The sequence below is a fragment of the Prionailurus viverrinus genome, chromosome E2, assembly GCF_022837055.1.
Source record: "Prionailurus viverrinus isolate Anna chromosome E2, UM_Priviv_1.0, whole genome shotgun sequence".
Taxonomy (NCBI): domain Eukaryota; kingdom Metazoa; phylum Chordata; class Mammalia; order Carnivora; family Felidae; genus Prionailurus; species Prionailurus viverrinus.
Genome location: NC_062575.1, coordinates 35,983,628 through 36,055,716, shown reverse-complemented (window position 1 = coordinate 36,055,716; position 72,089 = coordinate 35,983,628). Strand labels below are relative to the sequence as shown.

Here is a 72,089-nt window from a genome sequence, read left to right as displayed (position 1 = left end):
TCCTGGTCCCTGCGTGGCTCTGGCATACATAAGTGCCTGTGAATTTCCGCCACCCAGAGGCCCCTTGGCGCCAGTTGTCAGCGGTGACTAAGAGCTGCCTATTTCCCTGGAGGCCCTTCTTAAAAAGGGTCGGGCCCTGCACTTCCCAGGTAGCTTTCTGCACCCACCCCACACCTGTCTTTGCAGGGCTGCTTTCCGACCTCCCCAGCTGGGGCTTCAGGGCACCTGCAGCTGGCTTGGGCTTGTGGCCCCAGCAGCCCGGCAGGAGCTGGTGGAGGCAATGAAAGCATGGGAGGCATCAGGGGGCCACAGGGAACCATGCAGTGTGGGCATGGAAGGGGCTGGGCCCTTGCGGGCAGCATAGGACATGGAGGCCCAGAGAGACCAACTTTCAGATGTGTCCATCACTGCACCTATATAGTGTCCCTCCCATAGCCCCTCCAGGAGGTGGTGACAGCTGACCATGCACAGGAGTGGGAACTAATGAGACTTGGGGTGGGCACTGACCCAGGACTGGGCACCCATAAGCTGTTCAGCTGCCTACAAAAGGGCTTGGGGCAAAGGACTCTAATCCATGGGGGTGGCATTAGCTAAACCAGTCAGGTTTGGACCAGACTAGAGAAAACAGAGTGACAGGGCTATCAGGAACAAGAGACCAGAGGGAACAGAGAGGCCACCAGAGATCCTGGAGCTGAGGCTGTCCCCCTGCTACTTTAGGCTGCTCTGACCTCAGGTCATAGTGGACCTCAACTGTTCTCTCTCTCCATCACTGTTCCCACCTACCCCATGGCTCCCATCTTGGTCACTCCCTGTCCAAATAGACCCATACTGAGTGGTGTTTTTTTCTTTATAAGTTTTATGGTTTTACATTTAGACCTATGACAATTTTTATTAAATTTTTAAGTGTTTATTTGTTTTTGAGAGGGAGAGAGAGACAGAGACAGAGTGTGAGCAGGGGAGGGACAGAGAGAAAGGGAGACACAGAATCCCAAGCAGGTTCTAGGCTTCGAGCAGTCAGTGCAGAGCCCAACAGGGGCTCGGACTCATGAACCGTGAGATCATGACCTGAGCTGAAGTCATATGCTTAGAACCACCAAGGCACCCCAAGGCCTATGATCATTTTGAGTTAAATGTTGTGTATGGTGTGTGACGTATAGGTGGCAGCTCATTTTTGGTTTATGGATTTTATTACTTTTCAATGTTGCATCATAAGTTGCCCCAAACATAGTGGCTTAAAACAACACACATTTTATTATCTTATAGTTTCTGTCAGGAGTCTGGGCACAGCTAAGCTGGGCTATCTTTTTAGGGTCTTCCTGGTCTGCAATCTGGGTGTTTGTTGGGCTGTGTTTTCATCTGAAGGCTCAACCAGAAAGAATCTGCTTCCAAGTTCATTCAAGTTGTTGGTAGGATTCAATTCCTTGAAGCTGGAGTACTGAGGGACCTGGCTTTTTGCTGACCACCTTCAGCAAATAGAGGCCACCCACAGATCCTTGTCACATGGATTTTCCAAATACAACTGCTTATTCCATCAAGTCAGCAGGGAGAGTCTCTGGAGCAGGTGGCTAGCAGTGTGGAGTCTTATACAACCTAACAGTCACAGGAGAAACATCCCATCACTTTGCCATATTCTGTTGGTTAGAAGCAGGTCATGTGTCGCACCCACACTCAGGGAGAGAGAGTTATGTGACCAGGAGGTGAGGGTCATGGGGGCCTGTCACACAGACATAACATTTCTGAAAAGAATATCCTTTCTTCATTGAATTGTCTTTGCACTTTTGCAAAAAATCAATGGATTATACATATGTGAAGCCTATTTCTGCACACTCTCTTCTATTGCATTGATCTGTATTCTGTCCTTTTCCCAGTACTGTAGTGTCCTAATTCTGTATTTTTTATACTAAATCTGGAAATCAGGTAGTGTGAGTCTTTTTTTTTTTTATTTATTTTGAGAGAGACAGACAGAGACACAGAGATGTGCACATGCACAGGGTGCAGGCAGAAGAGAGAGAGGGAGAGAGAGAATCCCAAGTGGGCTCCACAATGTCAGCACAGAGCCCAATGTGGGGGTTGAACTCACAAACTGTGAAATCATAACCTGAGCTGAAATCAAGAGTCAGACGCCAGGAGCGCCTGGGTGGTTTAGTTGGTTAAGTGTCCGATTTCAGCTCAGGTCATGATTTCGTGGTCCGTGGATTTGAGCCCCATGGGTTTGAGCCCCACGTCAGCCTCTGTGCTGACAGCTCAGAGCCTGGAGCCTGCTTCAGATTCTGTGTCTCCCTCTCTTTCTGACCCACCCCCACTCAAGCTCTGTCTCTCTCTATCTCAAAAATAAATAAATATTAAAAAAAAAAAGTCAGACACCTAACTGACTGAGCCATCCAGGCACTCTGGTACTGTGACTCTTCTAACTTTATTGTTCTTTTTCAAAATTGCTTTTGGATATTCTAGGCCCTTTGCTTTTCTGTATGAATATTATAACCAGGTTGCAAAATTTAAAGCTCCTGCTGGGATTTTGAATTTAAATTGCTTTGAATCTATAGGATAAAAAAAAAAAATTGAATCAGGATTTAAAAACTGATTTGAGTTTGTATTTTAAAAACTCCAGATTTCTAGGTTTTCTTGAAAAGCAAGAAGACAGGGCAACACTAGGCCGACAGTCATGCAGGGAGCAATCACCTCCCCTCCCCGCACACGGGCCCTGTGTGCTCAGTGTACCTGAGGTCCCCACTCCCACCATGACTTGGGTGCCCAATGCTGTTCTTCTCCACCATTGCTGTTGCTCACCTGGCTTTTCCTAGACACTTGATTTTGCGATTCCTGTATCAACTTCTCTCTGCTCTGGCTTTTGGGGCAGGAGGTTCCCACTTCTACCCTTCACCTGGTTAATATCTTCTGATCATTCAGAGCTCAGTTCTGTACTCAGGCCTTCTTGGACCCAAGTGAGGGAGAACATCAGGCGTATGATCTTGACACTCCCTGTGCTTCTCCTTCTCAGACCTCGGCCCAGGGGTGAGGTGCCTGTTGGTGTGATTAATTGTTCAATGTCTGCCAGAGAGCTCCATGAGTGCAGGGACAACATCTCTTGGTCATTGCTGTAACTCCAGTGTCCACCACAGTATCAGGGACATAGTAGATGCTCAGTGAATGCTCAAAGAATAAATGAGCCCTTCTCCCAGTCTGTAACTGATGAACCTGTAACCTGCTTCTCATGTCCTCCCTCCCACCTCTTCTCGACCCCACAATCTCCTCCCTTGATGACAGGCTTGTGCAAGTGGCCAAGTAGAACACTAACAAGACAACGGCATTGGTGGGAAACCCAGGACCAGCTTCCCCGTATGGCCCTTGGGGCTTTGGCTATTTTTTGTTTTCTTTGTTAGTTTAAATTAACCTTTTAAAATTAAGGTATTATTTACATGCATTAAAAAGATCAGATGCTAATTGTTCAGTCAGTGTTTTGACAACTGTATACCCCTATATAACCAGCACTCAAATAAGATGTAGGACAATTTCATCAACCCAGAAAGTTCCCACAAACCTCTCCCCTTACCCACTGCTTTCTGATTGCTATTCCCATAGAGCAGTTTTGCCTGTTCTAGACCTTCATAGAAATGGAATCATACAGTGTGTACTCATGTCTGGCTCTTTTCACTCATCTGTCTGTGCTGTTGTGTCTGTCTGCACAGTTGGAATAGTGTGGTTTGAGTATCTGCTGAGTAATCCCATTGTGTGAACGCTCCACATTAGTGTATCCATTCACTCTTGGGCACTTGGGTTGGTTCCAGTTTGCTGTTAGGAATAAAGCTGCTGTAAACATTCTTCTACAAGCCTTTTTGTGGGCATATGTGTTCATCTTCTTTGGTAATTACCTAGGAGTGGAATTGCTGGGTCACAGGGTAGATATGTTTCTCACTTTGTAAGAAACTTCTGCTTTGTTTTCTAAGGAAGACTCAGCTTGTTCTCCCTGCTCTTGGCCTCCTCTGCTCTTGATGAGAAAAAGAGGTTCCAGGAATCAGGAAAGGTTGGAGCCAGAAGAGTTTTCAGAGGTCAGCTCTCCACCCCTCATCCTGATGATATGAGGCTCCAGCCCGGGCCCAGGGAGGGTGGGGTTCATGCAAGGAACCTCTATGAGACCTGAAAGAGCCAGAACTGGGCCTGGTGTCTAGACTCTGGCCTAGTGCTTGGAAGGCAGAGGCACCGTGTTTTCCCAAAAGGAAAAAGTTGCCCCATTTACTTGGGATACAACCTGGCCCTGGCCCCGTTGGTTTGAACTGTATTCCCAAATATCATGTGTAGCAGAATACCTTATCAGAGGCTAAACCTGGCTTTATTCTTCTTTTCCCCCATTTAAGACATCAAAGAGACTCTCTTCAGGTGGTGTGAGAGGGATCAGACACGGAGAGATTGATGGTCTCAGGTGTCCGCTCCCACGCAGACTGTGCTATGGGAGGTGAGGGTCTGCCTTCCTGCCCACAGGGCCTCAGCTAGCACCACCATCCCAGGGTCAGAGATCTCTCAATAAAGACTTCCTACAGACCAAGGGACTCACTCGGCAGCAAAGAAGGAGAAGCAGTGGGCACGTGACCATGGCTGCCACTGTCCTGCCACTTCTGCTCCACCAGAAGCTCCATCGACTCGTAAAAGCACAGGTCAGATGCCAGCTTGACAATGTCACCCTGCCAGGATGGGGAGCTGTCCTGTAGGATGCGGTATGCTTCTTAAACCAACAGCTGCTCCACAGGTGGAGGAGATGGGTCTGGGAGCCAAGGGATGGAGGTAGTTACATCCCCGTTTCTTCCGATGAGCCACCTGAGGACTTGGTGCTTCCTGTCCCCACAACTTTCTACTCTTGTACCTGGAGATACTGGCTCCCATGGGAGTGGTGCTGCCATCAGGGACGCAGTAAGAGCCCCACCAACTTCAAGCTAGGGCCTCCATCTGGTCACTTTGGGCTGGGTTACCCCAGCAGATGAGCCACCTAGGCCAGCAGAGGGATGAGATAGTCGGCATGGGTCATGCAAGAGTGAGGTGATGAGAACCAGTTATGGCCTCTGGAGGAGCTGCAGCAGTTTGTCCCACCGACCTCCGTTGTAACACCCACCTCCTCCACTCCAACATCAGGACTGCAGAGTTCTGGAGGTGTTGTGCCCACTGGAGTGAACTCAATGCCAGAAGCAGTGGGTGCTGAGAGCTGCTGGAGCTACATTCAAGGGGATGTGGTGGTGCCACAGCCTCGTTCCTGGGCTGGAGTGTCCACCCGTTGATGCAAGTGCTGGCTGATGACCACAGAGGGGATGCCTGTGTGGATGGCTACACTCCATGACTGACTCTTCATGGTGCATGGCTGTCCTCCTATCTCAAGGTGGGACTAACTACTGCATCTCATGCCCCACGGCTTCCTGTGGAGTCAGGTGAAGCCACCTCTGCTGAGACCGTGTCCTTGCTGAGCTTTGTCCCCTGGCCTATCCCACCTCCCTCCCTCTCCTCCTTCTGAGAACCTCCTTCAATAAACCACTGTCCCAAATATCCCTGTGAAGCTTGCTATTAGGCACCTCCTTGGGTTGTCTTGGCCTCACCTGACTCTTTCTCTGGGAGCACTTCGTTGTCACCCCTTGTCATCTCAGTGTCTCACCTCCCTGGGGCCTTGTCATTGCTTGTGGTGCATCCATCGTGCTCAGAGCAGGGCCCAGCCAGGTATGGGACTTGGTTCTGGACTCGGAGCTGGGGTAACCTTTGCAACATAGGAGCGTAGTTACTTTGGTTCAGAGAGTCCACTGGTGCGTACTGGGTTTCCCACAGTGCTGGGCACATAGCAGGAGCTCAGGGAAGGTGAGTTGTGATTGTTATAATTCTGTGGTTGCCGCTCCACACCTGGGCCATACACTGGTTGGCGAGGAATGGACTGCTTGATGCAAGCTGGCTCCTCAGATTCTACCTCCTGTAGGGAGGAAGTGGTGATTTTACTTAGTCCTGGTGCAGAGTTTGGAAGTGTGAGCGAGGCCTGAGTGGTTTGGCACAGACATTTTTGCTACAAGCACAGAGAAGCAGGGAAGCTGGGTCTGCTGCAGAAAGAGGCAAATAAGCAAACCCACTGGGGGAAGGAGACAGGAGAGAGGGAGGGGGGCATGTGGTCCGCAGTGACAAAAGTCCACCTCCTGGTTCCAGACCCCACTCCTGAGAAATCTGCTTCTGTTTCAGCAGGTTGAGAGGGCGTCCATTCTTGCAACCAAGTTTCTGGATAGAAACATATAGGAGAAGTGCAACATTTAGCCCTGCTTACTACCCACGCCCCTCACCTCCAAGGGAGTAATGGGAGATGCTGGCCAGGAAGGGACCCAGGCTGCCCAGGTGACCAGGGCCACAAGCTCCATGAGGATGGAGACCGTGCTGCCTTGTTCACACTGTGCTCCCTGTGCCCGCCCATGCAAGCCATCCAGGGCTGTTGAGCTGGGGGCAGGGGCTCTCCGGGAGGCTTCTTGGAGGAGTGGGCTGGGAGCTGATGCCTGGACAACCACCTCTCCCAAATCTCAGTATTCATACTTCCATGGGTCTCATGGCTGACCAGTCATCAGCGGTGCAATCACTGACCTTGGTGACCTTGCTGTGGCCACAGCAGAGCTGGGACCAGAACAGGGGTGCCTTTGACTTGAGATGAGTTGGGTTTGGGGTGGCAGGGGCGAGGACTTCCACCTTCGTCCCCAATGACAGGCATCCAGAGAGCAGCTGCACGAATCTGGAAGTCAGTTTCTGCTCAGACAGTTGAATGCAATAACTGGGAGAGCACAGGATGGGAGTGCCCCCCCTGCACAGAGGGGGCGAGGGAAGGCAGGGCACGGAGAAAGACCCCAGAGCCCAGGCCAGCTGGACGGCTAGTCTCACGTGTTCCAACTTTAAAAACATGAAACAGCCTGCCTTTTGCTACCTTTCTCTGGCCCACCAAATGGGCATGTTATCCTGAAAACTGCACATAATTTTTGAAGAAAAGAAAAAAATTTTCTTGAAAAGCCATGCACAAGTGGTTTTTGTAGATTTGCTTTCCAGGGGGTCCCACCTGGGTCCCCTTGGCAGGGGCCAGCTGGTGAAGCCCTGGAGGACATTCTGGAAATGCCAATGGCCATGGGCTCCCTGAATCAGGTATCACCCACAGGGGGCCTGCAACCCGGCCTTTCTGCTCTTTCTCTTTTTACGTCCTGGTCTGCCCTGCACAGGAGGAAGAAGGTGAGTGGAACCTTCCTACAGCCTGTTCAAAGTCAAGGCTGTGGTTACCTTGGTGGTGGTGGGGAGGTCTCTGGAGGGCTGAAAAGTTCTGTTTCTCCAGCTAGGTACTGGCGATGTGGTGCACTCGGTTCAGTGAGCTACCTATTTATGATTTGCATATTGTTCTGTACGTCAGCTAGCCCACACTAATTAATACAGGCCTTACCAGATGGAAGCTGATGACAGGTATTGCCTTACAAAATCCAGTTACGATAGGGGAAACCGAGGCTCAGAAGAGTTAAGGAACTCTCTTGAGTGGAGGTAATACATTAAGTCATGATTATGGATAAATCTTTGCTTCCCCAAACCCAACCTGACTTTTCCCCAAAGAGGAACAAATGTGTTTTCTTGATACTGGGGAAGTGCATGGAATTCTGGTCCCAGGTGATAGGACTGATTGGTCCCTTGGGTCCTGGCTCAAGTCCAGACCACCACGTCTACAGAGGCCATCTCTGTGGTGGAGGAGAACCTCTTCCTACCAGCCATCCCCAGTGCCTTCTCAGGGCCAGGAATCTGGGATCAAGGAACCACGTGACTCCAGCAGTCACTCTCCACCATCCCTGCCTCAATGGAACGTTCCTGGGTACATGGTGCTCAGGCCGGTCCTCCATGCCAACACTCCTGGTCTGGGGCTGCACCTGCACATGTCAGACAACTAGAAAGCACTCTTCCAGGGAGGCAGTAGAGAGAACCAGCGCTGGAATAAGATCTAATACTATCTTGCCTCACCTAATGGCTGATGTTTGTGGGAACCCAGGCCAGCGGCCTCTGTACACACTGTGAATAGTTCTCCCGGGTTGGACAAGTCCTGTCTTTGACAGTGTGTGCTGACCCCTCTGGACTGCCAGGCCCTGTCTGGGCTGTGTTGGACAGTGACTGGGGTATTTGGGGGTATGTGTGATGGGCATCGTGAAGAAACTTGCACGCTCAGTGGGTGCCAGGTGCACCCCTCCCTTCGTTCTCCTTCAAAACTGTCCTGGGATGTAATCAGAGCCAGCTTCTGCCAGCAAGTGGACATACAGCTGGGCTGAGGGTGGGGGAAAATCAAGGTCAGACCCAGAAACAGGAGGGTCCTGCCTTTGTGGTGTCTTGGGTTTGAAAAACACCAAAGGTAAGATGAGGCCTTGAGGAGGAAGAATTACGGGACCTGTGTACAGTGTAAGGGGCACTGACAGGCCTTCAGCACACGTTCATAACATTGGAGGGGGTGGTGTCAGGAAAGGGAAGAACTCTCCCAGGGGTCAGGCTGTTACTTAGGATTTCATCCTGGTTGCAACAACTCTCTGGTGAGGTGTTGGTTTGCAACGAGGGCACACGGGGGCACTTGGGGAATTATGGAACTTCTTATCTCGGTAGTCTGGGGTGTGGCCTGGGCACAAGACTTTTAGAAGCTCTCCCTACAGGTGATTCGAATGTGCAGCCAGGGCTGCAAACCACCGGCTCCAGGCATCATCACTTCTATTCAGGTTGAGTAGCCTTGAGGTTGAGTAGCCTTGTGAAGGTCACACAGTAGGAAGTGCCAGAGCAGGCCCCTCGCCCTCAAGGCCAGGGCTGGATCAGAAAAGGGGCCATCTGGGGGTGCGTGGGTGACTCAGTTGGTTAAGCATCTGACTTTGGCTCAGGTCAGTGGGTTTGAGCCCTGAGTCGGGGTCTGTGCTGACAGCTCAGAGCCTGGAGCCTGCTTTGGATTCTGTGCCTCTCTCTCTGTTCCTCCCCCATTCATGCTCTCTCTCAAAAATAGACATTAAAAAACAAATAAACAAACAAAAAAAAACAAAAGAAAAGGGGCCATCTGGCCGTTCCCTTCCCCCCAGCACTGTGCCCTGCACACAGCAGCCACTCAAGGACCGCTGGTGAACAGGGCAGATGGAGGAATCACACAGGGGTGGGAAGCAGAAGCAGGCAGAGAAGGATGTGGGTGTCAGGGGCTCCTGCTTCACCCCCACCCCATACTGGCTGGGCGGCAGGTCCCTTAGCCCTAGGAGACCTGTGGGGAGGAAGCATGGCTCCCCGCCCATCCTGGAGAGACAGTGGCATGTGCAGGGTTGGCAAGGGGAGGGGCTGGCTAGTGTGAAGAGACTCTGGTCTGGGGAAGGCATGGGAGCCCAGCAGCATCCACAGCTCCTTGCTGGTGACTGACGGAGGGCTTCTTCCTGCGGCCTGTTTTGGTGGATGAAACCCTAGAAGGACACCACAGCCAGACAGGCCGGCAGACAAACGCATTCTCTTCAGGGTGGCCTCCTCTCTGGGAAGGGACTGGGAAGGGCAGGGCCTGCTCAGGCTGACCCCAGACTGGGTTTCAGGCTGAGGCCCAGCAGGGCTCCCTGGGGCCCTGGTGGGGATGAGAAGGAAAGCCCAGTGGGAGGGGACAGAGTCCAGTGGGAGGGGCCAATTCAAGATGTCCCGAGGCCCCTGGGCCAGCACTGGCTGTGGGCACCTTTGCCCTGATCCTGGAAAACCCTGCTTGCCAATGACCATCACCCATCTGGAGCCACAGATGTCAGAGGACAGGAACTGGAGCTGTGAAAAATGCTGCTGCTTTCAAAAACTATCACAGGTCCTTTTACTGACCTGCATCCCCTAAATGAAATGGAAGGTGGGTAGGACGCACACATGAGCTCACTCTGGACAGTGCTGGTCAGCTTTTCCTTTTTGAAACTCTGCTCTCAGCACCCTCCCTCAGGACCAGCGCTGGACATGGGCCCACTGCGCAGGAAGGCGGGAGGCAGAAGCTTCCTTCCACAGCCTCTCTGCTAGGCAGACTGACAATCTTGACCCAGGTCACAGCCTGATTCTGTTCACTGGGTGGGGGCAGGGCGTCCATCTCAAGAGCCATTCTGGCTGCCACATCACCTCTGGGGAAGGTGCAATGGCCTGTTGTTCAAATCCTGAATCCCGGACACGCTGACCTGGAGAACTGTGAAATCTCTTGCTAGCCCTGTGCTCCAGCTCCCCCCCTCCCCCAGAGGCCCCAGAGGGTCGTGAGGGCCACAAGACAGAACGAGGCATGGTGAGCGCAGGGTCTGCCTTCTCATGCACTCTGTGACCAGGCACAGTTCTGCCCACTTCCCTCTCTTCCCTCCTCGTGGGGACAAGTGGAAGGGTCCTCCTGGGTGCCTTTTAGCAGCAGTGCCCTCTCTAGGTCACAGCTGGGTGTCCATGGCCCTGTGGAGCCTCCAAGGAAGTCCGGTCCACACTCCTAGTGAGTCAGCAGGGACAGAAGAGCATTCAGAATCTGGAAGATGGGCTCTCTGAGCAACTGGAGACAAGCTCTTGGACCTCTCTTAGGAGATGTGGGACAAACTGTAAGGGTGTGAACACTATGGGTGCCCTAGAGGGGTTGCTGCCCATCAGAGCCACAGTCTTAGCAGTCACTGAATGGGGCCGCGTCAGGCACTGTCCTGGACGCTTCCTGGGTCTGAATACACCTATTCTGCACAATGCCCCTGGCATAGGAAGCATGATTCCATCACGCCTGTTTTACCCAGGGGACATGGAAGGGTACGGGAGGGCCTAACTCTGGACACGCCTAGTCTCTGCCCAGCTGGGGAACTGAGCAAAGAAATTCACGTCAGGGAATTTTTCAGACAGCCTCAAGAGGAAGTGGGGATGCTGAAGAGGAAAAGTAGCAGCAGGAAACAGCCTGCTTGAAGTTGGGGGTGGAGCTCTCTTGGAGGTTGAAGGACGGGAAAGTTTCAAGTAAGTCAGGACCTGTCAGCCTCTTACCATTTTCTGATGGGGGTGAACACTCCCAAAGTTCACTTTGCACCAGTCTTCGGGATCTTTCTAAAGGTATGAGAAGCCTCTCCCATTTAATCTGCTGAGTGTAGGGGCAGTGGTAACTATTTTACTCAAGACTCTGGACTTTAAGGGCCATAAATCCAACTTGAAATTAAACAAAGAGAGGTGCATTAGAATAATGGGGCATCTCGACATCTGAGGAAGGGCATGGGTGCCACCAGGCTCCTATGACAACAGGAACCTGGCACTCCCGCCCCAGGAATCTTGGGTCTACGAGAGACAGATTCCCCCATGGCAGGAAGTGGCCTCTAACAGATCTGGGCGTGAAATTCCTTGGATCCACCAGCAGAGGGGAGAAGACCAAGGAGTGGCTTTAACTGGACTCGCTTGGGCCAGGTGTCTGCCCCTGGCCAGGCTGCGGGCAGGAAGTCAGAGCACACTGCTTGGCTCGGCTTGTCCACAGCTCAGCCCTGGACTGCATGGTGTGTTGGGGCCTTGAAGAGAAGGGGAAAGCCAGGCAGACACCCCATCTGCAGTAGACCGCAGCATAGTGGTGGGTTCCCGGGTGCAAACGTGGACAATGTGACATCTTAAGGTTTTATCGGCTGCCAGACACCACAGTCAAGAAGGCAATGTCGTCCAGTTCAGTTGAGCAGACGTTTATTGAGCACCTATTAAGTGCAAGGCACTGTGCTAGGTGCCATGGGAAATACAAAGAGTGAACATAGACGGTCCCTGCCCGCGAGGAGCTCACAGTCTAGAAAGGGAGGTGAGACACAGTACACAATCAGCTGCAATGATACTGGCCAGTGCGGCAGGTGCCAAAAGCGAGACACAAGCGCTGTGGGTCACAGAGTGCCACAGGGTTGTTTCTGGCCAGAAGCACAGGCAAGGGCACAAAGAGAAGGCAGGAGACTGGGTCATTGAGGGGGAAGCCATTTGGGAGAAAGGGCATCTCTAGCAGAGAAAAAGAGGTGCACACAGAGGCAGGAGCCCACAGGAAACTGAGGAAACGTGTGTGGGCTGCAGTGAGCATCTGGGGAAGGGCTATTCAAAGTGGGCAGTCACACGTGGCCACGAGGACAGCACGGATACTACGCTCAGGGAGGGCTGAGCTTGGTGCTCTGGCCAAGAGGCACTGAAGATCACTGAATAGGATGGTTTGTGACCAGCAATGCATTTCTGGAAGATAAATCTGGGAGCACGCTGGGGTCTGGGAGGGTGGGGTGGGCTGACTGATCAGGGGCTGCCTGAGAGCATGAGAGAATGACTGGTGGGCACTGGCAAGACAAGGACAAGGTGGATGAGGGAACGCTGTGGCAGGGTGGGGTGGGAAAGGACAGCAAGGAACAGAAGCAGGCTGAGGGTCTGGGGAGTGAGTCTGAGGATGTCACAGGGTTTCCAGTCATGCTAGAAACGCATTTCTGAATGGCAGGCCTAGAGGTGGGACTGGAAGTCACTGCCCAGAGGGGACATGTGGAGGCAGGGAAGTTAGGGAGGGAGGAAGGAAGCTGGAGTTAATGACCATTAAGGGTGAGTACAGTTTCTCACAACGTGGTCCCTGGACAGCCTGTGTGGGAAACACCCAAGGAGCTTGCTGATGTCTCCAATTTCTGGGCTTTACTCCAGGGCCACTGAATAAAGAGCCCTGGGGGTTGTGCCTAGTAATCCGCATTTTTAGCAAGAGCCGCCCTCCCCATCACAAGTCCATGGCTGGTCTGAAGTTTGACCACCTGTCAAGAAAGAAAAGGGTCTCGAGGACTGGCCTTTAGGTAAAAGAATAGAAAAGAATGAGGTACATTTGGGAGGGAAATCTCAGAAAAGGAGGAAAGTAAGGGCCATAATGTCAAGTATTCTGGTCACTCACTGAGGGTGGACACGAAGATTAAGTATTGAGAAAAGGCCTCTAATTCGGCAATTACTGGTCCCTGATGACTTCTCCTAGACTATTTCAGGCAGTGGGTGGGATGAAGGTCAAGTTTGCAAATAAGGAAGTGAAGAGTGGGAAGGTGAGGGAGAGCAGCAATGCATGGAGAGGATTCTTAGGGGAAATCGGGTGATTTTACTACAGGAGCCAAGCTGTAATAATGGAGAATGATGGGGAGGTAGATAATGAAGAAACAAATGGCAGGAGTCAGTGACTGACCAAACAGACCACAGTGAGGAGAGGAGAGGGACATGGGAAGGAAGGACAGGGGAGGACCTGGGAGTGCTGGTGGACAGCTGGAAGCTGAGGGAGAATGGTGCCAAGGCCCAAATTCAGGGGGCCCTGTGCCTGGGGCATCTCCTGTGGTGGGGGAGGGTGCTAGGAGCAATCACAGAGAGCACAGCTTTCTCTGTGACTCATACTCCACATGTGCCACGACAAACCTAAGCAAGACCCCATCCCTCCTCTGAGACCAAAAGCTGCAACAGGCCTGAGTCCCCAGCAACACCTCCATACCATAGCTGAGTCTGCCAGACAAAGCTGACCTGTCATCCGGGATGGCTGAGACGCCTTCCCACTGTTTTCTAGCCAGCAGCCTACTGGGTCTCAAACACAGGGTACTTGACAGAAAGGTCAAACAAGGCTTTCTCTTCCCAGAGCGGGGAGCCGGGGCCTGGGAAGAATGCAGGCCTGGGAATCATCCCGCATCACCATCTACTTATTCTCTGACCCCGGACAACCTCTCTGAGCACCAGATGCCAGTGTACCAAATAAGGTGCATCCTTGCCAGGCCACCTCCTTCACGGGAATGCCGGGAAATACAGGACGCAGACGCACCACACTCTGTAACCCCCTGAGGAGTTACAAAATGATGATGCATTGCTGACACTGCCAAGGTGGCTCAAAAATCCACTGCTGGGGGCAGACCATCAAGAAACATTTGAGTAGCATCGACACTGAGCTTAATATTAAGAGAAGGCTGAAGGACTTTTTTTAATGGTCTGAAAATTGAGTTTTTAAATACTAAATTTAACTAAAGCTGATGATTTTCAGAAAGAACTGTGACTTATGTTTGATGTTGTAATTTATCAAAGGAAGTAATTAACCCACTTAGTCTCCTGCATCCTTCCTTCCCACGCCCAGAAAGAGGAAAGGGGCAGGTAGAGCCCTCAGAAACAATACTAAGAATACAGAGGCTTACATGATACAAAGCTCAAAGGTCAAGTCACGTCTAGAGCCTAGGAAACTCTGGAACCCCAGGCCTAGCCAGCCCCACCCGGCATCAGTGGAGGCTTAGTCCCCTTTCAGGAAGACCTGTGTGGCTAAGCCTCAGCCATCAAGGCTTGCCCCCGGGTCCTTTTCTGAACAGTAGAGAAATACTGGATTGGCAACACTGTCAGACCAAACCTCAACCCAGAAGGTCAGAGTAACTACGAGACAGCCCTAGCCCTCACACGTCTGCCACACTTTTACAAACCACCAGTTCTGAAGATGAGGCACAAGGGCTGTGACTGACTTAGTCACTTCCTGGCCACCTCAAGTCTCCATCCACAACTGGGTGGGTGACTCTGGCAACCTGCCCCCAAAAGGCACTGCCCAAAAGGCAGTGGACAACCAGTTCCTCGTCAGGAAGCATCTTAAAGGCATCGGGGAGAAAACATGATTGAAGTGTAAGTCCAGCCACCTGGAGGACTCTGGATTCATCCCTGGAGGGATACAGAGGTCAAACACACCTGGAGGGAGCCTCCTGGGGAGTCACCAGCTCTGCTCATGGCCAAAAAAGTCCCTTCACTATGAAAAACAAACCAGCACTGAGTCCTCAGCAGCTGTTTCTGGGGGCTGGGAGAGACGTGACCCACAGGGCAGATAAAAAACTGACCGTGAGCAGCCTGGGAAGAGAACAGGTATAAAATACAAAGCCCTTTGAAAGTCCAGAGAACAGTAAAGATGTTAAGAATAATTATCCAGGAAAAGAACTTCACTGACACAGAATTTGAACAACACTGAAAACACAATACTAAGATACCAATTCTGAGATAGACTCACTCACAGGAAGGGCAGCTTAGGAGAACACTAAAAAGACAAACACAGGAAAAATAAATAAGGGGCTCTGAGCCCTCATGGCAGCTACTAATGCTATTTATTGGCTTAGGGTCATTCTTGAGAATAGAAAACCACTTTTGGCAAAGCTGTATAAACTTCACATGGGTTGTATCTCCCATGATGTGGACACAAAATTACTGTAACGATGGGGCTCTTTGTTAAATTTCTTCACATCCCACTATTATTTTCAGAGGCTAAGACATGACTTCTAGAGTCAGGTCAGGTATAGCGAGGCCTCAGCCTGGTGAGCATGTCAGAGCACTGGACAAGGAGTCTGGTCCCTGCCCAGCTGCTCTACGGCTGTGGACCTGGGCATGTGCAGACATGAGCACACTGAGCCTCAGTTCCCTCTTCTTCAGGGTGGGAGGGGAAGTAGGGTAGGACTACATGAGTTCTGAAGTTTCTTCTTAACCTGACATTCTGGGAGTCTAACTGTGCCCTGGTCATTAACAATGGCTAGGCACAGGTGCCATCTAGTGGCACCACCTGCCCACTCTCACAAATGGCTCCAACAAAAGACCCACAGGAGCAAACCCAACTCCTACGACTCTAATTCCAGGGGTGAGGGCAGAGGAGACCGGGAGGGATGAGCACACTTCATGTTAGTGGACGTTACATAGTCATCTCAAGAAAATATACTTTAAGAGGTCTTGCTTTCCCTAAGAAAGCAACTCTTTTTTTTTTTTATTTAGAAAGGCTACTCATATCCATTTGTCAATATTTTCAGCTTTAAGGAAAATAGTTTAAAAAACATAAAAATGTAAATACACTCAAGAGTAACTGCTATTAAACAGTTCTGAACAGGCAGAAAATGTACTTTCCTTTTACAGAAAATGTTAAATCTGTAATAGCAGCATAATTTATATATAGAAAAAGCTGGTTTTGAAAACCCAGATTTTTTTATACACAAAACATCTGTTTTCTTTTCTATATACTACAATAGCATTTCCACTGGGAAATCGGTCTCTTCACATTATGTCGCTTCCTGCTGCCACGTGCAGACACTAGCTCGAGTGTGGCCTTCAGTCCAACACCATGGCAGACAGTGCGTTCAGGTCTTTCATGTATGGGTGGGCCACCAATATCTGGTCGATTTTCAGTCTCTGCTCGGAGTCAGGGAAGATCTTCAGAAGGGCTTCCCTCAGCTCGCTGGTTTCTGCAGGAGACCTCTGTGCTGGCATGGGCACGTTCTGCTGCATACTGGGAAGGTTCGACAGAACTGGGAAGCGGGGCTGCTGAGGGAGCCAGTGGCTAGGTGGGGCACCCTGAATCCGGGCTGGAGGCTGGTGGCTGGTGCTGGCTGCCTGGGCCCCAGGGACTCTGAAGCTGGCGTCAAATATGCCCACATTTGGCAAGGCATTGAGCAGGGGCTGCATATCTCTGTGAATGGAATGAGTCTGGTGAGTCAGGCTGTAAGATAAATGAGAGACCTGCTGCTGACATTGAGGCCGTGCTGCTCCATGACTTCTGAAGGCAAGCTGCCTACAGAGGGGTCCACAGGGATGACAACTACACCATCTCCAGACCAGTCATGATGGGAAATGACAGCTCATCATGAGCTACACCACCCTCCTAGGTTTGCAGCTGCAAGAATGGACCCCAGCCAACTGTTGGCTCTAAGCCAGGATGTGCCAGAATCACCTGAGAGCTTTCAAAAGACACAGACCACAGGGTCTTACTCTTCTGGAGACTAATTCTGTGTGGGGCCCTGGTTGATAGGGATTAGAAAAAGGGACTCCTTTGGGCAGAGGCAGCCACTACGGATACCTGTTGCCCCCCCTCTCCGCCCTCACCAGTCTGGGCGAGGTGTTGGTGCCCACAACCTATACACTCATGGGTATGTGTGACTGTGTGTAAAGGGCATCTGTCTTTTTAAAGAAGTTTCCCAGGTGACTTGGGCTTGCAGCTGAGAAATGGGACTGGCCGAACACTTTTTCCAATTTCAAAAGCTCAACTAACTTCAAAAGTTAGTTCCTTGGTGAGTGGAGTTATTATTAACTCCTCACTCAATTTGTTAACACAGTGTAAAGAGTGATTAAGTGCACGGGCAGGGCAGACCCTGCTGCCAGGCTGCTGAGGTGAAGAAGGAGCCAGAGAACTCTCTTTCCCATTAAGCCTGACCCGCAGGCCTTGATGCTTGCACACAGGCACCAGATCTTAAATGCCCAGTGGAGATGCACTGACACCCAGCAGATGTTAAAATGGCTGCCATTCTCTGAGCGCAGGCAGAGAAGCAGAACCTTTGGGAACTAAGCCCTCATTCTATGTAATAAAACCCAAAGGCTCAGAAGAGAAATGATTCCTAAGACCCAGGGAGCTGAAACTGCACTCGTCTCCTCTGTGGAAGATACCTCTGTGTGAACTACCCCAAATCCAAATCTAGAATCCCCAAGGGATCTGGTTATAAATAAAAAAGATCAGCTGTCTGTCACCAGGTTATACTATCTGTTAGGCACATACGATACTTTAGTTAACAGTGTCCATTACCCAAGAATTCTGAAAACAGATATAACCACCAGCAACTTATCTTTAAAAACCCAACTAAAACAAAGAAAATGTCAACTATCAAATCAATTTCAGATCAGTATGAAATACTGGCCTCTCCATTTAGTGGAGACAGAAATCTCCCCGGGTAGTGATTCCTGAATAGTAAATAAATTAACAGGAACATCACAAATTTAAAGCAAATAACCTTGGAAAGTGAATATAAGAGGATATTCACGTATACATAATGAACCTAAGTGGCGTTTGCTCATAAGTGGCAGTCAGCAAAATCTGCTTTGTCTTTTTAGACCTATACAAAGCTTGGCTCCCCACCCTCTCCTAGGATTAAAACCAAAGGACCATAAATGAAGACATGGTCTTTGGGGTGTGTGCTTGATTACCTTTCAAATATATTATACCAGCAATAAATCTAAGGCTAATACAAAATTTAAAAGTGTTGTCTTTAGTTATTCAGAGACATCACTTACACAAAAGCACAAAGAACTGAAACAAGTTTGTAAACAGAAAACAGTGTGAAAAAGCAAATACCTAAGGAAGACTTCTTTCCTAAGGAAGTCTTCTAATCGAGGTCCGCTTCTGCCCAGAGGGTCATCAGGAACCATAAATATATCCCCGACGAAGGTATACTGAAGCAATCTATAACACAGAGAATGATTACAATGCTGGAGAAAACATGAAGCTTTTATTGTTGCAGGAGCTGAGAAGAAAGTAGAAGTGTCCACCTAATTCCAAAGCAAGAGTCACCTATAAAATTGTAAGGCTGCTTACATGCCTAATGGAAAAAACAAACACATCCAAGTTAAACCATCTGAATTTCTCTTTTGGATACAAATACAGTAAAGTAATAAACTTTTATCATTGGCCCTCACAATTCTTATCGAGACTTTCAGATTTTTATCTGGGCTTTGGAGGCAGCTTCTCCTAACTTTGAAAACAAGATTTAAGACTGACTGCTTAGGACACACTGCTTAGGTGCTCAAAAAAGGTTTTACTTTTGAATAGTTGTGTCTATAGGCAAACCACTGAAGATAACTTCTTAAAAAAACAAAACAGTACAGGGCGCCTGGGTGGCTCAGTTGGTTAAAGCATCTGACTCTTGATTTCGGTTCAGGTCACGATCTCGCAGTTTGTGGGATTGAACCCTGCAGTGGGCTCTGCACCAACAGCTCAGGGCCTGCTTGGGATTCTCTCTCTCCCTCTTTTTCTGCCCCTCCCCCCACTCACTCACTTTCTCTCACAATAAAAAAACTTAAAAAAAAAAAAAAAGAGAGAGAGAAAAGAAAAGAAAAGAAAAAAAACCCAAAACAATAGGATATCTGAACAAAGAAAATCTGAGATCTCATCATGATTTATCAAGTCTGGGGAAGATGTGATAAAGAAAAAAGGCCAAGTGCTTGTGTTTGCTGTCCAGACCTCAGTTTCTGCCTTGTTTTGTGAGTTTTGAAAGCAATGGGCTGGTGTACAAACATTGAGTCCTGACTGCATTTAGACCTTCTACACACAGAGGAGTGTCCAATAAATACTGACAATGAGTCTAGGGCAAAGGTCCAATAGAAACATGTCCTAGAAGATTAATGGCTTGTTAACTGTGCCTAGAAGGTCAAAGACCAATTCTCAGTTCAGCTCTCAACAACAGCTTTCCAACACTATGTGGGTCAAAATACATACAGTAATTAACTCACACCTGGGTATTTATAGCAAAGGATTATTTTCTAAAATCCTCTAACGAGTTAGCAAAATAACACATATCAGACAAGGGGCAACTATGAAACCCCAACAGAAATAAATATCTAATTGTACCTGTTATGTACTAGTTATAACACAGCCTGAGGTATGTTGATTTATGCTTTTAGATTTGTGGCATATAGGACTCATCCCTGGCACCATCACAGACTACTGCCTTTTACAGAACTCAGTCAGATGATGCTTGTTAACAAGAAGTCCTGGAAGCCAGTGTTCACTGATCTTAAGGCAGGTGGACACATTCAGAACATCATCACAACTAAAAAACTTGTATCAGTGAATGCTCAACTCTTGACTTTGTTATTTTGGATGATATTCACACATGTTTTCAATATAGACGATTAAACTATGATGGTAAATGCTCAAGGAAATCATCAGATATTGAAAAGCAGAAATACTCTTCCCACTCCTAAGAAGTGAAAACTCATCAGTATGTGGATTTTGGTCTCATCCTCTTACTGGAATCACAGCTGTCATTAAATCCAACCTTCGTATTTCATGGTTGAATCAAGTAGGGACACCCACTGAGTTGCCAAAGTCTCCCCTGGCATCAGGGCAAGGCCAAGTTAGGAGGCCATTTCTGCTCGATTACACTGTTAACAAGAGTTAACTGTGCCATAATCATGTGCCTCTTGCCTTCTGCCAGGGAACACCGATCTCTCAAAGACACTCTGCAGCCACCACAGCATGCCCATTATGTCACCCACTGGTTTTGCTGCTTCGTATTGGGAGCCCCACTTACCTAGAGGGGCCAGCCATGGTCTTGGACAGGGAGCACAGTCTTATGATACTTTGGTTTCCTATACTGCCTTCTGCAGGGCCAAGGTGTACACAAAACCAAACCAAACAATAAACAACAAAAAACACTTAACCAAAGACAAAGAAAATATTATTACCTTTTTGTAATAATTTCTCTCCAAGAGACTGACTCAGTCACAAATTCTCTGAAGTTATCATTTGTTACAATTATGCCACCAGTTTTGTCCGCTAAGTGTAGTAGAAACCTATAGTAATATAAGAGGTTAAAATGGGCAAGCAGGCATTCCTGGCTTATAGAAGCTATGCTATAAGAAAACAAAAGGATTTCCTCTTCATATGAAAATCACCAAAGAATTTAACTATGGCTAGGAAGTAGAAAAGTTAAGCCCTTGTCAGCTGAAGATCAGTCTGAAATATCAAATATCTCTGAAATTATTAGTGTGATTATAAATGAAGGTTTGATTTTCATACATTATTATCTCTTTTTAAAAATGTTCTCAACCAGGGATGCCTGGCTGGCTCAGTCAGAAGAGCATGCAACTCTTTTTTGTTTTGTTTTTTTTTAAGTTTATTTATTTTGAGAGAGAGTGAGTGCAAGCGGGGAAGGAGGGAGGGAGGGAGGGAGAGGGGGAGAGAGAGAGAGAGAGAGAGAGAAAGAGAGAGAGAGAGAGAGAGAGAGAGAGAGAGAGAGAGAGAGAGAGAGAATCCCAAGCAGGCTCTGTGCTGTCTGCGCAGAGACTGATGTGGGGCTCGATCCCATGCACTGTGAGATCATGACCTGTGCCAAAATCAAGAGTTGGACACTTAAACAACTGAGCCATCCAGGTGCCCCAAGGCATGCAACTCTTGATCTCGGTGTGTGGAGATTACTTAAAATCTTAAAAAAAAAAAAAAAAAAAAGATCAACCACAATTTACACATTTTTCTGGAAAAGTTGTATTATCAGAAGACAGTGGTTATCAGATGATGCACGAGGACTAGAGTCGAGAATGAATTTGAGTTGACAAGCCTGTGAAATCACTAAATCACAATTTAAGTTTTAGTTGCTAGGCTAGAGTGCTCTGGTTCTAAGATTAGCTGCTTGGTACAGTCAGCCTTGCATTTTTAAAAAATAAATCCATAGGTTCACACTTGCTGCTTGGACTTTAGATGTCTAGAAGCACCATTCTGTTTAGTTCAAGTTATAGATTCACTCAGATGCCATTTATAAGTTGAAATTGTGATAACAAAGGGTAAGAAATCAGTATTGAGAATTCTATTTCACTGCTGGAGATTATTCGTGGTCAAATCTCTTAATGAGAGATTTGTGAGGACACTAATGATGAGTTTTATCCCTTAGTCAGGGTGATCACATTTGTTTAAGGCAATGCAGACAAAGACAATGCAACAATAAATTAAGAGAATCACTAGAATTGAAGGTGCAAACAAATGCTTTTATTAATGATAGTGAATACTTAAAAGGAATGAAAAAACAAGTCTTGTTAGTTTCAGAGGCTTAGGACATCTTGGAAAGTAGGAGTTAAAATCTTGAATTTATTAATGAATATCTTATCAATTATTCCTAGTGGGCATGAATGGTAAATGGTGATGTCTGTCCAGAGATATTAATATCAAGAGTAAGGCTTCGGAGTGCGTGTACTAAATATATGCTATATATAGACTCATGTCCACTAAAAACCCAGAATCATACAAATTAAGCAAAGGCTTATCGAGTCTGCATACTTGCACATGCCTTCAAATTCTGCAAGCGTGCAGCTGCAGAGTGTGAGAGAGGTGAAGGTTCTTCAGGAGCCCAGCAGCCTATGTGCCCCTCTACCCGAGCACTACAGGGTCTGAGCCCAGTATAACGGAGCCGGAGCAGAACATGGTCTCCCAGCACTTCCTCACCCCTACCCTGCCTCAATATGCTATTCTCCTTTCGCTTCCTCTCACGCTGTTCCTTCACATCACCTCTGATTCTCCCCATCTGATCTGGTCTCTCATCCCAGCCTGGAGAAGGGCAAGGGGTTGTCAATGAGAAGGCCCTCTAGACCTTTTCCTGAATGAACACCTGCTGTCTTCTCAAGTCCCCTTCCCCCCTGCCGAGCCCCTCTTTTCATCTCTCACCCATCTGACTGTCATTCACTAGCTGGCATTACAAGCCGAACACTGTCTTCAATGTGAGGAGCTTTTCTGGTAGAATTCTGAGGCAAAACCACCAGGGCATTCTAAGTGCTTCAGGCCAGAAGAAAATAAAGGGGGTGTATGCAGGTGGGGAAAGAACAAGCGGCCACTACTTAGGTTTCCAGATACTGGTAGGGTTAATAGTACTGACTCCACTCCACAAGAGGACAGTTTGAAAAACTGTTTTTAATGCCACTGGTCATATTTAGGACCTTCTCTTATTCAACCACAACAGAACTCCCCTCTATTACTTATTTGTGTGCCTTCTCTTTAGATCACAAACTCCTTACAGCAGGAAATGTGTCTGAATCACGTGTGTTCCCAAAGCCCCACTCTGTGCATTGCACTTGGTTGGTGCTCAGTAAAGCTTTTAGGAAAAAATGTAAAAGGTGCAGATTAAAGCCTGTTGTCTCCAATGCATTAACACCTGCTTTCTGAGTGACACGCCAACCGAAGAAATGCAACATACTCCTGTCACACTTAGGGTCAGCTGAGACCATCTTTCATTATGTGGAAGAAATGCTGAGGGCTCAGGCATAATGACAAAGTAAGTCACTGGCCAAAATTAACCAGGAGGAGATGGATAATGTTTGAAAAGCATCCTTGGGGTCACCACATAAGACAAGACAAACATTACTTTCAGTATGCACCAAAAAAGAGAACTCAATGTCTGCTCACTCTTATGATTCTCGGTCGTGTTTTATTTAAGAAACATACAAACAAAAAACATTCTAACCGGACAGATTTTATGTAATGCTCTTAAACCCATATAGCAGAAAAAACAAACAAAAAAAACAAAACCAAAAAAACCCCACTGAGTATATAACCTTAATGACCATAAATACTAAAATCTTCAAACCCCTTAATCTAGTGAGTCCTCTAGGTATGTGGATCCAGGGGCACCATGAATGGTTGGTTCAGTGGAGCAGGTGGTGGGCTCCTCACCATCCCACACCCACCTCAGTAAGGAAAACAGCCTTTCGTACCTGTCATCATGAGAAGCAATTCTTTCTCCAAAGACCATCCGGGCAGGAGTTAAAGATAATATTCCAAGCTCCTGGAGCTGGGTTAAGAAGTGCTGTTCTGTTCATGGAATAAGTTGAATACACATTCAGAAAAAGGCTATCTTCCCATATGTTTAAATAAATGAAAGCACCCTCAAATGTTTCACTTGGAGAATTATGGAAAACCTTTTTTCTGCTGACTCAACAAGACTCAATTATACTAACTCATTGGGAAGAAAAAAAAATTAAGCAACACACATACTAAGGCAAATACAACATAAAAACTGACCTTAGCTATTTTTTAAATATAAAAAAGTTCAACTCATTTGCTCCTAGAATTGAGTAAACCATAATCCTACCATCAAGAACTTTTTCACAGCCATATCACAAGCAGTAGGACAGGGACTGATGACATAAGTCCCAGAGAGAGGGTGGGGTAGAGCAGGGAACATTGCTGGAGGCAGAGGCAGGGACACAGGGCTCTGCCCTATCCCAAGGTAGGCCTATGTGGTCCCCCTTCCAAGAGGCTGTCAAAATATCTTTCTAGCTGGCATCTTATCCAACCTCTCTCAGTTATCTGCACATTTACTGATATTTCATGGGAGTGGTCACGACACAGAAGAAAAGAGGGTCAAAGCTAAATTACAGAAAATCAGTCAATGGGCAAAGAGCAGCTAAAAGCTCAGGGTCTAAGATTCCCACACCCGCATCCCCTACGATGATTACTCACCACTGGCTTAAGCTGCAACATGCACACACCGTGTTTTATTGTCCTAGAAATGCACAGCACAGGAAGGCTTGCAAGACCCTTTCAAGGATCCTATTGCAAAAATTAGTGGCTCTGCCTCATTCCTCAAGCACTCTCTGTTAAGACAAATACGCTCTCCAAATGAGGGAAGTTGGGATACTTGAGAAATGTGTGGTCTTACCATTTCCATCTCAACAGTGACTAAGTTTCACTTCCTGTTTAAATGCTGGGTGAGCTCTGTTCCCCCTCCCTTCTCCCATCCACCTCTTGTGTCTAGACACACCAGTGGGCTAAGCTGCCTGACACCGTGCCACCACTCCCCTATCATGAACTATAAGAATAGGTTTCTCTAGAATACTGCATGATTCACGGTAAGTTTAAACATCCCGTGTGTGGCCTGCAGTCAGCCATGCAGTATCACACAATTAACAGACATAATTTATATTAAACTATTAAAAACAGACTGTTCAGAAAACATTGTCTTTGAGGGTTTCCAAATTTATCAAGTGACCATTTTAGAAAAGACTATTTAATGAGGCAAAAGTCCAGACTAATGGAAAGACATATTTAAACTACTTTTTAGAAAGTCAGGAAAATTTTTGTGATGTATAAGGAACTCTAATATAACTTTCCACGTAAACAACTATGTTAAAACTTTCCATCCTTCCCCTAAGCACTTCTTATGCTGTAACACTCTCTTCAACTGATGTTTCACAGGGTCCAAAAGATTTACAATTTTGTTTTTCAAGCTGCTGCCACTGCAGCATGTGGCTCTGCTCTAAGGAGTGAGTTGCCACTGTAAGCAAACTCATTAAACATCTAGAAAAGGAGAAATCTGGAAGGATCAGTTTGCCTCACCTGTGACATTAGGATCACGTCTTGTTCTCCACTGTGGGACAAATACAGTGATGTTTCTGTTGCCAAGCTTCCAAAAATATTCAACCGCAATTGCAATTCCACGACAAGAAAAGAACTTTTTCAGACCGTGGCTATAAGAAAACAAAATTTATTTCAGCTTAACGTATGTGAAATTTCACCATGAAAATGTGAAAAGGTAAACTCTATACATAACAAAAACAATGGCAATGAAATTCCCTTTACATTTCACATTCCCTTTTACATTTTTTGGCATTAAGTTCCATAGTCTGTGACCTTGCAAAGCCAAGAAAGAACCTATTGCATGAAATGTGATTCTTAATAGCTTTATGATTTTTCTTGTATTTTGTTTGGTTCATTTAATTGAATGTGCTATTGAGATAGAAGGCAGCTTGAGTTTCATGGTAATACTTGTTTATTGCACTTTCTATTTTTTACTTTATTTTATTATTATTTTTAGATAAAGAGCCCATTCTAGAGAGCCCTGCCTGGTCAATGGCCTCTAAGAATATTCTACGAATTTTATTAAGAAATTTGTTGCTAAAGCAGAAGTAGACGTGATGACTCTTCCAGGACATGGTCCTTACAACTTCCAAAGGCTGTGGGTAACCCTGGCTCTGGGGCTCCATACCCTTTCTAGGGAACCGTGGAACCTACTCAGTTTGCAGCTTCTAGGAAATAAGATGAGGGCAGGATTCCAGTGAAACTAACTAAGGGCCATGGCAGATGATTTTGCTGAAGGAAGCAGAAAGTACTGGGAGTAGATGCAAACGAACAAGGAACTGTACAGAATATGAGTCAGTATACAATTTTCTGTAAAGGGCCAGATAAGCTTTGTAGGCCATATGGTCTCTGCTGAACTACTCAACTCTGCCAACTGCAAATGAATGAGGGTGGCTGTGTTCCCTATTTGCAAAAAACAGGTGGTGGCCAGATTTGGCCCACAGGGCACAACCCCACATTATAGTGGATTAAAAAGTGACCCCACCCAAAAATGTGGTAACAAATTTCAAAAGAAACCAGAAAAAATATTTAGTTGTGGCCTGCAGTACCTAAGTAAAAGTGGACATTTTTTTAAGTGTATTTTAAAGTCTGAAATTTTGTAGGTGGTAATTCATTTGTCTAGCCATGAATATTAGAAAAAAAAATCAAAACCCCTGTGAAGCTGCAGTTTATGAAATGAGCATAACCTATGTTCACTAATCTTAACGGACACTTATATTCCAGTGACAGGAAATCCAGCATCTTCAGTCCTGGCTTCTCTTCATGTCAAGTGTTTCCACGTCAAAACCACTTGGTGGATTAATTCCTTCACTTAGAAGTCCTGCCACCTCAGGTACAATGTGTTCCAAGTAAACTCCAGACTCCTAATTCCAATCCCTCCTCAAACTCCATTTAGACCCTGAAATGCAGCCACGAGGTCTTTGATCCTGCTCAGGGTTTTCAATGGCACTATCCCTCCAGAAAAACCCAGAGCATGGCTTCAAGATCCCCTCTATACCTGATCAGTCAGAAGTGATCTAGAAACCATCATGCATCACCACACTCGTTTCTGGCTGGGTAGGCTTGCTATCTCCCTCTTCCTGGGCAGTGAGGTTTTTTTTTGTTTTGTTTTTGTTTTTTGTTTTTTTGCTGCTTTCTTTGTAGACCAACTCTTAGACCTTTGCCCATTCCTTTCCTCCAATGCCCTTGGGACTCAATTCCAGACCCTCTTCTAGGAGGCCATCTCTAGAGATAGGTCCTCAATCATCCCTCTTCTTTCCTGTCTTGCTTTCCTGTACTGTACACTGGAATGGCAGAATTAGGAGATAGAACAGAGTTAGATTCCTGTTAGAAAAAAGAATGAAACCCCTGAAAGACAGAGCAACTTCCCCAGGCTGCACTGCCAGAGGGTGATTGTGCTGGGACTACTCAGGCTTCCTTACTCCTGGGCCAGTGCCTTCCTACCACCCCACAGTGGTACTGTCTCCAACTAAATCTGTATTCTCACAAAAGCAGGAATAGGCTAGACACACAATAAACTTCTAACACTCAGAAGAGCAGCTCAGAAACTCCTTTTAGAGGCTAACACCCACTCTCTTCTCAGTGAACCATAAATAAGAGACTACAATGACATCAGCTTTACCCAAGAAAACATAAACAAGTAAACAAACCCATTCTTGATGAAATAATTCAGTATAGTTTATCTAAAAGCATTCAAAATATGGCAAGAATGTAGCAACAGGACATCTGTTACTGGAGAAAGGCTGGAGGCAATTTTTATAGATGTTATCTTTTAAAAAAAATCTTTAAAAATCACTTGAGGGGGACAAAACATAAGAGACTCTTAAATACAGAAAACAAACTGAAGGCTGCTGGAGAGATTTGGGGTAGGGGGATGGGCTAAATGGGCAAGAGGCATTGTTGAGATGAGCACTGGGTATTATATGTAGGGGATAAATCACTGGATTCCACTCCTGAAATCATTATTGCACTATATGCTAACTAACTTGGATGTAAATTAAAAATTTTTTTTAAATATTAAAAAAAAATCAAAGCCCAAAAATAATTATGCATGACAAAAAAAAGAAAAGAAAAAAAATCATTCTAATTGCTTAACAGCAAGAACAGATATAGAGTTCATGTCAACCACAGCCTGAATATGAAAATCCAAAATACAACACAGCCTACTGGTTCTTAGAAAAACCAAGGGATATGTACGTTAAGTCCTGAAAAAAACAATCCTCGAGAGAAATGCATTAAAAAAGCTTGTAAAGTTTGGCTTATTCATCAGATACAAACATGTACTAATTTTTTCTCTTCCTGAAAAGCTTTTTAAAAATTTTTTTAATGTTTATTCATTTTTGAGACAAAGCCTGGGGGGAGGGGAGGGGCACAGAGAGAGGGAGACCCAGAATCCAAAGCAGGCTCCAGGCTCTGAGCTGTCAGCACAGAGCCCGATGCAGGGCTCAAACTCACAGAATATGAGATCATGACCTGAGCTGAAGTTGGATGCTTAACTGAGCCATCCAGGCACCCCAAAAGCTTCTTTAGATGACAATAGTAGAAAGCAGGTGGACCCCAGTTCTGTTCCACTGCGTCACTGAGGAAATGAATGAAGGGATATACGAGTAGATGTAATGTTGTGGCTCTGTAGTGGGCCCAAGCTTAGAGAAGAAGAAATGGAATTTCCAGAAACATGAGCTCTATAGTAATTCCCAAAGTGTTATCCTCAGTGATAAGATCAAATCACTTTGGATACCCTGAAAAATCTCCGGAGTAGTTTTAGGAATAAAAACAGCAGTTCGAAATTCTGGTGGAAACAGATAGATTCAGCCAGAAAACAGAACTACAGAAGAAAATTAAGTGGAATCAAATTAGTGTCTTCAAAATAATATGGAAGATCCCTACCACTTCCCACTTCAACTCCTACAGCCCTAGGCAGAAACCACTGAGTCTCCTCACATCCCTGCGGTCAAGCCACAGGTGCTTGCTGACATGTAGACCCAGATCAACTGTCTGTTTTGACTCAAAGGGTTTATATACCATTAACTCCTCCTTTACTTCTGAAAAGGTCAAGCTCTGGGGCTCCCAGCTCCAAATGCAGAATGAGCAGATATTAGGGCCAAGAGGCCAGGGTATGCAAGGGAGATGTAAACTCCTGTTCCTTGTAATTGGAAACAAGTCACATCATCCGGTTGTTTTCCCTGTTATAGGAGGCAGTAAACTGGAAGGAAGAGTGTCTCAAGAAGAGAGGAGATGGGTGACAGACACCTGGTAAAAACTCATGGCAGTGATGGAACCAGACCCAGCAGTGTGGGGGAAATAGTAAAAAAACAAAAAACAAAACAAAACAAAAAATAAAAAAAAACCCAAAACACCCTTTTGGAGTTACCCAGGGAAGAATAATTTCCTTCTATAGTTTCCACTTAATAAAAAATAGCCATGAGACCCGGATATAGAAGACTACCACATGAAAAAATGGTTAAAATATATAGCTCTGGCAAGTGAAGGGGCAAACCTCACCTACATGGAAAATTAGCTGCCAAGTTAAGTCAGGTGTCCTAATGCCGAAGTTTCAGACTGACCAAGCCTGAGTGTTATCTAGCCACCACTGTGATGTCTAGCCGTGCACCGCAAACAATTTCCATTTACTCATCACATTTGACTCATTGTGACAAAGGGGAAAAACCAAGTAGAGATACGCATAATTAGCAGCATGAAGTCGGTATTTTGGAATTTCTCACAGAGTGTATGAACTGCAGACAGCACGCTGGATAAACTAATAAACAAAGGCTTTGCAGAAACCGAGGGACACCTAGGCCTGAGCTGCCTCAGAGTGGGGATCACACCAACAAATGCTATTAAGGGCTCAAATTTCTTTTTTAACTACTTCCCCAACTAGGTGGGTCAAATAAGTAAGGTTTAGTCAGCACTGCTTAAAGCAACTCAAGACTTAAGTATCCTATGTTGCCAAGGCCTGAAAATTCCAACCTCACTCTCTACGGGAGAAGACAAGGTACACAATGGCTCTGGGAGCCTATGAGCTCACATCTCCAGTATAATCTTGGACAAAATTTTTAAGCCATTTCATGTTATATAAAGAATAGATCATTTTTACCTCACAAAATTGGTGTGAATATTGTTTTAAAAGATATAGTACCTGACACATAACAGGTGTTTCAGCCTGAAGATTCCAAATATTTGTTGAAAAATGTCTCTGTTAAAATTTAATCTAAACTGATCACTATAATAACAATCGAATAACAAGTTATAAAAGGATGGTGAAAAATCATTTAAAAAATTCTAATCTTTCCTAAGTCATTAATTCTTTCATTCAACAAAACATTACTGAGTGCTTACCATGTACTAGCACCATGGACCTGGGAGTATTTTAGTGAACAGGACATACAAATCACTTCCTTCACGGAATGTACAATCTATAATTCACACTTAATACCGAAGCGACTGATTATAAACAAGGGTTAATTTTTTCCCAACTTTTAGAAAAACCTGAGTTGAATTTCACATAACATTTAAAATAATCATTTTAAAGTGAACAATTCAGTGGCATTTAGTACATTCACAATGTTGCACAATTACCACTTATACTTTGCTCTAAAACATTTCTGTTATTCCAAAATAAAATCCTGTGTGCATTAAGCAATCTAGCCCCAGAATAAGAGTTAATTTTAGTTACTGATATTTTCAGATCAATCTTTATCAAATTAAGTCTGACTTTTTAAGATAATACATCCTTACAAAAATGATGCTTTTAAACTAAGACATCTGTGAATTCAAAGAAAACTGGAATCCTCCCCAAATAATCAGCTTTCAAAAGAAAAATTAATGAAAGTCTACTCATGGTTTCCCTTAGTGCACTAATTCAGTGGTTTTCAAAAGAGATGGCACTGTACCCAAGGGTGTTAGGAAATATGTGGGAGTGTTTCGGGGTGTCACAATGACGGCGGGGGTGGGGGAGCAGTACTATGGGCAAAGTAGGAGGGACTAGATATGCAAAACATCCTATCATGGATGGACTATATACAACTCCAATAGTGATCCCTCTGAGAAATACACTGGTTACTACTCCAAAAAGTTTTTAAAATAATGTCATTATCACTGCTCATTCTACATTAATTTGCATTTCTTAGGTCTCTGAACACCTATTTGGGAAATCTTTCCACTCATAAAAAATGAAAAAGGATTAATATTATTCACAATCATGACCTAAATTTCATATCATAATTTGGCTCAAGAAATCATCACAATGAGGAACTGGTACTGGGCTTGGGCTGTGGGTGACTGAAATTGCACTTTACAATTTTACTTAGATAATGCTATGCAGCTGTGGGCCATTTGCTGGGTTTCCCCCAAAAGAACTGGCAAAAAGCAAAGTGAAATAACAACAAACAGTATTATTTAGAAATGAAGACAAGTATATTATGTATTTTTCCAGCCCATCTTCAAACTTTAACATGTGAAATTCTGGGATTTTTTTTTCTTCTTTTGACAGCAAAATACATCAACAATTCATTCAAAAAATAAAAAGAATCCTTATTTTAGAAAGATATTAAAGTACTTATAGATAAAATAACATATCTGACATTTACTTCAAAATTACACGGGTGAAAGGTAGTAGGTGGGGGTACAGACGAAGGGAGCCGGGCCAAGAGCTGAGAACTACTGAAGGTGGGGGAAGGACACATGGGAATCCCAAACATATCCAAAAAGGGAATCATTCTATTACCTTTTTATGTATTTGTTTGAAAATTCTAATAAAAAATTAACAAAACAAAAAATAAATACATAACAAACATTCCTAGGAAAGAGGCCACACACACATTCGCCAAAATTCAGAAGAGTATTTCAACATCTTCATTCCAGTCCAGGTGCCCCTTTTCGTGAATGATAGCTACTTAAAGTGCCAAACCTTTGCAGACTTCTTCAAAATCAATGGAGTGACTGACTTTGAAAACTGCAGAGTCTTTACCTAGCAGTTGTTGAAATGGCATGATAAAGATGACCTCAGGACAGGGCAAAAGGCAATAGATTGCAGCAAGTGAAACTCAGCAGGCAGAAACCTGCACAAGGTCAAGCAGCAGATCCACAGTGGGGCAGAGACTCTTACTCGACCTCCCTCCTCTTCTTAGTCACTGTATCAAACTGCCTCTTAGAGAAGAAGCCCAATCCTGTACCGGACATATATATAAAATCAGACTCTTCAAAGCGTTCCAAGACAGGTGAGATAGAAATGATCATTTAACTCTTTTTACTAAAAACAAGTACACAAGCTTTTAGTAAGAAGAGAAGACCAAAATGAAGCTCAAACTGATGAACTTCCTTAGAAAGGAAGTTGCCATCACTCTATCAACAAATTATAACAGAAGTACACTGCATCCATTATCACTGCATCTTGGTTAGAGCCCTAGCATACTGTAGTACATAAAGTCAGAAAAATCTTTTTGGATTTAAGCTTCATCCTTGTACTCAAAAACTAATGATATTCATGGTGTTAAGAACCTAATGATTAAAAGAGAGAAAAAAAGACACCTAACGATTTAAAAGTCACCATGTTGTTTATCACTGACTAGGCAATGCAAAGTGAAAAGACAAATTTTCTATCTCCTGTCCTCAGAAATACAGGTTCAGCAGGATGAAGCAAAGTTTACAACTCTAGAAGATGGAATAACCCAGCCTTCCAAACAGCTGTTTCGTGGTTTTTGTTTTTTTTGTTTTTTTCCAGTAAGACTATAGATCAACTAGAAAGATGCACAGGGTAGTGCCTGTAACTGCATGTAATTGTGAGACACTGCATAGGGCCCTGTTTACAACTACAACAGGACTTGCAGAGAGTGGACTTACGTAATTGCGACATTGCTCCCGTCTATAACAATGTGCTTCAAATCCGTTCTCCCTGGCTCATTTTTTAATTCGAGCTTGTAGGGTATTTTCAGAGTATCTCGAAACCTTTGAGCGCCCGTAACTGAGGAATCAATATGATCAGACGGTCCCGCCAACCTTGCGTCAGTAACTGAAGGTAGGAGCTGGGGCAGTGGCATTGGTGGAGAAAGGGGTGGACAATTTGACTTAGACTGTGGAGAGCTACAACACCCGGAACGGTTTTCACAGGCAGACTTCACATTACTTGGAAGCAAGGGCTCTGCTTGCTGCTGCAAACCATTTTCAGGAAAAACTGGAATTCTGGGCTGGTGACTTGAAGCGCCTCTGGAAACAAAACTGACAACTTCTTTGGGACTTGAAGGGACAACAGAGGGTGAAAGGCCATCAGTTTCAAGGTCCATGTTACACATATAATTCTGGTTTGAACTCCAGATTTCTTGTTTCTGTTCTATCGGCACTGTTTTGAAAGCATTAATTTTGCAATTTGAGGTACATGGTTTTGATTCTTTGAATGGTAACTGAGAAAATTTTTCTACCATATTTTGCTGTGTGTGAGTTTGTATTTTCTTTGGAGTAGAATCTGTTGTAAGCTCATTTATGCTGCTACAAACACCTTTATTTTTGGTTCTGTTGGTCTCCGGACACATAGTACCAGGTGAAGATTCTCTGTCTTCTTGGAATCTCTTATTTTCTTTTTCAATTTCTTCTAAGAGCAATAATGGTTCAGTAGATGGCCCATACTCCCTAATGACCTTTTCAACAATTTCTTGGGAATAGCCCATGGTTTTAAAAAAGTTCACAAGGATATTGTATTCCATTTCCTCAGTGGTGTCCTTTACATCTGGACTTAAATTTTCAGGATCCGCTGAAGAATCAGATAGGTCAATGATTACATTTCCAGCTAATGTCTTACCATCATGTAAAAGCTCCCCCTCTTGAACATTTTCCAAAGAAAACTGTTTCTTCGTATGCCTTTCTTCAGAATCAGAAAATCTCCTTTTATGACAAATTCTGTCTTTGGAAAGTGCCTCTTCATCTGGGGTTAGACCATTTATTGGAACAAAAAGTACATCTTGTGAACTAGAAAAGATTGTGTCCATTTGTTTTGTAAGCTCAGAAACAGGAGTGCCAGCTTTATTTCTTGCATCTTCCTGCAAAACAATTTCATCTCTGGAAATATTCAACCCTGTGGCAGCATTCTGTGTAAACTCTGTTTGTTTAGAATCTCCAATTTCAGTAACATCATCATTTCCTGTTTCAAATAAATTCTCCTCACCTTGTGTAAGTGTCAAAAGCTCTTTTTTCAAGGAAGTGGGCAAAATTAACAAGTCCATTGTATAATTGTCTGCACGAGCTTCAACAAATTGTTTAAATTCCCTTTTTACCTCGGATTCTTTCTGACTGTTGGGTAGGTTCTCATTATTCTCAAAGAGCTTTACGAACTGCTGAATGTGACTCCTAGCCATGACCACAGCTTCAGCACTTCCTCTGATGCCCAGAAGACCAATGTCCAGAATGCAGAGATCAGCACATGTGTCCTGAATCAAGCTCTTCAGAAACAGGCTCTGTGCCCCAACAAAAATACAGTGCATGGCCTTGGGATAACATTCTCTTTCTTCTAGTTCAGGTTCACAGATTCCTTTAATATATTCCTGTAAACAGAAGATGAGATCAATTTACAAAAGCTCTTTATAGCACATATCATGTTACACATGTAATTACAAATGTCAAGCTGTACAAAAATCAAAAGCATGGTAATAATGTGGGGAAAATGCCATGTTCTAAAAAAAGATTTAAGATAACAGATATAAGTTGCTTACTCGTTTTCATTGGACTTGAAAACTTTGCTAGTCTAAAAGGCAGTTATCTGTAACATTTTCAATAACGTATCTTGCAATAGGATCTTTGGGGTCTGCCCAGCTGCACAGTGGACAAGACTGGACTTATTTACATCTATAAGTAACAAACATTTTTGCTTGCTACTAGGCATTTATTGGTACTATGACCTAATTAAGAGATAAGAAAATAAAGTCAAACAATTTACTCTAGAACAAACTTTCACTTTTGCTTTGCTACTACTGCCCCTTAGTTTCCAGATAAATTGATTTTTTTGAAGGCATCAAAAAACAAAAAAAACCCAAAAAAACCAACATGTTCCAGACAGCTGGAACAATGCATACCCTACATAATTTTATGCCCCCCCCCTTTTTTATTTTTTAAATAGAAAAGCCAAACTGTTTAGTTTTTCAAAAATAAAGAACCAGGGGCACCTGGGTGGCTCAGTCGGTTAAACGTCTGATTTTGACTCAGGTCCTGATCTCACGGTTTGTGAGTTTGAGCCCTGTGTTAGGCTCAGAGCCTGGAGCCTGCTTCGGATTCTGTGTCTCCCTCTCTCTGTGTCCCTCCCCTGCTTGCACTCTCTCTCTCTCTCTCAAAAATAAAAACGTTAAAAAAATTAAAAATAAATAAAAATAAAGAAATAAAAATAAAGAACCAGAGAATGTTGGACAGTATTGCCACTCTCAGAAAACTGAGTTTTTCTAGAGTTTCTAGTAAAGTTGCTATTAAACAAGGCCTCAATAAAGTAAGAAAGGGACTGGGTTCTCTAGCAATTAGGTTGCTACTGGAGGCCTAAAGAACGAAGTAAACTCGCATGCACATGCACAGGAATGGTGGATACACTTGTTAAGAATGTGGGCACTGGAGCCTGTTTCTGGGCTCAAATCCCAGCCATGAGACTAGGGGTCTTCTCTAGTTACACAGCCCCTCTACCTCATGTCCTCAACTGTAAAAGAGAGAGGATAGTGCAATCCCAGGTGTTTTCAGGAAATCTGATTCGATAATAAAGCTCTGACAACACTGTCTTGCATCTAGTTAGTGCTTACTAAATAGTAACAACACTTTAATTATCAGTGAAAATTTTCTGGAAAGACATTTGTAAGAAATGAGCCTGGCAATACCTGACCCGTACTTTACACTAAAATTACAGTAGTGTTATTGAAATGGTGCTATTGAAAAGCTCAGCCTGTGCCACACTGGAGACAACGAGGCTTTGCAAATATGTACCTACTACATACATGTTTTTCTAGTGACCACGGGGCTTCAGTTAAAATTTATATACCAATGGACACACATTCCTTGTTTACATATTTAGAACTACAACATCCCAGAGGTACCTGGGTGGCTCAGTCAAGTCAGTTAAGTGTCCAACTTTGGCTCAGGTCATGATCTCATGGTTCATGAGTTCAAGCCCCATGTTGGGCTCTGTGCTGACAGCTCAGAGCCTGGAGCCTGCTTAGGATTCTGCATCTCCCTCTCTCTCTGCCCCTCCCCTGCTTGTGCTGTCTCTCTCTCAAAATTAAGTAAACATTAAAAAAAAAGAACTATGACATCCATGTGAATAGATGAAACTCCAGAAACATGAGGAGAATGTCACAGGAAAAATCTGACCGAAGCAGTATAATGTTCAATCATGAGACCTATGTCCTCTGTACAAACCTGGACTGTCTGTGGACTTTGTAGTAAAGATTAGAGGTAACTGGTGCTGGATAGAGGAGCGCTGTTTATTAGAGCAGTTTGCTAATTTTGTAACACTGTAATTGCATTAAAACACAAAGCACAGCAACTGAACATCCTTTCTTCCTAGATATGCAAGCAGAGTGCTAAATATTGAAGTCCGCATCCCTGAACCCCTCCAAATGGACATTTTGCTACCACTTGTTTGAACTTATGCGGCATTTAGGTTGTGGCTCAAGGTTGTTTTTTTTAGTATTTTAATTTGAAATAATTATAGGTTTCCAGGAAGCTGCAAAGATAGGACAGAGTTCTGTGTGCTCTCCCAGTTCTCTCCAATCACTTATACTTTACCTAATTACAGCACAGTATCAAAACCAGGGCACTCACACTGATACAGTGTGTATATAGTTCTATGCCATTTTATCACATGTATAGACTCAAGAAAATACCACTTCAATCAAGATACAGAATTATTCCGTCACCACAAAGATTACCTTCAGGCTACCCTTTCGCCATATTTACCCCTACTTCCACCCACACCATCCCTAAGCTGCTGACAACTGTTTTTGTCTCTCACAATGTTGTAACTTCAAGAATGTTATATAAATAGGATTAGACAGTTTGTGCCTCTTGAGATTGACCTTTTTCACTCAACAAGATGCTCTTGAAACCCATCCAAGGTGTGAGTGTATCAATAGTTCATTCCTTTTTATTGCTGAGTACTATTCCATGATATGGACAAACTACACATTTTTAATCACCTATCTACTGAATGACATTTTGGTTGTTCCTATTTGGAGCTATTACAAATGAAGCTATGGACAATTACGTACGTTTTCATGTGAACTTGTCATTTCTCTGGGATAAATGCCCAGCAGTGTGCAATGTGGGCCATATGGTAAGTGAACGTTTAGATTTCAAGGAACAGCCCAACTGTGTTCCAGAATAGCTGTACCACTTTACATTCCCACCTGCAACATATGAGATCCAGAAGATCCAGTTTCTCCTCATCCTTGTCAGCACTTGACATCGATACTATTTTTTATTGGAGCTGTTATATTAAGAGGAGAGTGTGGGGCTCCTGGGTGGCTTCGGTTAAGCTTCCGACTCTTGATTTCGGCTCAGGTCATGATCTTGTGGTTCATGAGATTGAGCCCCCCCCAATGGGCTCCACACTGACAGCTCAGAGCCTGCTTGGGATTTCTCTCTGCCCTCCCCCCCTTAAAAAAAAAAAGAAAAAAAAAAGAACGTAGTGTATCTCCTCATGGTCTTAGTTTACATTTCCCTAATGGCAAGTGATGTTGAACATTTTTTGCATGTGCTACTTGCCATCTACACTCCCTCTTGGATGAACTGCTCAATTTTTTGGTCCATTTTCTAACTGGATTGTTTGAGTTTTACTGTTGAGTTTTGGGAGCTCTTGACACATTCTAGATAGAAGTCCATTCTCAGATATGTGGCTTACAAGTATTTTTTCCTATAGTTTTTTTCATTCTTGTCTTTTGTGACAGAAGTTTATAATTTTAAGGTTTATTGGCTTTTTTCTTCATCAAGCCACAGGAACCAGAGACTTCTCCTATGTTATCTTCCAAAAGTTTTATGTCTAAATCTACAACCTATTGTGAGTTGGTTTTTATATAAGATGTGACATTCAGGTTGAGGTTCATGTTTTTGCTTATGGATATCTAATTGCTCTAACACTGCTTCTTGAAAAGACTGTCTTTTCTCTATTTAATTCCTTTTGCAGATGTCAAAAATCAGTTGGCCATACTTATGTGGGGCTATATTTATGAGTTCCCTATTTTGTTGCATTGATTTAGGTATCCAGCCCTTCACCAATGCCACAGAGCCTTAACTACATAATGTCTTATAGTAATTGCTCCTATTAAAAATTGCTCTTAGCCATTCTAGTTCCTTTGCCTTTCCATATAAATTTTAGAATAATTTTGTTTAGCAATCTTGTTGAACTTGCACACTGACTTGAAGCGAACAGACATCTGCTGAGTCTTCTGCAAGAACAAATTCTGTTTGTCTAGATTTTTGCTTTTTTTCATGAGTGTTTTATAGTTTTGAGCATACAAATCCTGTACACCCAAATATTCTATTTTTTGAGTGACTGAACAGGGCACGCTATTTAAAATTTTACTTCTATGTGTTCACTGCTAAATAAACAGAAATAAATTGATTTTGATCATGTGTCCTGAAACCCTGCTGAGCCTATTTCCAGTTCCAGGATTTTTTTCTTATAGACTCTTTCAGATTTTCTATGCAGACAAGTATGTCATCTACAAATACCTTTTATGCCTTCTATTTTCTTGTTGTATTGAACTAGCTATAACTCCCAGCACTGTGATGAGCAGTGGTGACAGCTGACACTCTTGCCTTGTTCACAATCACAGGCAGAAAACAGTCTCACCTTTGAATATGATGTTAGATTTTTTAATATACTTTTTTATCACATTGAGGAAGTTATCCTGCATTCATCTAGGAACATGAACAGGTATTAAAACTTGTGAAATGCTTTACTGTATCAACTACTTCTTCAGCCTGTTAATATGGTAGGTTGCACTGACTGATTTTTGAATACTGAACAAGCCTTGTATCCCTGGAGTAATTGCCGCTTGCTCGTGATGTATACATCTTTTATAATTGATTAATTCTACTTGCTAATGTTTTATTAACATTTTTTTGCATCTTTTATAACCATATTCATGAGAGACTTCAGTCTGTAGTTTTCCATTTTTGTACTACCTTTGCCTGGTTTTAGCAAGAAGATAGTAATGAATGAGTGAACAAAATGTTCTCTTGCATTTCCCTTCAAGAGACGTATAGAACTGTTTTTTTTTTTTTTTATTAGAGAATGTGCGCACACATATGGCAGGGAGTCAGAGGGAGAGAATTTTAAGCTGGCTCCAAGCTCAGTGCAGAGTCCAGTGTGGGGCTCCAAATCCCACAACCCTGGGATCATGACCTGAACCAAAATCAAGAGTCGGACACTCAACCAACTGATCTACCTAGGGGCCCCAGATGTTCTTTTCCTTTTTTTAATTTTTTAAATGTTTTATTTTGGGGGGAGGGGGAGAGAGAGAGAGAGAGAGAGAGAGAGAGAGAGAAAGAGAAAGAGAAAAAGAGGGGGAAGGGCAGAAAGAAAGGGAGACACAAAATCTGAAGCAGGCTCCAGGTTCTGAGTTCAGTCAGCACAGAGCCCGATGTGGGACTGGAACTCATGAATGGTGAGATCATGACCTGCGCTAAAGTCAGACGCTTAGCCGACTGAACCACCTAGGTGCCTCAATTCTTTTTAAAACATTTTGTAGACCTTCCCAGTTAAGCAGTCTGGGCCTGGAGAGTTCTTCTACAAGAATTTTCAAGTCATTAATTTAATTTCCTTAAGAGCTGTTAGGTCCATACAAATTATCTATTTCATGTTGGGTACATTAGGGTAGTTTGTACTTTTTGAGGAATTGGCCAATTTCATCTAAGTTGTCAAGTTTATATGTGTAAAGCTGTTGGTTTTCCCTATCTTTTTGATGTCTGCAGGGTCTACAGTTGATACCCTGTTTCATTCCTGATATTAGTAATTTATGTCTTCTCTCTTCAGGGTTGATAAGAGGGTAATTTTATTGATTTTTTTTTCAAAGAACAAGCTTGTTATTTCCTTGATTTTTCTCTATCGTTCTGGGTTTTCAAATTTGTGGACTTCTACTATGCCTCCTGTTGTTTTGCACTTATTTTGCTCTTCTCTGTCGAGTTCCAAGAGGTGGAAGCCTACTGATTAAGACTTCGTTCTTTTCTAAAATAATATGTTATAAATTTCTCTTTCAGGGGGTGCCTGGGTGGCTAGGTTGGTTAAGTGTCCAACTTGGGCTCAGCTCATGATCTCATAGTTTATGGGTTCAAGCCCCACGTCCGGCTCAGCACTCACACTGTGGAGCCTGCTTGGGATTCTCTCTCTGCCACTCCCCTGTTTGCGCTTTCTAATAAACATACTTAAAAAAAAAAAAAAGTTCTCTTTCAGCTCTACATTAAGCTACATCCCACAAATGCTGATGTGTTGTATATTCACTTTTATTTTTATTTTATTATTTTTTTTAATGTTTATTTATTTTTGAGAGAGAGAGAGTGAGACAGAGCATGAGCAGGGGAGAAGCAGAGAGAGAGGGAGACACAGAATTGGAAGCAGGCTCTAGGCTGAGCTGTCAGCACAGAGCCCGATGTGGGGCTCGAACTCACGAACCGCAATATCATGACTTGAGCTGAAGTCAGACACTTAACCAACAGCCACCCAGGCGCCCCAACTTTTTATTTTATTTTTGAAATTTCTCTTGAAATTATTCAATATCCAAGAGTGTTGTTTACTTTTCAAATATATGAAGACTTTCTGGTTATCTTTGTTACTGATTTCTATCTAGTTTGATTCCTTTGTAATCAGAGAACACACTTCAAGGTTTTGGTTTTTTTTTAATTTTTTAATTTTTATTTTTTTTTTAATTTTTTTCTCTCAACGTTTTTTAATTTATTTTTGGGACAGAGAGAGACAGAGCATGAACGGGGGGGGAGGGGCAGAGAGAGCGGGAGACACAGAATCGGAAACAGGCTCCAGGCTCCGAGCCATCAGCCCAGAGCCCGACGTGGGGCTCGAACTCACAGACTGCGAGATCGAGACCTGGCTGAAGTCGGACGCTTAACCGCCTGCGCCACCCATGCACCCCTCCCCAGGCGCCCCTCAAGTTTTTAAAAAATATTTATTTTGGGGGGCAGGCGCCCCTCAAGTTTTTAAAAAATATTTATTTTTGGGGGCGCCTGGGTGGCGCAGGCGGTTAAGCGTCCGACTTCAGCCAGGTCTCGATCTCGCAGTCTGTGAGTTCGAGCCCCGCGTCGGGCTCTGGGCTGATGGCTCGGAGCCTGGAGCCTGTTTCCGATTCTGTGTCTCCCGCTCTCTCTGCCCCTCCCCCGTTCGTGCTCTGTCTCTCTCTGTCCCAAAAATAAATTAAAAAACGTTGAGAGAAAAAAATTAAAAAAAAAATGTTTATTTTTGAGAGCGAGTGAGCGAGCGCATGTGTGTGCGAGAGGTGGGTAGGGGCAGAGTGAGAGGGGGACAGAGGATCCAAAGCGAACTCTGTGCTGACAGCAGGGAGCCAGATGCAGGGCTTGAACCCACGAATTGTGAGATCATAATGTGAGCAGAGTTGGACACTTAACCGACTGTGCCACCCAGGTGCCCCTGACTTCAATTCTTTTAAATTTGTTGAGATTTGTTTTATGGCTTGGGATATGGTCTATCTTGATAGATGTTCTGTGGACACTTGAACATGTATTCTGCTGCTGCTGGGCAGAGTGTTAAAAAAAACAAACAAACATCTATTTGAGCCCAGTTGATGATGCTGTTGAGTTTTTCTATATTCTTGATGGTTCTATCAATTGTTGAGAGAGAATGCTGAAGTTTCCAATTATAACTGTGTCCATTTCTTCTGTCAGTTCTCCCAGGTTTTGCTTCACATATATTGCAGCTCCACTGTTAGGAATATACACATTTAAGCACTCTTATGTCTTCTTGGTGAATGGATCCTCTTATCATTATGTACATATTCCTCTCTGCTCTGAAGGTTTTGTCTGACAGTAATATTACCACTCCAGCTTTGTTCTGATTAGTAACTGCACAGTATGTTTTACCCTCCTTTTTACTTACCTGTATCATTATATATAAAATAACTTTCATGAAGATATCATATAGTTTGGTTATATATTTTTTAAATCCATTCTGACAATCTGTCTTTTAATTGGTGTGTTTACACTATTCACATTTCTGTTGTTGTTGTTAAACGTTTGGGACTTTACCTTGTTTAAGTTTATTTATTTTGAGAGAGAGACAGAGACACAAAGAGAATAGGCTGAACAGGCTCTACACTGTCAGCACAGAGCCTTATGTAGGACTTGATCCCATAAACAGTGATATCATAACTTGAGCCAAAAACCAAGAGTCAGATGCTCAACCGCTACCCAGGGGCCCTGCACAATTCACTTTTAATGAAATTATTGTTGCTTGGATTTAAGTCCACCATTTACTTGTTTTCTGTTTGTTCCCTATTTTTAATTCCTTTTCCCCCAATCTGGCCTTCTTTTGCATTATACAAACATGTTTTAGTATTACAATTTACTGATTGAAAATTTTTAATGTTTATTTATTTTGAGAGCAAGCACATGTGAATGCGGGAGGGCCAGAGAGGGAGGGAGAGAAAGAATCCCAACCAGGTTCCTTGCTGTCAGCACAGAGCCTGATGTGGGCCTCGATCTAACAAACTGTGAGATCGTGACCTGAGCCAAAATTAAGAGTCAGATGCTTAATGACTGAGCCACCCAGGCACCCCTATTTATTGAAATTTTTTACTGTATCTCTTTATATAGTTTTTAAAGTAGTTATGCTATCAATTATAACATAACTGATCCACTTCAAAGTCAATATTTTATTATTTTGAGAATGTATAAACCTTACCATCTGCACTATTCATGTTTTTTATTTTTTTATATCTTATAATGTTTTGACATCGTAGGAGGACTTTCAGACCTGAATAGAGACTTAATCTCCCAGTGCTAGCTAATTTCTAGCAGTGGTGGACCACTTGCTTGGAGCGTGCCTTTCCTTTGCAGACTGCCTGATCCAGTGTTGTGCCCCCATGCCCATCTCCTTATCTAACTCACATACTAAGCCAATATTTCCTCTGCCTTTTATCAAGCCTGGGCCAGGAACCAGACAACTAAGAGCAGACCCTATGTCTGAAAGCCCACTGAAATTATCCAAACAAGCCAATCTTAAACTGTTTATCCTGTCCTGCCTTGCCTTTCTTTCCCCCTTGCTCCTGTTTCTGTCTCCTGACCAAACTCTGAGTGCTTTACCTGTAGCCCAGTATGGTGATGTATGCCCCCTTCTCTTGGGAAATATAAATAATCAAAATCTTCTTTCAGTTGCATTGACTTCTCTGGGCCATCAGTCACTTCCCTAACTTAAAATCCTGCGGGTACAAATTTTAGAATATCACCATCATCCTTTACCCTTGGTCTCTAGTCTCTCTGCCTTCCCTTGTATGTTATAGCTATCTCACAAATTATATGAATATACATTTGAAATCCCATCAGACAATATTATAAATTGTTTTCAGCCTATAAATTGTTTTCAATACTATAAATTGTTTTTAACTCATTTTAAAGAACTCAAGAGGAGAAAGTAATCTATTATATTTACCCAGATAGTTATCATTTCTGTCTGAAGAACTTCCTTTACCAATTCTTTTGGCGAAGTCTACTGGCAATGATTTCACAACTTTAGTTTTTCTTCAACCAAGAATTATTATGTTTTATTTCACTTTCATTATCGAAGAATAACTTCACTGGATAGGGAATTTTTGGTTCTTTTTTTCACCACTTGAAAAATAAGGTGCCACTTTTCTGGCCTCTATCGTTTTTTATGAGAAACCTATACTCATTCTAATTGCTGCTACCCTACATGTGTTTTTCTCTAGATGCTTTCATAGTTTTTGTCTTCAGTTTCAGCACTGTGGTTATCATGTCTAGGTGTGAAATTCTTTGAGCTTATTCTGTTTGTGTTCACTGAGCTTCTTAAGTTTTACGTTTAAAATAAAATTTTGGAAGTCTTCGGCCATTGTTTCTCCAAATTTTTTTTAGTGCCACACTCTTTTGTCTCCGCTCATTCAAATTAGATAACTTCTGTCTTCTATCTTCAAGTTCACTGACTCTTCTGTCACCTCCATTTTTTCTTCTTTTTTTTTCTTTTATTTATTAATTTTTTTTTAATTTTTTTTTCCACGTTTTTATTTATTTTTGGGACAGAGAGAGACAGAGCATGAATGGGGGAGGGGCAGAGAAAGAGGGAGACACAGAATCGGAAACAGGCTCCAGGCTCCGAGCCATCAGCCCAGAGCCTGACGCGGGGCTCGAACTCACGGACTGCGAGATCGTGACCTGGCTGAAGTCGGACGCTTAACCGACTGCGCCACTCAGGCGCCCCAGTCACCTCCATTTTAAAATCAAGCCTATCCAGTGAAATTTTATTTAGGTTATTGTATTTTTCAGCGCTAACCTTTCCAATTTGGTTCTTCTATTTGTATCTTCTATTTCTCTGCTGAATCTATTTTTTAATTAGTTTTAAAAGTATTTGTGATTGTTGGAGCATTTTTATAATAGATGTTTTAAAGTGTTTGTTAGATAATTCTAACATCTTTGCTATCTTGGCATTGGTGTCTGGTCTTTTCTCATGAGAGCTGATATTTTCCTTTCTCGTGACAGTTGATATTTTCCTTGTTCTTCACATGCCAAGTAATTTTGTGCTGTATCCATTTTGAATATTATGAGATTCTGAGTCTTATTTAAATCCTATGATGAATGTGGATACTTCTGTTCTAGCAGGTAACTGACCTAGTTAGATTTAGGCTGCAAGCTGTAACCAGTGCTCAGTAAGTTATGATTGTAGCATCAATTCAGTTTGTAAAGTCTTTGCAGTGTTACCTGTATCAGTCCACTTGAGTGCTACCAGAGGCCAGTCAGGGGCCTAGATGGTGGTTTTTCTGTTAGTTCAGTTATCAAAAGTCTTTGTTATGCTGATAAAAAGTAGAGCCACATGTGCTGTTTAGGGATTAAACCCAGGAGGTCATCAACAAATTTTATGGAGTCACTTATCTGAGCTCCTCCCTCTCTGCTCCCTCTTCCCTCTTTCTAGTGCTTTCTGGTTCCCTGAGGTTCTTTTTTCAATCCTCCAGTCAGAAAGCTGGGACTTTGATTACCCCCCTTTGCCCTGTAGTTTTGCAGCTGTGCCTGGGTCATCTGAAGGACACAGAAAGTAAAAGTATTAAGGCTGGCTCCATCCTCTTAGGACCACAACACCACCAATTGAAGAGGAAAGTTCTCCCTTAGATTTGGTTCCTACCAGCTCCCACTGCCACCATCACTGGAGTGTTTGGAAGCTGGTGTGCCTTAGAATGAAAAAAATGGCCTTTGCTTTCTATTAGGCGCTCCCTCTTTTGCCCCTGGAGTCCAAGCTAGCCAGCTTCTCCTACTGCTCTCTCTAGGCCCTGGTGCTTATTTCCATTTGCAGACTGAGCTGCACTGAATTCAGGCTGGGGGACAAAAGACAGGAAAGAATGGCAACCTCACCACCGATTTTGTGGTGCTCTGAGTTATGGTTTTCTTCCTTAGTCGTATTTTTTACTTTTCAGCATCCTCATATAGCTACTCCATGCATTCTGTCCAGGTTTTATAACTAATTTAGTAGGAGTGACAGGGTAGAGTACACTTGCTCTACCTTACTCAGAACCAGAACCTCCTTGTTGTCTGTTAATATTTAAGTAATGCTGCTTGTTTAGCATAAGTGAGCACATGGCTAAATTCACATGAGTCAAATACCGTTTAGACTTCTGAGCAGCCACTGGTTGAGAAAATGTTGATCATACCCACTCAGTGGAATGCCAGCAACTATTAGCCAACCTGGAAAGAAGAGGTTTCTCCAGGCTTCTAGAACAAATATCCTCTCAAACAAGGGCTAACTCCTGAATTGATCCAAGGTAAAGCCCACCTATCAACAACAAATCCTGCCCACACACAAGGCCTCCAACTGGTTTTTCAGATTCCATATGAAACAAAAAAACACCCACATCAGGATAAAATCTCAAATATGAAAGAAACCAATAAAGTAGAACATAAAATAGAGGAAAACTGGAGGAAACTAGATAACGCAGGGTAGGAAAGAAAACTTCAACAAAATTTTAATTAGTGGTTTCAAAATGAAATGATAATGAATTCATGTAACAGGAATCAAGATGCTAAAAAAGGAGACAAATAATCAAAATAAGGGTACTAGTAAATTAAGGATATCATGACCAAATTAAAAGTCAACGGAAGAAGTGAAAGACAAAGTGGAAGAAATCTCTCCAAAAGTACCATAATCAAGGAAGTGAAAACTGTGAGGGAAAAGAAACTTTTAAGGGTCCATCCAGGATATCAGAAATCCAAATAACTGACATTCCAAAAAAATCAGAATGGCACTTAATAAAGAAACAACAAAAAATAACTTCTTGGAGCTAAAATACACAAGACCTTATGTATAATTAGTGAAAAGATTACATCAAATCTTGTTTGGGAACTAAAGCACACAGATCCCACCTTGAAGGGTCCACAGAATATCCAAGCATGATTACTTTTTCTGAACAGTTTATTTATCTATTTAGAGAGATTGGGGGGCGGGAAGACAGTGGGAGAGGGAGAGAGAGAGAATCCCAAGCAGGTTCCATGTTGTCAGCACAGAGCCCAACACAGGGCTTGACTTCATGAACTGTGAGATCATAACCTGAACCAAAATTGAGAGTCGGATGCTCAACCAACTGAGCCACCAAGGCTCCTCAAGCATGATTACTTTTTAAAGGCCCATAAGAAAAAAATCCTGGGGGCAGGATGAGAACAGGGCATGTATAAAAGAATGACCATCAAAATGTGAGAAGTTCTCAACAGGAAATCTGGATGACTGGGGGGAAAAGGATAGCAGTGCATTCAAATTATAAGGGAAAATGATTTTCAATCTATAATTCTGTACCATCCACATTAAAGACATTTCTAGACATGCTAAAAGATGAGGAAATTAGTCCCATGCATTGCTTTCTTAAAAAATATTTGAAGATGAAGGCCACCAGAAATAAGGGAGATGCAGTAATTAGTAAATTCAATCCAAGACTGGCAAATAGAAGTCCAAAGACTATAGTTGTGCAGCAAACAAACTGAGAAACTAGCTGAGTGGAGGAAGAAAAGTGGCTCAAGTGGCGTTCTCCCAGAAAAGGAGGCTCAATGAATAGCAGATATAAAGGAGTATTTGGATAATATTAGGGATGTATTTCACAAGTAGATGAAAAACAGGGCAGATAAATTACAGGAAAAATTATAAGCTGTATCAGAAGGAAAACATAATGTAACACAGTACTGGGCTTTGCAGTAATATTTACATAAGTCATAATTATATAAACACCATTTCTTGGTTTAGCTAAAAACAAGATGATTATATTGGTGTCTTAGTCCATTCAGGCTGCTATAACAAAATACCAGACTGGGTGGCTTAGAAACAACAGAAATTTATTTCTCACAGTTCTGGAGGCTAGGAGTCTAAGATCAGAGTGCCAGTGTGGTCCCGTGAGGGCTCTCTTCTAGGGTGCAGACTCCTTGTATTTTCACGTGGTGTAAGAAGCAAAGGAGTTCTCTTAGGCCTCTTTTACAAGGGCATTAATGTCATCATGAGGGCTCTGCCTTCACGACCTAATCATCTCCCAAAGGCCCCACCTCCTAATACCATTATATTGGGCACTGGGATTTCACTACCCAAATTTTGATATAACACAAATATTCAGACCATAGCAAATGGGAAAATGGGGGTAGTTTCAGCTCATCTATCTTAAAGAAAGTGAATAGTGTCTAAAATAAGAAATAGCAGTATTTTATAATTATTTACATAACCATCAAAACAAACACCTAAAACAGTAAAAAGTAATTGCTTTTAGGAAGTTGGGAAGGGACAGAAGCAAGGGACTGCTATTCTTTCTTATAAAAACCCTCAGTACTTCTTGATTTTTTGTTTTAATCATGTGCATGTATTATTTTGGTATACTCCTTACTTCCTAATTTTAATAAAAAAATTTAAAGTAGATGCATACCATGCTGTGATGCCATCAGTGAGAGCTTTGGTCCTAATTTTTATTTTTTAAATGTTTATATATTTTTGAGAAAGACAGAGGGTGTGCACGAGCCACGAAAGGGCAGATAGAGAGGGGGACAGAAGATCCAAAGTGGGCTCTGTGCTGACAGCAGAGAACCTGACGCGGGGCTGGAACTCATGAACTGCAAGATCCTGCGTGTCCTGAAGCCAAAGTCTGACGCTTAACAGACTGAGCCCCCCAGGTGCCCTGGCCCTAATTTGTAGCTTGATTCTTTTCTGACATATAAGAATGTTCGCAGTTATGAAATATTATGAGTGATTTATCTTTGAAACAAACATTTTCCATTATTTCTGTTACTTTTCTGGAGTGGTATAATCTGCAAGAAGAGCTATAACTAATTAACTGTATGATATAGGATGTTCTCAAACCTATGCAATTAAAAAATTTAAATTAAACTGGATGCTGAGACAGACAGGTAGCTGCAAGACTAGTGATAATCCTGATTTCAATTTTTTATTTTTTTAATGAAATTTATTGTCAAATTGGTTTCCATACAACACCCAGTGCTCATCCCAAAAAATGCCCTCTTCAATACCCATCACCCACCCTCCCCTCCCTCCCACCCCCCACTGATTTCAATTTTTTAAAACAGACTTTATTTTTTCAAGCAGTTATAGGTTCACAGCAAAATTGAGAAGGTAGAGATTTCCAATATGTAACTTGTTTAATGATAATCATAAAAGCCCATATGTTTTTATAAACTTAATTTTATACATTTGAACCTACACAAAATAAAATTGTGAACCTGATGTGTTATTTACAAACAAATCAATATACTTTTTCATTGCTTACACAATCGTTTCACAGCAAGCGATATACTCAGGGATATATCCAGATATTATTTGGATTACTATTTTTCAGAGAAAAAAAAATCAAGTAAAAATTGGATCTTCTGAGATCATAGAGGGCCTCAGGAGAGTTCCTGTGGCTTTCAGTTTGTAAGCACCAGGAAGACTGGCAGAGAAATGCCCAATACAAGCAGAGCTGACATTATCCCCCAAATAAGTAAAACTACTATTGCAAGACTAACTGCACTGTTTTGGGGGAGAATTGTACTAACAGGCACAAAACTTCACAAGCACAAAACTTTGTGCATGTGTGTACTCCCAAAAGAAATGAATAATTATCCCCTGAGATCCAGACTCATTTTTTCATTAATAATTTACTCTTGTGAATTACTAAGTAGCAACAATTGATTTTTATTTTCAAGTTCAGAAGTGAACAATGAAGTATACAAGTGTACAGTATTACTACATTCTAGATGTCTGGCCATCAGTTGCACTGATAAGCATCTGTGGACCCAAATACCCATCCTTTGCATTTGGCTGTATTCGGTATTGGAACATTTAAATGTTAATCAAAAACTGTCTCCCCTATCCTGCAATGTTCATATTCTGTTTTACTTTATTCAGGCTTTTCAGGGGAAAAAAGGGTGGGGGAAGCATATAATACATACAATAATAACTTCCCTTTCATATAGCAAAATGCTTTCTATTATTCTACCTTCTACAAACTCAGCTCTTCTCAACTCTACTGTAACATTTCAAGAATCCACACAGAAGCTCCTGGCAACCTGTGCCATTGAGAACGTAGATTAAAAAACAAAAACAAAAAAAACACAGAAAAGATCAAAGTGGCTATTCAAGAGTCCACAGGTTTGGGGAAAGGTTTCTCGACACCACAGTTCACCACCTACTATCTCTTATTACAGGCACACATGTAAGGGGCTTTGTCAGCTTGTCTCCTGGTCACATATGGTTTGAAGCAGCTGATTCAAAGTGTAGAAGGAATAACATACCTGCAGAGCACGTAACAGCAAATGACAACTGACAGCACAGGTGCAAAAACAAATTTAAGGAAGACATAATGGCTAAAAGCCATAGCAACTCAAGATCAGCTAGGATGAGCACGGCTCTAACACATTCTGGCAGCTGCCAGGAGCATAACTGCACCCTGGCACAACATAACAGAAGATACTCAAGTGGACCACAAATCATGGAAGAAAAAGAAACCATACAGGCAAGGAAGCTCTTGATACATTATAGAGAGATTTCCAAAACGGTTCAGACTAGTAGTTCTCATCTCTAGTTGCATACTTCTGGATTCTAAAGATTTCTTATATTTAGGAGACTCTTGAATAAATGGTGCTGTATATCATCTCTAAGAGAAAAGAAAGTAGGAGTAATATGATTTTTAGACAATGATACTTGAGTCCTACAGACTATGTATAAGTTAGAAACACCTTACAAGCCTTAGAAAAAACAAGCTTTCTTTTTAAAGCATTTTAAGTATTTATTTATTTTTGAGAGAGAGAGAGAATCTGAAACAGGCTCCAAGCTGTCAGCAGAGCCTGACACGGGGCCCAAACCCACAGACCATGAGATCATGACCTGAGCCAAAGTTGGACGCTTAACCGACTGAGCCACCCAGGCACCCTGAAAAAACAAGCGTTTTTAATATCATTAATCTACAAATCTGTAACAAGTCCGTTTAGGTCTCTATCTGGCTATCTATATTAACAATATTGCTATAAAATTATTAATAACCATATTAACCATTTTCCGAATGCACTTCTAACATCTGCTTTTTGTTCCATCTTTCTCTTCAATCTCATTTCTAAAATGTCTACCAAGTTCTTTCCCAGGAGGGGTGCCCTAACAACTCCGAAGGGAAGGACTTCCTGCACACTCACTCTGAGTATACTTCTGGAAACAGGACCAGAGGCCACACTCAGTATCTACCCTAGACTTCATCCCCATTACACCTGTAAATCTCTGAAATTCTACAGCTTCCAAACTTTCAGCATTCCTGATGAATTTATTCTTCATTCTTACCCAAATAATGTCTTCAGGTCCCAAAACTTCATTTCTGTCACTCTTCTCTCAGTAAAAGAAATTATTTCATCAGAGCTCAAAGGCCAACATTTGTGAAGCCCTTCAACTGCTTCTCCTTTTTCACCTAAAAAATTCTTTCATGAATTCATTCTCCTTCCTTCTGTTTCAAAGCTATGCCCCTTTCCTAGGTCTTCATTCATCACTCCCTTTTTACTCATCCCTGCCCACCTACAAACCTGTGTTGGCTTCCCTGAGCCTACAGAATACTTCCTGTAGCCCCACTGCCTATGCTTGGGACTGCTTCATCTCTGTCTTCACCTTCACACTTTTTTGAAAAAAGTAGCTTAAACTCCATTTCACTGCCAACCCCTTGAAATCTGGATTCTGCTCCCATTCAAACTGAAATCATTTTCTCAAATGCCAGCAATAACAATTAATGTCAAATGCAAAGGGCCCTTCTCTGCAATCTCCTACTAGGAATCTCTGTAGCACCATATCATTGACCAGCTTCTCCTTGACAGGTTATTTCCTCTTTCACTACTTCCCTAAATCCTTTGCTATCTCCTACTGCACCTTAAATGTATGCCTTCCCCAAGGTTCCATCCTGGTACACTCCCCTCAATTATACTCACACACTCTTTAGGTTCCAACCGTAACTTTTACATCTATGGTGATAATTCCAAATTTCCATCTCTAGCCCTTAATACTGGAAAGGCTGCAGACAATCCATCCCCTCCTGGGTACTTCTACTGGACTATCCCACAAGTGTCTCAAACTTAATTATCTGAATCAGAGCCCACAGCTCTCCTCCACTTGTCTTTGGTCCAAGGTCCCTTGAAACTGAAACACAGTTGCCTAGATTCAAAACGTTCTTTTCTTCTCATCACATGCAATTTTTGACAAATCTTGTCTCATATGAATATTACTGCAACCAACTCTAAACCCTTCTTTCTGTTGCCAGTCTTACTTATCACACTACACCCCTTAGGACACCCTCTATGACATAACACCCCAGTGACGTGTGAAAGCACACCGGTTTCACTTCCTTACTCAAAAACTTTCTAAAGGTCCTCACTGCATACAACTAATCATTCAAGATCCTCATAACCATATCCAAAGTCCTCTGTGGCTTGGATTTTGGTAATTTTCTAATTTTTGCAGCCTTATTTAACATTTCCTTGCTTACACTCATCCAAAAATCACATTCCAAAAATGGGGTGGGGGAGATGTTAATGTTTCCTACACACAACAGTTATCTCATTATTTGAACTACATCATTTATCACAATTCTACTAGACGGTGCGGGGACTGGCCTTGGTTATTTAACATAGCAGTTCTCAACCAGGGATGATTTTGCTCTTCCTGGGGGCACTGGCAATGTCAGGAGACATTCTGGTTTTTAGAACTGATGGGGTGCTCCTGGCATCTTGGGGGCAGAGGTCAGGGATGCTGCTAAACATCCTACAATGCAGAGTACAACCCCCCACAACAAAATATTCTCTGCTCAAAATATCAATAGTGCCACTGTTGAGAAACCCAGAACTAATCAATAAATGTCAAAACAGATACACGTTCAAACAAATCACGAAGTTTGAGAACACAGGTTGACATCCAGCCTAGTATCAACGATGAGGGTAACACTGTAAGAGAAAAGTGGCCAAAATGACCAAAAGCGGGGGTAGGGTTCCATTTTAATAGTCTGCATAATGTTAAGAAAAGTTTTAAATACTTAAAAAAAAAAATGCTTATTTACTTATTTTGAGAGAGAGAGAGCACGCACGCCAGCCAGCATGGGAGAGGCAGAGAGAAAATCCCAAGCAGGCTCTGAGCCATCAATGCAGAGCCTGACGTGGGACTCGCAGAAATCAAGAGTCAGATGCTGAACTGATTGAGCCACCAAGCACCCAGTTTAAATACTTCTAAATAAGGCAAAAAGGATGGCCTTTTAATCATAATGGAGCACTCTCTTTGGCCCTCCCCAAAGAGTATTTAATCTTCTGGGAAATTCACCTTTGTCTGGCACATTATTCATTATTCATTGGGGCCTGAACCGTGATGTTACATGTTAAAATGCAGATTTTTGTGGTCTACCAGAGATGTCAATTACCTTCATTTGGTAGAAAAAATATGATTATACTATTCTGAAACATACAAGCCAATTTGTATCTAATCAAACAATTTTACTCCACTATTCTGTTTTTAGTGTAGATAAATACTCAGATCTTCAAATGCTCTCTGAACCAGTTTTACATTCCTGCTGGTTCCTTCATTCATGAGTTACCTGTCTGAAAGTCACATTTATAGTTGTTTTTTTGTTTGTTTGTTTCGTTAATTTACACTTTGCCAGCTTATAGGACCCATGGAGATATCCAAGTGGACTCACCTGCTTGGAGCCGTGAGTGGCTCAAAAAGAGGACCACATAAGTTGTGTAAAACCAACCATGTCTCATTTTGGGTTCCAGCATGAATCCCAAGCGGGAAGAGAATTTTACCAGTGGTATTTCTTTGTTCTTTAGTCTTCTGATTTTGTTTTTGCTTTACAGTTCTTGGCCACATGTCCCTTTTTACACCTGCACCGGTGGGTACACACTACCAGGTCAGTTTCAACTATACCCTTAGTATATATGTACCTAGACTACAGGAATCTGATTTTACACTGTGACCATGTGGTGATCTGTCAGTAGATAATAGATCTATTTTCTGTTGGATGAGAGGCTAGAAAAAAATCTGGTTTTAGTCTTCTGTTTTCTGTTTGTGTAAGTACACGTCTCTGCACCACTGAAAGAACAGCCTTTTTGAAATCTGGACCAGTTTTGTGTTTTTGGATTACTTTTGACCTGTAGCTAAGATTACGGAACATAACTGAAAGCTCTCTGAATGTTTGTATCTAGAAAATGAAAAAAGCCTTTATTTCTCATGGTGTGAGTGTGAAATATATTCCTACCTCCGGGGGTAGATAATTAGATTTTAAAGTTTCTTTTTTTAGTTTATTTATTTTGAGAGAGAGAAAGAGTGCATGTGTGCAAGGGGAGGGGCAGAGAGAGGGGAAGAGAATCCCAAGCAGGCTCTGTGCTGTCAGGGCAGAGCCCTATGCAGAGCTCGAACTCATGAACCATGAGATCATGACCTGAGCCCAGATCAAGCAAGAGTCGGGAGTTTAACCAACCCACCCAGGCGCCCCTAGATGAAAAAGTTTCTTAAAGAACCTCTGTTCTAATTATAGAGAATTATAATTATAGAGAGTAACAAACTTTTACATAAATCTGTATTCCTAGAATTCCAAGAATGTAATAAAAATAATCCTTAGGTCAGTTTGATTTGATAATTTTAGTGCTAACTTAAAAACAAGTGTCGCTTTCCTATTTCATCAGTGTAGTGTACAATGCGTGCATATATGGTTTTTAAAAATAAGATTTTTTTTCCCCTCTCTCTCTGCCCCTCCCCCGTTCATGCTCTGTCTCTCTCTGTCCCAAAAATAAATAAACGTTGAAAAAAAATTAAAAAAAAAAAAAAAAGGGGGGCGCCTGGGTGGCGCAGTCGGTTAAGCGTCCAACTTCAGCCAGGTCATGATCTCACGGTCCGTGAGTTTGAGCCCCGCGTCGGGCTCTGGGCTGATGGCTCAGAGCCTGGAGCCTGTTTCCGATTCTGTGTCTCCCTCTCTCTCTGCCCCTCCCCCGTTCATGCTCTGTCTCTCTCTGTCCCAAAAATAAATAAACGTTGAAAAAAAAAATTTTTTTTTAAATAAAAATAAGATTTTTTTTCTATGAAGAGACACATCTGAACTTCCTAAACTTTGCTGGTCAGATAAGGTAATATTACTCATGATTAGTCATATTTATGATTATGAAAAATACAAGCTTACATATTCAACTTGTAATATCAGAAGTTATATGCTGTTCAGTTGTCAGATTAAGCATAATTTCCAATAGCCTTAGTTAACTTTAAGACCTTGATTGAACTAATAGTAAATGGTTAACTAAGGGATACTCCTTAGATACATCATTAATTTCCAAATGAGTCAGCCACCAAGTGCAGTTTAAACACATACACATATAGGCTTTCTAATATAACCAAGATGTCATTATGGCACCCAACAAAATGAACAGAAATTCCTTAGTATCACTAATTCTCAATCTATGTTTAATGTCCCCTTCCAGTTGTTCTGTCCTAATTATTCTGATTTTTTTACCATAATTATAAAAATGTTTTACCTTGTCTAGTATTTCACATGTATAGAATCATACAATATATATACTCTTATGGAAGTCTTCTTTCAGCATATCTTTGAGATTCATCCATGGTAGTACATGTATCAATTATGTGTTCTTTTCTATTGCTGTGCAGTACACCACTCTGAAAGCATTTTACCCATAAACTATCACTGGGGTTTCCCGAAGATCCCTGGGCAATCAGTCACAAAGATTTATCTTTTATCTTCTAACAAGAAGGATGCTAAAATTAGCTCACTTCTTCGGGGGTACTATGTATATCTTAAGTAGTTTAACACCATTAAGTTGTGTCAAATCATGATCTCAAGGTTTGTGAGATCCAGCCCCGCATCAGGCTCTGTGCTGACAAGACAATGCAGAGCCTGCTTGGGACTCTCTCTCCCCCTCTCTGCCCCCTCCCCACTTGTGCTTTCTCTCATCTCTCACAATAAATAAACTTAAAAATAAGAAAGTAAACCTTGGAAGTTATTTAAGATTACAAAGGACACAACAAAAATTACAGAAACTCAGGAAATAAGGTAAAAGAATGGCTGCATATTTTTTCATTGTCATACCAGAGAATTGTTTAGGAGACCCAATCAAGGATTATTTCACATCTAGGGCAGTGATGTCCAATATACCTTTTAGACAAAATGAATAAATGTTCTATAACTGCACTGTCCATGCTGGTAGACACTAGATATATGTGGCCAACAAGTACCTGAAATGCAACTGAGGAAGTGAATATTTAATTTCATTGAACTTTGACTAATCTAAACAGCCACATGTGGTAGTGGCTACATTCTGGACAATGTAAACCCGGCTTCCAAACTATCTTTGTACAGCCTGTAGGGTGAGAATTGTTTTCATCTTCAAAAAGGTTGTGAAAAAGGCAAAAAAAAAAAAAAAAAAAAAAAAAAAAGAGAAGAGTATAAAACAGATTCCCTGTATAGTCCACAAGGTCTAAAATATTTACTATGTATCTCCTTATTCATCAACTAAAGTAAATTACTAATTCTCTCAGCTCTAAGACTGAACAAAACACCTTCTCTAAGTTGAACCTCTTAAAATAACAAATACAAATAATTGTTTCTTTAAACAAAGAAGTTTCCTATGTTGTTTCCAAATAACATAACTTATTTTTTAAAAAACAGTTCTTTAATCAATTACTGTAAGGATTCCCCTCCCCCATAATTTTGTTTTTCAAATGCAAGACTGCATACTTTATGCAATTATATATTAATTTAGTAAAAAGCCAACACAGAACATGATGTTGTCCTTGATTTAATTAAAACCCTACAATACTACTGGTAGAGAGGGAAGAGGAAACTACGGTCATAAGCAGTCACTTTGACCCCAGTATAACCAGTGTGAGTATCCCTTATTTCGACATTCTGGTATAACCCCAAAATATTAACCATAAAAAGAAACTGAACAAACCACCGTTTCTTAAGATGATTTTCACAACCATAGTGAAAAACACCATTAAAAAAAATCATTCTAGGAAATGCAAAGAGGCCACCAACCTCTCCTTTCTGGTAAAATCAAAACAAAAACTCCAAGTCACTACCCAGTATTATTACATCTACAAATTATTTCCTCCATGAACAAATCTACTGTTCAAGAATTCATTCATGAAACCAGGTACCAATCTCTCTTAACAGAAAAGGAAATGAAACCATACAGTGTCCATTTTAACCCTATGAGTCAATATAGGAAGTAATAGGCCACTTCTACTGGATTTCCATTTTCTTTACCCTTTCTCCTCTCTTATGCTACAAATACATTAAGTTAAAACTCAAAGTTGGATAAAGGATAATCACCAACTTTTCATATGACACTCTTACCCCTTCTTTTTCTCTCCCTCATAAATTAAAATGGGTCAGATGTTAGTCTACCTTAGCATAGTTTCTTGGGTGTACTGTAATTTCAACGTGTAAGATTTATCAGTCCTCCAAATTATTCTTCTTAGAAGTCCATCAGATTGGTGTTCTGGCAACGGCTTGTGGTGGCCACTAACTGCTATGAGGTAATGCCTGAAATCCCACCAACTGATGGGCAGTTGTGGTTAGCAAATTTACCACCCTAAACATTCATGGAGAAACTGTATAAGTAGCCATGCCATTGTCTCCATTACTCTTCTTTTGTTTATTAACCTCCAGGACAGGCTCCTGAATCAACCAACTAACTTTAGCACTCAAATCCCTGCTATGGACCTTGCTGACCGCATCAATGTATTATCTCCCGATGCTTCACACTTCCATCCCCTTTATCTTCTCACTTTTCCAAGCTGAAGGGAATACTTCTACTTCATACACAGACCACTGAGGCACTTCTCCTTGGTTTCTCGGAATTCCTCCGTATCCAAGATTCTGATCTCTGCAATTCCTCCCTAATGACAACTTTTAAAATTTTCCAATACTCCCTGAACTTGCCCTATTTACATGATTCCATGAGTCTAGGAGAGGACAGTGCCTAAGGTCTTATTCCTTACACTGTTCACACAGTTCATTATGCCCCTTCTACCTTCACCTGCCAGAACCTCTCTGGCTGGCAGTTCACTAAAAGTAGAAGGTAAGTCTTGTATTATGTCTGGATTGTCGTAGCTAATGCTGACCATTCAGAAACATTTCGGGGGTCCTATCCTGCCTTGTTCAATTACACCTTAGATTACTTTAGTGCTTGGTGTGTTGGCTTCACCAACACCCAGAGTGGGGAAATCATCACCTGCTGGAGAATTCCTGGACCAAGTGATACTATAAATTCAGGCCATCTAACTTTCCCTGACTCTTACTTCAGTTCCAATCCTTTTTTGTTCTCCAATGCACTTCCAAAAATTCTGCTGCGTCCACCCTAACATACACCACTGTCTTCAAGCTCTCACCCTCCCTCTCGAGGCAGGAATTGGTATTCTACTTTACTGAGACAATTATTAAAGGCCATTAAGGTGTTCAACTATCCTCTTCCCCAAATTGGGGGGGGGGGGGGGGGGGAGTGGAGAAAGCGTATCTTCACTCATCCTGTCTCTTGTATCTAAACAAGAGGTCCTAAAAAGCTGAATTTGGTCCACTGACATGTTTTGTTTAGCACACATGGTTGCCTTTTAGAATATATACTTTTAAAAGAATATATTAATGCAAGATTTTTATTGAGATATAATTCACAGCATGCATGGTTTTTAAAACATAAATTAGTTGCCTCATAAAAAACCAAAACAGATTTCACATTATAAAACCCAGACCCCTGGCTTTTCTTGGATAATGAGCTCAGACATCACTGCGCGCATACTATGTAAGTGGCTAATACTAAGCACTGGCAGTTACCCTCTCCCACAGGGCACAAGCACCTTATTCACCAGTTCCTCCCTACCAACCAGCCACTTCCATGTACAGTCTCCCTGCCTGGACTCAGGGGGCATGGAATTTGTAGCTCCTAGAGCTAAAGGAATGTTCTAATTTCTCACTTTCAGGGCTGAGATCTCTTTGGCCTCCATTGCCTGACTCCAAGGATCTCACCAGGCATTGCATCCTTGATCTGTGAATGAGGCAGCATCTAGTCAGTACTTCCACTATCTCTCTGAAATTCAGTCCTCAGCCTTCTTTGATTCCTAACTTCTGCCACCACTTACCTCAACCCTGTCCTGTTGGGCCCCTACGTACAATGACCTCTACTGGTTTTTGTCTCTTTCAGACAATCTGGCCCTACTGGTAATATCACATTGCTACAAAAGTTGCTAACCACCCCCAATCTGTCCTTGTATCATCACAAACCAGCAATGGACCACACTGAGGAGAACAAACCTGGGGGTATAAACACTCTCAGTGAAGACATTTCTTAGAAATGTAAATCTGATGGCATCACTCATGTTCTCACAACCCTTCCAGGAGTCTCTACTACCCACCTGCTTGGTAAAATCCATGTTCTTCAACAGTTCCCCAAGTGCCTTGTGACTTGGCCCCTTTCCACCTCTGCCCATCTCCCTCCAATTGCCTTCTACACTTGGGAAATCAGTGATAAACTGGCACTATTTCATATCCCTGTGATTTTATACAGGCTCTTCCCTCTGGAAAACTCTTGTTCATCCTTTACACACAATTTAGCAGAGCAACCCTTTCTCTCCTGTATTACTGTTAACACCTGGCACATACTTCAATAGTTAACATGTATCATACTATACTATTTGTTTCCATGTTTGTGTCCCCTACTAGGCTGTGAATTACTTGAGGTCTAGAGGCAACTGTTACTGTACTTCTTGGCACATAAGTTTTCTTCAAATGTTGGCTACCTGGCCTCACCAACAGGTCAAACTTTATCCACCATCCTTCCTAACATCAAGGCTTAAAACCTCTCTCTTAATCCCTACATACACTCAGTTGCCAAATCCCAGGGAAAACTTTTGTCACCCATCCATGTCCAGCTTGAAACAAAGTCTCTTCCACAGGTGGGTCTTCCTGCCTCCAAGTAGAGTTTCAGACAAGTCCTTCTCTCAAAAATCCTCACTGACTTTAAGGCCCAATGCCTTAACGTGGCATTTGGGTTCCTTGAGGCTCTGACACTTCCTACCAAGACACTCCACATGTTTTGGGGCTTCTAGCCTTTGCTCACAATTACCTCCATCTGGGAATCTTGATGACGCTTCAAAGCCCAGCTCAGATGCTGCTTCTGCCAACAAATTTCTCCTCTCACAAAAGTGGCCACTTTTACAGAGGATGTGCCTTTTTTTTTTTTTTAACCTCCCAGGATGTTGTCAGTTTCTACCTGTAGCCCCCTTTCTCTCTAGCCAATAGAACCCTAGCTAAACCTCATTTTCTCCCCTACTCTCACATGAGCTAAGTGTAGTGATTTAACATTTTAAAATATTTATTTTTGAGAGAGAGAGTGCACATGCAGGAAGAGGCAGAGAGAAGGGGGGAGAGAGAATCCCAAACAGGCTCCAGGCCCAGCATGGAACCCAATGTGGGGCTCAATCTCACAACCATGAAATTGTGACCTGTGCAGAAACTGAGAGTCAGTCGCTTAACCAACTGAGCCACCCATGAGCCCCATTATTTAACATTTTAAAAGCAGGAAAACAAAGTAACCTGCCTGAAGAGACCCAGAATAGTTGTCCTCATCTTAATCAGAAGCTCTACCAGCTAGTTAAAAAAAAATTCTTATTTATTCTTAATCTTCCTGGGGCGCCTGGATGACTCAGCCAGTAGAGCCTCCTAGACTTTCGATTTCTGCTCAGGTCATGATCTCAGAGTTGTGGGATCAAGTCCCTTGTCAGGCTCTGTGCTTAGTGTGGAGCCTGCTTAAGATTCTTTCTCCCTCTGCCCCTCTCCCCTGCTTGCACTCTCTCTCTTAAAAAAAAAAAAAACAAAAAAAAACTTCCTTCCCCCAAACCTTCTCCTCCACAACTTAAAATATTGTTGATGTTGAAGTCTGCTTTCCTATTCTTAAGTTAATGGTTTCCTCTTACTCAAAAGAATGTAACTGTGGCATTCAACTCTTACCCATGAGTCTCAAGGGAAAAGAAAAAGAATTTCTTACAAGTGGGAGGATTGGATTATGAGTAACACACCTAGCAAACATAAAATGGGTGGGTGACACCCACTACCGAGATACTGTAAGACACACCTTTTCCAAATAGCTTATCCTAAACTGTGTCGCAGGACAGGCAACAGAACTGGAGTTGGGAGGGTCTAGCAGAACACGCCAGGTTTTTCTGTACAGCAAAATAAGTACTTTCTACACTTGGGGTGAGTCTTGAGTAAAGCTGAACTGGGAGCAGGTGAAGCACACAGTAAAAGCAGTGAGACTAGTCAGACAACAGTAGTGGTTTAAGCTTGAGGGTTGCTATGGCAGAGAATTGGGAAAATAAGGTGGGACTGGATTAGTAAATGTTTTGTAAATCTCCAGGAGTTTGGAGTGAATGAGATAGGCAACAGGAGGCCCTAGCAGGTCCCAGGGCAGGAAAAGGATTTTCCCTGGACAGTTCAGTCTAATGCAAGGAGGGAGGGGGGGAGGAGGGATTGGAGTGAGGGCAGTGAAGTAAGGGAGGCGCACATACCTAGAATGAAGGTCTTAATAGCAGCAAAGGCAATGAAGAGGAATGGATGCATGTAAGAGATTTCACAGAAGCATTAATAAGACTTAGTTATGTCACACCTTTTAGCCCTGGGGAGTGTGAAGAAATTTGGCAGCTGGGAGAAAAACAAGAGGGGACTCAGAAGTTAAAAATTACAAGTTAGGAAAAAAATGAAGCACAGGAAAGCAAACTTGATTCAACATCTAGAATGTAGTAAGTTATGCTATGGAGAAAGATCACACAGTTAAGTGTCCCCTCTCCTCCAAAGATATTAAAACAAAAAGCATTTAGGCGCTTTTTTTTTTTTTTAATCTAAGAGGGAGTCAGGAGTCACAGCAGATCCAATTCTGAGAGCACTGTGAAATTCCTGAAGTAGGATGCCAGAAAGAGGATCATTTTGTTCCCAGCCAGAGGGCTCATCATTTGGGAGACAGGTAGCAAGAACAAGGGCCCTAAGTCTGAATCCTGGCTCCCGCACCTACTGGACAGAAAGACCTGGAGAAACTTGGATACGTGAGAAGGGGGGTTGCGCTTTGCTAGTTTCCTGGCTCGGGGAGGAAGGGGAGTAGTTGAAGGTGTTGCGTAGGTATAAGTCTGAAGTGCTGATTTTGAGAGAAGGTGAGTCACCACTTGCAGAGTTTCAGTTTCTCCAGCTGTTAATTTAGAGAGAGGAAGATAATAAAATCTACCTCACTGGATTTTTTAAGGGCTGCATTAGGTAATCCTTATGAAGTGTTCAGCTTATGCTCGTCCTACGACCTATAACCATTAAATGTGTTCCTCAATACAAGAAACAATACTTGTTAACACTATTGTTAAATATCCCCATCTCTTCTTGATATTCTGCGTATTTTACTACTATTTTAGTTTTGTCAGATTCTCAAAAGGGGCTGAAATCCCAAAAAGTTCAGAACCCCTGTACTGGAGGCCTGGGAAGAGAGAGGTGGCTGAAGTGGTGGACAAGGAGGCTGCGGGCCTAGCTACCAGGCCCTGCGCGCACCATCCCGAGGGCCAGGGGGCGGATAACAACAGGCAACATTCGCAGCGCGCTCACTCTGGGCCAGCCACTGCGCTCTGCGCTTTGCAATAACACCTACTCCAAACCTCGCGACAGCCCTCCGAGAGAGGTACTTTCGCCCTCGCCACTTTACAAATGGGGAAACTGAGGCGCTCCGGGATTGAACCGCTAGCCCAAGGTCACATGGATCGAGAGCTGAGAACGCGGGTCCAGGGACTCTGGAGACTGCGCTCTTAACCACGGCGCTTCGCTGAGTACCCACACGGAGCAGGGAGAAAAGGGGTGGGGGCGCCCAGGGAGCCCGGCCGAGGCGAGGCCCCAGGGGCTGGGCCGCGGAAGGAGGGCGGGGGCGGCAGCGGGACTCACCTTGGCGCTGTGCACCGCCTCCTGCGCCCCGCGGAGCTGCAGCCAGATGCGCGCGGGCAGCGGTTCCTCAGCCCCGAGCGCGCCGAGCACCGCCAGGCTCACGCCGAACAGGCCCTCGATGCGGCCGCGGCTCCGCTCCAGCAGCGCCGCCTTCTCCGCGGGCGCCGTGAATTCGTCCAGCACCGCCCGGGCCGCCATGGCGGGCGCGGCCTCCCGCGGCGGCGCCGGGGGCCGGCGGCGGCGACGCCCCCTCAGCGTGCTGCCGCTACACCCGAGCCAGTCAGGCGGCGTCGGCCCTTGCGGCCGCCTCGCCCCAGCCCGCGGCCCGCCGCCTGCCCGCAGGCCCAGCTACACCATACCGACACAGCCGCCGCAGCTTGGCTACTGCGGGTAGTGAACCCCGCCGCCCCTTCGCCACCGCCGCCGCGGGCCGGGCCCCGCTGCCGCGCATGCGCCCTGCCCACCTCCGTCATTGATGGTCGCCGCACCCCAGTAGAGGGAGGGAAGGCGGAGGCGACGGAACTCTACGTCACGCGCGGTCGCCATGATTATTGAGGGCAGAGCGACGGCTGCGGAGAAGGGCATGGGCGGCTTTCTTTGGTGAGGCCCAACGCTTTCGGGGACTAGGTGGATAGTGAATCTTTGGTTTTATAGATGGGGAAATTGAGGCTCTGAGCTAGTTGTTGGTATTGAATCAGTGTCACAAGGGATTTGGTTTGTCTTTAGACATCTTGAACCCCAAACTAAGGCTCTAGCAATTGAGTTTTCAAGCTTCTCAGTAATTAATAGGCAGATGGTTTTCCTTCTTTAGCTTCCTTCCTCCCTCCCTTCCTTCCTTTTTTTTCTTCCTTCCTTCCTTCCATCCTTCATTCCTTCCTTTCTTCCTTCATCCTTCTCCCCATTTGTCCCACCCGCCCTTCTTTCTATCTTAATCTTCGTACCCATCTTCTCTCTTCCTTTACATTGCCTTCCATCTTTTCTTTCCTATTTATTGTTCTTTCAGTAAAAATGGTAACAATAAAAAGTATGGAGAATTGAAAAACAAAGAAATGATTTTAAAATTTCAGGAGAGTGATTTCTTCTGGGAGTGAAGGAGGAGAGTGTGTTATAGTAGAGGGGATTAAGGGTTCATCCATTTTACTGTGGGACTTGAACAAACACACCCTAACCCCTCTCCAGCTCTGTTTTCTCATATCATCAGGGGTTGCGCTCAGTTATCTTCAAAGGCTTTTCCAGATCTTACATTCTCTGAGTCCATAAAAACAGATTGTGTAAGATAAAAACTTTGGTTTCCTTGCTCTGGGCTAGATGTCCTGAATATAGTAGATAGATAAGGGTCATGGGAATATTACTTAACTTCTCTGTGTCTTAATTCCTTATCTGTGAAATGTGGACAACAATAGTACCTCGTTGTGAAAATTACTACAGTACATGGACATGGTAAGTGATCACTAAGTATTAGCTATTACTATTGATAAATTAGCAACACATTTAAGGTTCCATTTTCATGGAAAAGCTTTGTATGGATTATACAGCCATGTTGAACCTGTGGGCCTGGGAGCCCCCTCCATCTTTGTAGATTTCCCCTTGAGAAAGAAGGGGATCTAAAGATGTTACAGTTGGAAATGCCAAAGGTGAACGGCCTTGGTAAGAGGGATTACCCAAGGTAAAACCTCTTAGGGATCCAGGCTGCTGGGGTTTTCCGTCTGTCTCAGAAATTTAGGCAGGTGTGGTTCCCTGGTGCCCTGATAAGAGATGACTCAGCACAGGGAAGAGAACCACTAGGCTCACAGACCAACAACTTCCTTCTTTCCTGGGCTTTTCCCTTGGTGTCTACACAACCTGCAGCCTTCCTGCATCAGGTAGGTGACCTGAGATTGGCTGAGGCAGATCAGGTGGTGAGGATGGCCTTGCTGATGGACTGCACCCAAAGCTAGAGTCAACACGTGTTATTTCCCGTCTTTTTGTTGCACTCACCTTAAATGGAATTGCTATTGTTCATTGATTGGACAAGGCTTTCCCCAGGGTTGTTCCTGTTTGCTCCCAGTGACTTCCTGGCCAGTGATTCTTAATTGCTTAATTATAAGTGGTGAAGAGAGGCTGCCTGGAGAAGCACACAAAGCTCCTTTTCCTCCCCCAACAAAAACTCGTCCTACACCAGCAAAAGTACTGCACACGCACACAACCATAAAAGAAAGCTAGGCCATTATACTGTGTTCATTAGTCACTGGATTGGTGTATTACCAGAGATACAGCTGTTGGGTTTTTCCCCCTGTTTAAAAGACTTGCCAGTTCATATCTGGTCAGCATTTCCCTTTAGGGAACTCTCAAGGTTTCCTGAGTGTAGGGAACTAGGAGAGAGGGAGAGAGAGAAATCCCCTTTTTAAGAAACTCCCTTGCTTCCTGCAATTTCTGAACCACAACTTTCCTCAGTTGATCAGCGTTGCCTATCTTGGCTAGTCTGACCAGCTCAGGACAATTGATGCCAAGGATGAGACCTTTATGGAGTCTATATTCTGAACACTTTACCTATTGTTTTTCTTTAATATCCATAACAATCCCATGAATCCCTCAATAAGTGATTGAGGGAATCACTTATTTCCCCTTCACCTACTTTCTTGGAGGTGGGGGGGGGGGTGAATTCCTACTCTATTCCCTCCCCAGCAGGGCCAAGCATGTAGGAACACATCCAGCTTCCATCTAATTCTCCCTTACTCTTCCCCAGGGCGGGAGGAGGACTTATCTGATGCCACAGACCAGTGGCTTTCAGAGAGGGTACACGTAATTGTCTGCTGTCTGCCGTCTGCGGTTGCTCACTGTGTCAGTGACTGGGTAAAGTGTTTCCACTTCAGCCACATCCTCCAGTCCAGCTTTGTCAGTAATAAAGATGACATTTTGATCTCTACCTGTCTGACGCCTGCTTTTATTTCTCAGTTCTGAATGCAGGAGGGGCAGAAAGTATTCATTGACCTTCTAAAATGCCACCGGTGGTTGCTATTATTATCACTCCTATTTTAAATTTTTTGTTAATGTTTATTTTTGAGACAGAGAGACAGAGCATGAACGGGGGAGGGCCAGAGAGAGAGGGAGACACAGAATCTGAAGCAGGCTCCAGGCTCTGAGCTGCCAGCACAGAGCCCGACGCGGGGCTCGAACTCACGGACCGTGAGATCATGACCTGAACCGAAGTCAGACACTTAACTGACTGAGCCCCCCGGGCGCCCCTATCATTCCTATTTTAAAAGTGAGGACATAGAAGCAATGTAGAGATCTCAAAATGTTTCACAGAGCTGGTAAGTGAGGTGGTGGGAATAGGAATTTGAATCCAGGCAGTCTGACTCTGTGCTGGGGTGCTCATACGTGCTATGCCATAATGACAACAAGCCTTTATCTGCAACCAACACCCGTTCCTGCCCTCCTGTAAAAGTAAGCAAGGGGAGATGACATGTTCTCATGACCAACCTCCTAATGCTTAGGTCCTACTTGCCTTGGGATGTTTTCAAAAACAGACAGACTTGCATATGTAATGTTGCTTAGCATAGCCAACCAGCCAACTAGCCAACCAAGCTGATGCTCAAAATGCCCTCCAACTGGAGGTCTCTGGGTGGTGAGTCTTCCTGGGTTGGTTGGTTGGTTGGTTGGTTATTTATTTATTTATTTATTTATTTATTTATGGTATAATGACATCTAGGGCTATAGAGTAAGAAACAGGAATACAATTGTGTTTCAGACACACGCATTTTAATATATTTTCAAACTGAACAGTTTTTCCTCTCCCTCATCAATAGTCCAAACTACCATCATCTCTGTCTTTGACAGCTATTGGGGTGTCCCCCACATTCTTCCTGACCTCTCTTCAAATTTCAGGAGCTACAACTGCTATAAGGTTGGGAGAAATTATTTACAAATAATCGATGCTGCAGCCAGAGTAATATTCTCAAATTGCAAATTTCATCAGTCAATCTCTTAAGATCCCTCAAGAGCTTCCCCTTAGGCTCAGAATAAAATTCAAACTCCATATTATAGGTTTCAGGCTTTGTAAGATCTGTCTCCTGCTTACTCCACCTCTACTCCACTCTCCACTTAGCCTAACAGACACTGCCTCAGGGCATTTGCACAAGGATGTTTTCCCCTCCAGCTTTTCAGTTAGTTAACTCCTGCTCTTCCATCAGATCTCAGCTCAAGATCACTTGTTCAAGAATTCATTCACTGGCTTTTCTGATGGGTCAAATCCTCTTGTCACAAGCTCTTGAGGGCACTGTGGCCCTTTTGCTCATAACACTGGGATCAGTTTCACATATGCTTGTGTGATTTGGTTTTTGGTTTTTTTTTTGTTTTGTTTTGTTTTTTTTGGGAGAGGGCACAAATGAGCGAGGGGGAGAGAAAGAGAGGGAGAGAATCCCACAAGAGGCAGAGAGAGAGAGAGAGAAGTGGGGCCCACCCAGGGCTCATGTTTTACCAAAGTGAGGCTTGAGTTCATCCGATGTGGGACTCGAACTCAGGAACTGTCAGATGCTTAATGACTGAGCCACCAAGGCGCCTGTGATATGAATGATTCATGTCTATCTTCAGATGTCATCAGACTGTCAGCTCCATGGGGGCTGTCACCTGAGGCTGGAATGAGCTCAAAGTATTTCAGAAATGGAAAACAGGCCAGCACGTGGCCCTTTATGGCTGCAGAATGCTGAGGCAGGTGGGAGGGGAGGGCACCCACAGGTAGAATAAGGCTTTATCCTCCAGAACATGGTGGACCAGTTAGATTTTGTGTTTTAAGTATACTGGGAAGCCTTCCTAGGTTTTTAAGCAGCAAATACACCATTTAACGTGTGTTCTGAGATCTCCCTCTGTCCCTTGGTGGAGAAAGCCCGGAGGCCTAGAGTGGACCTGGAAAGAGCGCTTAAGAGAGAGATAGTGGTGGATTGGACCAGGGAGGTTGGAGTAGACACAGAGAGGAGGAATCTGAGAGGTATTTTGGTGGTAAATCCTCAACATTAAAGTGCAGGGGGCTTGTTCTCCTTAGCTGTGGAAAAGCCCTGGTGCTTCTGCTGCTTCCAGTCTTGTGTTTCTTTCCCTTTATAATCCTTCTGTGTCATTATTACTCACATTACTGGAACTCCTCTGACATTAATTCACACTGCTAAGCTGCTACAGCATTGAGAGTTGTTTATAAAACTCAGTCGTCTCAGGTGGGAACACAGTTTCTGGGCCAAGTGTTACTACATGACTGCGTGCAATCTACCAGCTCCCAGATGCCCTGAATCCACAGTATTTTCCCATCACCCTTTATAGCAGGGTTTCTCAATAATAACAAAATTGACATTTGGGGCCAGATAATTCTTTGTTGTGGTGGCCTACCCTATGAATTATAGGATGTTGGACAGCATTCCTGGCCTCCTTCTCTAGATGCCAGTAGCACCCTCCTACCCCAGGTGTGACAACACCCAAAATTCCCCAGAGAGTGTGTAATGTCTGGTGGGGGGAGAGAGGTGTAAAATACCCACTCGTATTTAGAACCACTGATCTACACAGCAGTTCGGGGAAAGCCCTATCTCTGGGGCTGAGCTTGTGGGAATTCTGTCTCCTCCTCTCTTCTGCATGAAACACACATACACACACACACACACACACACACACACTCAGAACAAATCTAATGAGAGTTCTCTAGGTTCCCTCTGATATGCTGTCCTGTCTAAATTGAGAATGTAACAACATGGATTAAGAGGGTCCTGGTCAGAGTCAGATGTGTGTCCACCAAGCAAGTGACTGGGTAACTGACCACCTATTACCCATTGCTGCTTCTCATCAGCTTATCTATAGAATATGTTCTTGCCAGGCTGCCTACCTGTATTTAAAGCCTAGCTTAAGTCTCACTTTTTCCAAGAAAATGTACTGACCTGTTCAACTTCCTGTGACTGGTTACGGCAATTGAATGACTGGTTGTTTAATTCATTCATTCATTCAACAAATATTTACAGAATACTTACTATGTGCCAGGCAGTGAGTAAGTCCTGAAAACATATCAATGAACAAAGCAAAGTGTCTGCTTTCATGATCTTACTAGAAGGGAAGACACAATGAATGAGTGAATGATATAGGCCAGGGAATGGTGGTGGAAATTTAGAGGCCTCAATATTCTACTCCCACCTGTGGTAGGTAGTCTCCAAAAATGGCCCTCAATAATGCTTTTCCTCCTTGTGTGGACATACTGCTCTTTGCATCAGGAATCTGGGCTGCCCTGTGACTGCACACTGATAGCATCTGTAGAAATGATATTCCAGGATTTCTAAGATCAATTCTTAAGAAGACTGTTAGCTTCTACTTCCTTCCTCTTGGAATACTTGCTTGTGCAACAGTCCTACCTGGAACCTAATTCCTGTGCCAAGAGGAAGCCCAAACAACTATGTGGGGGCGGGCCAAGGTCCCCATGTTCCCAGCTGACAGCCCCAGATGAGCTCCCAGCAAGAATACCAAATACCAGTCACGTGAGTGAGGCCATTTGGACTTCCAGCTGGTTCAGCATTCCAGACAACAGACAACCTGTGAAACAAAAGTACCATCTAGTCAACCCACAAATGTATGTGAAATAATAAATTGTTAATTCAACTACTGAGTTTTGGGTGATTTGTGATGCAACACTACATAAAAGAAACACATCTAGGGGCGCCTGGGTGGCGCAGTCGGTTAAGCGTCCGACTTCAGCCAGGTCACGATCTCGCGGTCCGTGAGTTCGAGCCCCGCATCAGGCTCTGGGCTGATGGCTCAGAGCCTGGAGCCTGTTTCCGATTCTGTGTCTCCCTCTCTCTCTGCCCCTCCCCCGTTCATGCTCTGTCTCTCTCTGTCCCAAAAATAAATAAACGTTGAAAAAAAAAATTTTTTAAAAGAAACACATCTAAATTCATAACTGACAGACCAACATAAGAGCTAGACAGATATACAAACTTATAACTGATAGTGTTGAATGGAGGATATGGCTAGTTATTGCCCTACTCATGAACCGGACAGAGTCCAGTGACTGGCACAGCTGGACACTCTCTGGGCTTCTTTTCTTCCCGTACCTGCTGGGTTGGTGGGGAGGCCCGTTTCTGTGAGACAGAGAGCAGACACAAACGTGCTGTCTCTGCAGATCAGCTGGCTCTCCAAGAGAAGAGAGCTGGGATGCACATGCTCAGTATATCCTCCAAAACTCATCAATCAGACAACTCAATCCTCCCATAGAGAGGAGGAGTGATAGGTAGGGACATAGGCCAAGAAAAGTGGTCTGCCTTGTTTCCTTCACATGGAAACATGAAGAATAGGGAAAAAGGGTATGCCAACAGTGATGAGGATTCTGAAATGGAGAAGATGCATTTGTAATCTTTTAGGTGGGCTGGACAAGGAAAGGCTCTCTGAGGAACTGACATTTGAATGGAGTTGAGGAGCCATGGGGATATGTGGAGAAGAGCTTCTAGGCAGACGGTGGTTAGTGTGTTTGCAGAGCAGCAGGGGGACTGTGTGCCTGGAGCATGGAGAGGAGGAGAAGGGGTTGAGGTTGAGACTTGGCCAGAGCATGGAGCCTTATGGTCCTGGGAAAATGTTAGAACTTATTTTACATGTGATGGGGAGTCACTAGAAGGTGATTAATGCTTCTTGATCAATAGATTCTCCAACTCAGGGCTGCAAGGGCTTCAGCACTCTTGCCATCATGTTTCTTGTTGGTGAAACCATGTTGGAGTCAGTGTGGAAGGGCTGTAGGGTTCCCATACTTGGATGAGGTCACCACCCTGGGCATGAGACTCCAGGTGCTCAGCTGCATGTACTGCAATCAGTTCTAAGACCTGGCTGCTTACCGATGCTTCTAGGGCTATCTGGGCAGTAGAACTTCAGACAAACTTGATATGAGTGCCCATAATGTATAGGACATTCTTATTAATTAATTAATTAATTTATTTATTTTTAAATGTTCGTTTTTGAGAGAGAGAGATAGAGCACATAAGAGTTGGGGGGGGGCAGAGAGAGAGGAAGACAGAGGATCTGAAGCAGGCTCCAGGCTCTGCACTGACAGCAGCAAGCCTGACGTGGGGCTCAAACTCACGAGCCATGAGATCATGACCTGAGCCTAAGTCAGACGCTCAACCAACTGAGCCACCCAGGTGCCCCTGTGTGGGGCATTCTAAAGTCACTGGTGGTGGTGGGAGGTAGGGGTAACAGTGACTAAGGTAGTATGCTTATTTTCCTGGAAGAGCAGGAGAAGGAAAGTAATGGCTACATAATGACAGATAGAATGCTGTCACCACCACATGGGACAGAAATCAAGTGGTGAGGGGCAGTCAGAAGATGCAGAGACCACAAATGAGGAAGGAATTGGATGGAACTGCTATGGCATGGAACACATGCTATCTAAACATATGTATGTGTGAGTGAGTGTGTGTGTGTGTGTGTGTGTGTGTGTGTGTGTGTGTGTGTATTGCTTTTCCGGATGCCCCTTACATGCTTGACCCAACACAAGGAACTGGGCTATGTACCCAGCATTTAGAACAGTATGTGTTCCTCAAATTATTGATTGGCTGATTCTACACAAATGATCTCATTTGTCCACCCCCACAGACAACTCTGTGAAGTAGGTATTATGCCCATCTTATTTTTAATTTTTTTTAAGTTTATTTATTTGTTTTGAGAGAGAGAGAGAGAAGGGAAGGGGCAGAGAGAGAGGGAGACAGAATGTCCTAAACAGTCTCTGCACTGTCAGTGTAGAGCTCGACATGGGGTTTGATCTCACAAACCATGAGATCATGACCTGAGCCCAAATCAAGAGTCAGATGCTTAACCGACTGGGCTACTCAGGCACCTCTATTATGCTCATTTTAAAGATGAGGAAAATGAGACTTAGGAAGGTCAAGTAACTTTTCTGAAGTCTCTACCACTAGGAAGGGGTAGAGACAGAACTGGCTTGACAGATCTGTAGTATTGAAGACTTCTCCAGAAGGGTGGAGACGTGCCCTGGTTCCCCTTGAACTCTCCCACACCCAAACAAGTACCAGGCTAGTTCAGTGACTGCCCAGTACCGGTAATTGAGTTTTATTGACCTAAAGATCTCCAGGACAAGAGGGTACAAATGACTTTTGCACATTCCAGGCCTGCAGGACACAGACAGCAGGAAGATCTTTCTCTTAACTTGACCAGTCTCTCGCAGACATGGAAGACACTTCTGGATGTCCTGTTATAAAACTTCTGCATGCTCTGGGAGTCAGATTTGGCCAGGAGGCATCTCCTCCTCCCAACAGTCCCAAACTGCAGCCTGGAGTGGCGCTTGGAGCTGGCCCTAACTTAAGGCCCCATCTAATCCACCCTCTTTGTTGTACAGATGAGGAAACCAAGATTCAGAGAGGGGAAGTGAATTATCCATACCAATGACTGTCTTTCCCCACAACTCAATCCAGAGTGGACAAACCTCTTCAACAACAAGGCTCACCCTTGTCTACAGGACGGTCTCCTCTTCCTCCAACCCCATCTGCAGATCACAGCCATCTTTCCGGTGGTCCTTGCCCTTGCCCCACAGCAATATGCTGCCTCCACAGCCAGAGGACCCCTGCCGCCCAGGGTGAGGGAGAGGAGATCAGTCCAGCTACAGGGAGCTGGCTGGAAGACCTCTAAGGACCTCCTCCCCTGAGATGCTATTTTATGCATTCTTAAGAGGTCCAAGGTGGGACAGGCTCACAGGAAGCCAGGTCTCCACCCTTCCCCTCCAGCTTTCCAGAGTAAAAACAACGTACAGTTTCCGGAAGTTTGTGTGTACTGCAGGAAGGTCATGGAATATGTCAGGGTTCCCTTTGTTCTGCAGTGGAGTCAGCCGTGTGGCTGCCTCTCTCTCTGGCTCTCCATCACCACCATCACCACCTCTTGCTACGTCTCATTCTGCATTCCCGCCAGAGGTAGTACTGGAATCCCAGTTTTTCCTAAAGTGTGGAAAACACACCACTGACGGAATGGCAGATGAGTTTCATTGGTAAGCAGCCAGACTTCTAAGAAATTGTAATTGTTACATATTTATTTTTACAGTTCTGTTTTTGGCAAGAAATACTGGACTTGCAGCTGTAGCAATGAAACATTTCTCTTGTAATTATATT

General features: G+C 43.5%; 1 protein-coding gene and 1 long non-coding RNA gene across 3 annotated transcripts; one reads left to right on the top strand and one right to left on the bottom strand.

Annotated features, from left to right (window-relative positions):
- Window positions 1-11,641: 11,641 nt before the first annotated feature.
- N4BP1 (NEDD4 binding protein 1) lies at window positions 11,642-62,404 on the bottom strand. 2 transcript variants are annotated; one of them, XM_047835519.1, is made up of 7 exons: window positions 61,987-62,403; window positions 32,171-33,861; window positions 24,809-24,939; window positions 23,185-23,281; window positions 20,173-20,280; window positions 18,062-18,169; window positions 11,642-16,408 (listed from the first exon to the last, which is right to left on the bottom strand). In XM_047835519.1, exons 1-7 carry the CDS (start codon window positions 62,182-62,184, stop codon window positions 16,051-16,053), a joined length of 2,691 nt encoding a protein of 896 aa, XP_047691475.1. In that variant the 5' UTR covers window positions 62,185-62,403; the 3' UTR covers window positions 11,642-16,050. The 2 variants fall into 2 exon arrangements, with proteins under 2 accessions (XP_047691475.1, XP_047691476.1); XM_047835520.1 differs by lacking the exon at window positions 20,173-20,280 and having other exon boundaries at window positions 61,987-62,404.
- A 59-nt stretch (window positions 62,405-62,463) lies between these two features.
- On the top strand, window positions 62,464-64,889 carry LOC125152905 (uncharacterized). Its single transcript, XR_007147355.1, has 2 exons — window positions 62,464-63,848; window positions 64,712-64,889. It is a non-coding gene; the product is annotated as an uncharacterized LOC125152905 (long non-coding RNA).
- Window positions 64,890-72,089: the final 7,200 nt, after the last annotated feature.

Coding starts and splice junctions, on each gene's coding strand:
- N4BP1 (XM_047835519.1), bottom strand. CDS start 62,184: ATGGCGGCCCGGGCGGTGCTGGACGAATTCACGGCGCCCGCGGAGAAG. Junction 23,282..24,808: donor ACGTGATCCTAATGTCACAG/GTGAGGCAAACT, acceptor TTCCATGAACAG/AACAGCACTTCTTAACCCAG. Junction 18,170..20,172: donor AGAGAAATTATTACAAAAAG/GTAATAATATTT, acceptor TCTGTGTTATAG/ATTGCTTCAGTATACCTTCG.